This window comes from Pagrus major, chromosome 21 (genome assembly GCF_040436345.1).
Source record: "Pagrus major chromosome 21, Pma_NU_1.0".
Taxonomy (NCBI): domain Eukaryota; kingdom Metazoa; phylum Chordata; class Actinopteri; order Spariformes; family Sparidae; genus Pagrus; species Pagrus major.
The window spans coordinates 5,795,483-5,867,571 of NC_133235.1; the positions used below are offsets into that span (position 1 = coordinate 5,795,483).

At 40.6% G+C, this 72,089-nt stretch overlaps 4 protein-coding genes across 5 annotated transcripts in view; 3 read left to right on the forward strand and 1 right to left on the reverse strand.

The window, feature by feature from the left end:
- The first annotated feature begins 11,064 nt into the window (after window positions 1–11,064).
- Window positions 11,065–36,213, forward strand: LOC141016484 (choline transporter-like protein 5-A). Its single transcript, XM_073490870.1, has 22 exons — window positions 11,065–11,152; window positions 14,719–14,767; window positions 17,157–17,230; window positions 18,007–18,091; window positions 18,479–18,563; window positions 18,918–19,049; window positions 20,140–20,200; window positions 20,558–20,681; window positions 21,048–21,131; window positions 21,360–21,472; window positions 21,744–21,875; window positions 22,313–22,412; window positions 24,524–24,616; window positions 24,852–24,939; window positions 25,360–25,628; window positions 25,735–25,829; window positions 25,976–26,079; window positions 26,671–26,744; window positions 33,485–33,555; window positions 33,717–33,805; window positions 34,462–34,546; window positions 36,024–36,213. The coding sequence occupies exons 1-22, from the start codon at window positions 11,065–11,067 to the stop codon at window positions 36,119–36,121; spliced, it is 2,193 nt and encodes a 730-aa protein (XP_073346971.1). The 3' UTR covers window positions 36,122–36,213.
- Window positions 36,214–49,913: 13,700 nt separating this feature from the next.
- Window positions 49,914–55,133, reverse strand: cryz (crystallin, zeta (quinone reductase)). The gene is made up of 8 exons (XM_073491873.1): window positions 54,986–55,133; window positions 53,892–54,044; window positions 53,281–53,444; window positions 51,982–52,033; window positions 51,725–51,874; window positions 51,455–51,556; window positions 51,079–51,174; window positions 49,914–50,764 (listed from the first exon to the last, which is right to left on the reverse strand). Exons 1-8 carry the CDS (start codon window positions 55,091–55,093, stop codon window positions 50,603–50,605), a joined length of 987 nt encoding a protein of 328 aa, XP_073347974.1. The 5' UTR covers window positions 55,094–55,133; the 3' UTR covers window positions 49,914–50,602.
- A 2,487-nt stretch (window positions 55,134–57,620) lies between these two features.
- On the forward strand, window positions 57,621–67,529 carry dars2 (aspartyl-tRNA synthetase 2, mitochondrial). 2 transcript variants are annotated; one of them, XM_073492147.1, is made up of 18 exons: window positions 57,621–57,775; window positions 57,961–58,138; window positions 58,226–58,325; window positions 59,157–59,223; window positions 59,453–59,554; window positions 60,124–60,219; window positions 60,319–60,442; window positions 60,706–60,752; window positions 61,069–61,175; window positions 62,955–63,024; window positions 63,381–63,560; window positions 63,726–63,833; window positions 64,008–64,070; window positions 64,984–65,136; window positions 65,468–65,686; window positions 65,794–65,904; window positions 66,000–66,075; window positions 66,747–67,529. In XM_073492147.1, the coding sequence occupies exons 2-18, from the start codon at window positions 57,964–57,966 to the stop codon at window positions 66,935–66,937; spliced, it is 1,989 nt and encodes a 662-aa protein (XP_073348248.1). In that variant the 5' UTR covers window positions 57,621–57,775; window positions 57,961–57,963; the 3' UTR covers window positions 66,938–67,529. The 2 variants fall into 2 exon arrangements, with proteins under 2 accessions (XP_073348248.1, XP_073348247.1); XM_073492146.1 differs by having other exon boundaries at window positions 57,621–58,138.
- Window positions 67,530–68,725: 1,196 nt separating this feature from the next.
- bpnt2 (3'(2'), 5'-bisphosphate nucleotidase 2) overlaps window positions 68,726–72,089 on the forward strand; it is a 9,892-nt gene continuing 6,528 nt past the window's right edge. Inside the window, exons 1-4 of the mRNA XM_073491568.1 lie at window positions 68,726–69,327; window positions 70,013–70,085; window positions 70,946–71,092; window positions 71,507–71,663. Coding sequence (XP_073347669.1) covers window positions 69,209–69,327; window positions 70,013–70,085; window positions 70,946–71,092; window positions 71,507–71,663 — 496 coding nt within the window. The 5' untranslated portion in view covers window positions 68,726–69,208. The remainder of the gene's footprint in view (window positions 69,328–70,012; window positions 70,086–70,945; window positions 71,093–71,506; window positions 71,664–72,089) is intronic.

Consider the following 72,089-nt stretch of genomic DNA (forward strand, 5'->3'; position numbering starts at 1 on the left):
ACCCAGACCAGACTGGTTTTATACCAAACAGAAACTCCTTTTTTAACCTTAGAAGATTATTCAACATTGTATACTCTACTGACAGACCAAAAGAGGAATTAGCCATTCTTGCACCTGACACAGGAAAGGCATTTGATCAAATCGAATGGCCTTATTTGTTTGAAATTTTCAAAAAGTTTATTTTCGGTGACAAATGTATCTCAATGATCAAACTTTTTTGCAATAACACTTGAGCACAAATCCTTACAAATCAAATACTGTCCCCCCGTTTTAACTTAGAGTGACGAGACAAGGGTGTCCCTTGTCCCCTCTGATTTTTGCCCTTGCAATAGAGCCTCTTGCTGAGAGTATGCGTACAGACCCTCACATTCATGGAAAAATCACTGAAAAATCTGTACAAAGATATCATTATATGCTGATGATGTTCTTTTATATATCACCCAACCACAAGCCACTATTCTGACAATTTTGGATAAAATCATCATTTGGATCCTTTTCTGGATACAAAATTAATTTGAAAAAAAGCGAGGTAATGCCGTACATGTACATAATGTTTCTTGGTTACAGAACCACCCATTTAATATATCTTCAGAGAAATTCACATACTTAGGACATTCAAATTACAAAATGCTACACCTCCTTATTTCCCTCCTCTGCTGTCTAAATTACAGTCAAACATACAGTTCTGGAAGACACTTCCAATGTCATTATTTGGCAGAATCAATGCTATGTCTTTTTACCTAAATTATTGTATCTATTTCAAAATGTCCTGGTGTTTCTTGACAAATCTTTCTTCAAACAATTAAACTTAATTATAGTTCCTTTTTGTGGGGCTACAAAACTCACAGAATTGGCAGGAAACACCTTTGCAAATCTAAAAAAGGACTAGCGCTCCCAAAGATAAGAAAATCTTATTACTGGGCCTTAAATATTAGAATCATGACATACTGGCTAGATTACAATGCAGATCCACCAAACTGGTTAGAACTGGAACTGGAAGCATGCCAGCCTTACTCCATAGGAGCCATCCATCTGTCTCCTTCCACTATTGAAAAATCTCTTTATAGTTGCAATGTGGTGATTCACAGTACACTGCGTATTTGGAGACAAATTAAATCACATTTTACACCATCCATTTTGGATAATACTTCTGGAATACTTCTGGAACTCTGGAAAAAAGCTGGCATCCACACAATAGGAGATTTGTACATTGGGGGCATTTTGGCTTGGTTTACACAATTACAGAGAATGTATAGAATAACAAGGAATAACTTTTTTTTCATCAAATACGATTAGTCTTATTTTTTCTTATCTTGGTTTATTTTTCCTTCACTGAGTTGCTGTCTTGTGTTTTGTTTTGTTTTTCTTCATATGTTCAAGAAAATTAGGCATGATGCCATCTGACTTTGTATGTATCTGTCTACTCTTGCAGATGTATGTATGCTCATGTCTCGTGTCTGTATTATAACTCCATGCTTGAATAAAAATATCATGATGAAAAAGGAGCTCATAGGGGACCTCCTCTTCATGCAATAAAATGTCTGAGGGACAAGAGGAAACAAGTCAGAATCAAGACTGTGAGTGACTCTGGTGGTCATATAAGTGAACAGTATTCCTTATTGTTTTTTCTACTCATTGCCCCACTGTAATGTTTAGTGGACCAAAACAATCTACTTCTGTAGACCAGAGAAGGGGGTTTTAACAGCCTCAGCCAGGACGAATGTATGCCAGCCATGTTTTGATTGACAGGTTTTGCCCACCATTTTCTGCACTCAGCACATGACCACTGATGTTTTTTAACAGCTTGTCTGGCCCTGAAGATCCAGTAGGTCCGGTGTATTTCAGTAAATACCTCTATCAGGTCCTGAGTAAGAGAGTCATGTGTCACCTTAATCAGAAGCTGTGTGAGAGGAGGTTTAGTAGAGGAGTGACTCTTTACTAGCCTCAAGACACGATTAGATCACGGCTCAGCCGTCAATGAATCAAATGCAAAACGATTCTCGATGCATGCATCTCAATGTACAGCACCATCAGTTTTCCATATTAATACAAACAGTGACTTTTTCATCATTTAAAATTCCCTTTTATTTAGACAGTCCTTTCAATAATCAGACTACTACAGTCTACAATATGACAGCATTATTTGAAATGTTGCACCTATCAGGTTTGTGCAGGTGTTGTAGTTCTTTGGATCAGGTAGGTCAAAGGGCTTAGTGGGTTATCTCTTTGGCAGGAGCAGGACAGGACAGGCCACTGACCAGAGGAAGCTGAAGGAGTCCTACGTTCCTTCACCTTTCTTCTCTATGCCATCAGTGTGTTCTAGTTAGATCTCTGAGTGGCCTACCTCCTCCGGTTATATCTTCTGCAGAGTCTTGCTTTGTGTTCATACCAGCCTTCACTGACTGAGGTTTGTTCAGATATCTCTACAATCCTGTTGTCTACAAAGGCTTTATACCTACATGACTCAGATTGAAGCCATGTTAGCACCACTGTGGAATCAGACCAGAGGAATGTTCTGTCAGCAGGGACCGTCAGTTCAGATTTGATCACTTTACTTAACTGGGCTCTGGTCAGCAGGGGCAGTTCCTCATATGGGCAATATGGGCAGCCGCCCAGGGCGGCATTTGTGGAGGGGCGCAAAAAAAAAAAAAAAAAGCGAGAGCGGACAGTGTGTAGCAGCCGACTCTGGGCTTATCTCATCTCATTTGTCGTCCCCATGTGATTTGTTGTTTTCATGTATGCCACTGAACCATATACTCTTTCTGAAGAGTCACAGAAAATGTGTGATTCTTTGTCCGTTACTTTGAAAGACCATGAAGGATGTTGCCATTGTGCCACCTGGGAAAGGACATTAACAAAGTTTGAGAGTTCTCTTTCCAATTCATCCCACGTGCATTGCTGGTCACCAGTAGGTATAGGCTGATCCAATTGGTTATTGATGCTGAAAGAGGACTTTGACTTTGGTGGTGAATGGACTGATGTATTATAACGGGTCATAATGTGAAGCCAGCACTGATTATATTTTTGGGGTAACTCAGTAGCTTAGTTGGTAGTGTGCTCCGTGTACTGAGTTTGAGCCTTGTTTGAAGAATACATAACCGTATATCCAGTAGGTTATTTCTTCTGCCACCATTTGAATCCTAATCAATTCTATAACATGGGTTGATGTCTTTACTTATAGAATTCCATTTAGTTTATTAAAAGCATGTCTACATGTCTAAATGCACTTTTATGACATTATTTTAAATGTATTAAACAATACATTTCTAAACATGGTTTCCATCTGGAAAATTGATGATGGAGACATGTGGATTTAGATGCTACACTTCTGGTCATTAGTAAAAAATTCAAATATTGATATATGGGCAGACAAAGATATGTATCAAACACAGGATATATACACTTTAACAATAAACCTTGTCATCCAAAACAACATCAGTGCACTGAAACAAACCTTACTTGGAATTAATAATTCTAAATTACCCCAAGCATCATATTTTGCATTATAATCTCTAAAAGTAAAGAATAAGTTTTCATATCAGCACCTATTGGATGGAAAATACACCAGTGCTGTATTATCACTCTGTTGGGGTAATTTATATTGAGACTTGTTTTTACATCATGGGCCTAAATGTTTGATATCACACATCTTATAATTAAACATGCAGATCAATAACTGTCCATTTATCATAATATATATTTTTATTAGGCCTGTTTATTATGTATTTAAGTTGATTTTCTATAAACTTTAATCTTTTGACTGATGGGGGGGAGTCGGTTAACAGGAACTGGTCAAAGAACAACCAGGGCTCAGTGTGGCTGTCGCAGACGATGCAAATGTAATTGGTTTCTATGGTGTGTTGGCGACACCTACTGTTTAACCTTTGTATTACGCTGCATGTTTACAGCATGCCGTGTTCACGTGATCAATTAAGGGAAATGCATTTACTGACGGGAGCTACCGACAACAGCCACACACGAGAGAAATGTGTTCGTCGGTGAAGACTGTTTGCGTGCGGAGCTCCTCTGTGGAGACGCTTCCGGTGCAGGGTTCGCTTCCAGGGCAGCTCCACTGTCAGGACATGGTGCTTCTCATTTCTCTTAATTGTTTCCACGTTCCCATCACTTGCATCTTGTACTTGCGTCTGTCCCTGCCAACGCTTAAAAGCTGCAGAGACGTCGATGAATTTGTGCTAAAAATGTTACCGTTATCTATATATTTTTTTTAATAATAACACAGAACTAATAACTGGGGAGATTTAAATGTGTGCCGCGTGCGTAATTGCGCACAGCTCTATTCATGGAGAGACGCGCTTATTGTTTCTGCTGCTGGCAGTGCAGGTAATGTAATGTTTTCCTCATTAATGACGTGTTATTTCACTTTTTGCATCTGACCCGTTGCTTCAGACCGACTGTCACTGACAAAATGATTTTTATCAAGAAAAACGTGAGAAACACTGATCAAAGGAATGTTTCCATATTTCTGAAACATTCAAAAACACTTTCTATTTCATACTTTCTTTTGATACTTATTAAATACTTTCTTTTGATACTTATTAAATACTTTCTTTTAATACTTTATTTCACCTTATCCTGACCAATACACAGTCATCAGCAGAGAGCTGTGAAACAGCTGCAACAAGAGTCTTCTTTTCTAGAAAAGGTGAAAGTTCCTATAGTGCTGATAAGACACACTGTTTCCATTTATTAATTAAGCATCAGTGATTGTATGAAGACTTAAAAAAGAAGAAAAGAACAGAACAGAAAAGAAACCCTTTTGTTAGAGTGGATGCACAATTTCTGCTGTGTGTTGACGTCTGCTGGGTGTGGTCTGCTGGGTGAAGTTTGCTGGGTGAGGTCTGCTGGGTGAGGTCTTCTGGGTGAGGTCTGCTGGGTGAAGTCTGCTGGGTGTGGTCTGGCAGAAAAGTCCTACATGAATTGCTCTCAACAAGTGTCTCTGGATTTTCTTGAGTAACTGGGTCATGATTTCTGGAAAGAGACATTGCTGTTCAAATGTATTTCTTTGGCACTTTGAGCACCACAAGATAACTGCCATCTAGTTCCATTGTATTTAAGAGGAGGCTGATATCTCCAAAACTCAGCATCTCACACCAAAACAATGTAGATGGATAAACAGCATGACAGGTAAGACCGAAACTGGTTGTTGTTGTGCTCAGGCAGGACATATGGGCTGCTGCATCAACTTGTTGACTGTTGTGATGTGATGGTGACTGATTTGCAAAAACATTGTTCATGGAGTGAGATGTAGTGCAGGCGTTTTGTCAGTAGAGGGCGGTGTAAAATAAAAAACAAACAATAAACTGGATCATTTTACACACACACACACACATACACACCTGCCTGGGATTATCAGCCAAGCTGCAGTGGTCCACAGAATCAAAAGCAGCAGTGAGCTACAACATACTGTTGCATCAGTGTGCAAAAAGAGATAATTTGAGACTCTGACATCCCCGACCATGTACAAGTGGAAATCATTCATGGAGCGGCAGGATATGCTTTGAGATCCATCTCAGCTCTGCCCTTCTCCCTCACCTCCTCCATGTCTGTGGAAATGCCTGCGCTGTAGTCCACAGCCAGGAATTGGAACACCATGATCCACCATGATGGCGAGAAGAGTCTGGCAATCACACAACCAAGCAGCAGTTTGATTGTTAAGGTACTGAAGAACAACTAAATCAACAGACAGGACAGATAGGACAAGATGGGACAGGAGGCAGCAAAGCCAAACACAGCTGCGATCATGCCAACTCTCACAACTACAAACTGATTCTTCATCTACTCTGTCACTGCAGGACTGCTTGGACATTTTAATCCACGTGAAAAAAGACAATCACTTGTGAATATGTCCAGTTCACATGTGACATTACTTTATTTTCACATGTTAAATTTTAGTTCACATGTGAAACCAGCCAATCGTATGTAAAAATGTGTGATCATGTGGAATTTAAACATGGAGCAAATTTAAAGTGATTCATGTCCCATGGAGGTTAGAGTAGAGCTGCTCCTTGGCTTCAAAAGGAGGTGGTTCTGGCATCTAATTAGGATGCCTTCTGGGTGCCTCCCCTTGGAGGTTTACCAGGCACAACGACCTGGGAGGAGAGCCCGGGGCAGACCCAGAACCCGCTGGAGGGATTATATATCTCATCTGGTCTGGGAACACCTTGGGATCCCCCAGGAGGAGCTGGAAAGCATTGCTGGGGAGAAGGACGTCTGGAATACCCTGCTGACCCTGCTGAACCTGCTGCCACTTCGACCCTACACCGGATAAGCGGAAGACGATGGATGGATGGATGGATGGATGGATGGATGAATGGATGTGAAAAAAGCCAATCATCTGTGAAAATATTCATTTCAAATGTGAAATTAAAGTGTCATTAAAGTGGCAACTTGTTTGTTTTTTTGTTGTATTTCCTGTTTTCTCTTATTTACTTCAAGCTTTCACCAGGAAACACTGCTCCTTCATGGTGACACATACTGTACTTGATGCACTTGATTGGATGATTGAACTTTTTTGAAGCTGGGGACAAGTCTTAAAGCAAATCCACATATACATGCTGCTTTTCACTACAGTTGCTGCCTTACTTTAGACATTTCATTACTATATTTTCTTGACTTACACATGAAGGACTTTCTGACAAAGTGTTTTATTTATTAGTTTATTTGACACGGACAATACATGTAGGCATTGTTACATCTTTATCAAAAGATTACAGTGCTAATGCAGTGTATATGGGACTTACAGCCATGGCCAATTTGCAGTCCTTGTCTCTGGTTAGGCTTTTAGGGAAAGAAACATGATACAACACTCTATAAAACTAACAATCAAGCAGACATAGACGCGCAGCCTCATAGATGCATATAGATTAACAGTAAAACAGACATGAAATTGTTAAAGCTTGATAAATTATACTTTTGTTGAATTTTGCAATGGTGCCATTTCATTGGCTTCTGATCCAGTGTTTTCAGGGCTTGTTTGTGTAATGACCACATTGGTTCCATTGCTGATTGAGTGGCCTGAGATGGTTACTCAATAAGAGAGGTGTGATAAATCATGACGTGCATATATAGTTGGGCAGCCTTAATTGGTAAACGGTGGAAAGCAATTCAGATTAGTCTTGCTAGTCTTGTGCACTTTCCCGATATGTGCTTCAAATTTTAATTGGGATTCCAAAACCACACCTAGATATTTGAACTCATTTACTTTCTCTATTTCCTTCTGATCAATAGTTGATCACACATTTTCGCCTTATAGAATGATATGCAAATGATAGGCAAAGTTAAATTATTTAATAGCCACTACGAGACACCGAGCAAGTGCCTTTCCAATCTCTCTGCAGCCTGTTGTGGGGTCTTTGACAATCCATAGACGATTGCATTATCAGCATATATCTGGCAACAAACGTCTTTACAACTATCTGGTAGCTTGTTAATGTGTAGGCAAAAAAGCAGCAGTCCCAGAATGAAGCCTTGTGGTACACCCAAGTAACAGTTTGGAAGAGATGACAGTGCAGTATTAATTCTAACACATTGCTCTCCAGATTCCAGATATCATTTAAATCAGCTGAGAGCATGTTGGGAAAAATTTTGTTTTTTGAGTTCATTTAGAAGTCATAATTTACAGTACACAAATACTGCCAAACAGTCAAAATTAGTAGTTTGGACCCCCCACTTTTCCTATGTTGAAATGCATCAGCCTATCAACTCGGTGCTCTCGCTGCATCTGTGCTCCATTAGCTATTAAATTCATTCTGCTTGCTTATTGAGAGACTGCCCAAATTAAAGAAACTCCATGCCATGTTTTTACTTCTAGAATGCAGACTGACGCATTAGGATCGTTTGAGATGAACTGCACCTCGGCTGGATAGCGGACGCGACCCGGCGGCAGCAGCAGGGGACAGAGCCAAAGAGCTGCGATCAAGTGGGACAGTTTTCCCCCAGCCTTCAGTCTGTACAGGAAGTCACAGAAACACTCACATCCTGTTAGATCTGTGTCTGATTGATTTAAATGTGATCAGACACATTGATCAGTCTGTATACAGTCTTCAGTTGTTGTTAATTATGACACCACAGCCTATTAAATCTCTACACAGGCCATCTGTGATTTCTGTTCATGGCTCAACCTCCATTTTAGATCAATTCTCACGTAAATAGGCTTCATATGAGTTTACTGCTGTTTATAAGTCATCTGAGCAGACCTGTCCCTATGAGACTACATTAATAAATAGAATAAATTAACAGTCAAAACAAAGGAAAAACATACAAGAAAAAAAATGTCATTATTGATCTGTCACATATTTATATTGTCAAGGCACAAGTTTTTGTGTTGTTAATCTTTTACAGGCCGATTTAGATTAAAAATGTTTATATAGACAACAATTACAATACAATACAATGCACTGTGCAGCGATTGCCGCTGATCGATTCTGCGTAGGACTGGCTGATCTTGATCGAGCCTAACGTTATGGATCCGACTGACCTTGTCGCAAGACCTGCCCTTCTCACTCTCTTATTGATAGGCTTTGTTGGTTGCATTCTCTATGCTTGACTCAAACTATTAACTCTTACACAGTAGATTTGGTAATGTCTGTGTTTTCGGTGGTTTATCAACTGAAATGTTGCGGGTAAACACACTGGTTTCCTCATCCTCTCTTCCAGTCTTCTGCCACTCCTCTCAGGTCACTCATCTTCCAGAGCTGCTCGTCACTGCGTGTCTCTGGCTCTTCTCACACAGAGACTCTGCATTATCGCCGCAGCAAAGGCTCGCCTTTGTTTGTTCACACTGAACCAAAAGAGGCATGTACTAAACATGTACCCGCTGACTGTTTATAATCATATGGATGCAGTTATGTGTTGTGATTGAGATTCTGACCCACCATGCATCCTGGAAAGTTAACAAAAGTTATGTTTTTTGCTCTGAATGACATAATCACCATTAGTAAACAGAGGACCCTGTCTGACTCTCAGTCGCGGGGAGAGATGCTGTTTTCTGGGGAAAGGTTCACTGAAGTCTCGGTGGAGGGCTGACCGTCGCAGTGATTTTTATCAATACAAGTTGTCAGAGACAGTAACTACAACAACACAATAGTGGAAGGAGACAAAGACATGATGAATTAAAGTTTTTACTCTGAATCACATTACATAATCACCACCATTCAACTGTGGGAGCCGCCTGGCTCTGCTGCTGGGGACAGACGCTGTTTTTCGGGCAGAAATGTGACTAACAGTTAGTAAGACAGACAGAATGACAGACAGGATGACAGACAGGATGACAGAGGCTTTTCCATGTATAACTGCATTTTTTTTCCTCAAGTTGCCAAACAAACTACCAGTTACCACATTACTGTTGTTTGGTCCTGTAACGTTGCTTTCTGGGTTGAAGTGTGGGACATTTCTCTTTTATTTGATGAGTGATGGATCTGTTTAGCTGTCAGACTGTGAACACCATCAGACTGACATACCCCTGATCCGTGCCTCTGGCTCTTCCATTCACACAGACACCTTCACGCCTCTGCTGCGGCTCTGACACTACCTTTGGAGGCGGATCAGAGGCGGAACGAAACTGTCCCCCCTCTCCGCATCTGAAACTTTGACACAGACAGCGAGGTGGAGTATCTGAAAGGGCAGTGTGAATGGGGTTACTGTAGTGCAGACGGGACTGGGGGCAGAGCTGCGGCAGGGCAGCCCACCTGTCTGAGCCCAGAGATGCTGCAGCTGCTACAGCCAGTCGTTGTGGTGTGTTTGCAGGACAACTACGGCTCACAGACTGCTGCAGCTCACTAGAAAAAGGAAATAATAACGTGTTAGTTACACTGACAGAGAGTGACCTGGCCACACTGAACATACTGTTTAATCAGACTACAAAAGAGACAAGAATCAGTTATCTAACATGCTATTTCCTAACTGTATGTTCAGAGTGGTGTTGGTGTTGGCGTTGACATTGTGTTTTATGAGGGGTGGATGTTAACTAATAGTGATTAATACATTTACTTTTGAATTAAAATATAATTTGATGGGAATTAAATACAATTTAACTTTTTATACAAAACTGTCCATTACATATATTTAATTCTAAAATAAAGTTTCAATGCATGAGAATAAATGTAATTTAACCTTTAATATAAAACTATTATTCATTAATTAAATGAATTTAATTTTAAGTATCATTGCATCATTTAATTTGATATATTGCAATCATAACTTTGTTCTGTGGACATTTCAGTTGGGAAGAGCTTTTATTTAAGGGCCTTGCAGCTCAACTCACCACCATTTTTATTTAAGAAGCTATTTCAATAGTCATTGAATCAATTTACATGCTTTTACATATATATTGAATATATATAATATATTCAAATATGTGATCTGGGACACTTCCCCTGGTTGAAATTGTAAAATGTAGGCCTACCGATCAATTTCAATCAAACCACCTGTTAAAATGCACCAGAACACATGATATGACAAGTACACGTTATTCAAATACACAAAAGTTCTGGAGAACCCCAAAACCTCCAGTAAAATTGTCCCACACACATTTTAAATGCTTCCTCCACCCTTGGTTTGATCATGACTTTATTTGTAATATCAGGTTAAAGTTTAGAAATTTGAATTTGCTTTGTTGTTGTTGTTTGTGTCTTTTTTGACAAATTTGTATTTAAATTCCTAAAGTCCTGTTCCTGGAATGTATTCTGTATGATATTAAGACCTGGGTCCATCAGGGTATCTTACTCTCCAACCACAGATATTGAGATAGACCAAATCTAGATTGAATGTACCAGTTTAAATATCATAGATGTACTTGCAAAGTGTGCAGGTCCAGTCCGGTCCAGAACCAGTCCTGTCAGAAAAGTAAAAAACTCTCTCCACAGAGACAGCGCGCGCGGGTGTGTGTGTGTGTGTGTGTGTGTGTGTGTGTGTGTGTGTGTGTGTGTGTGTGTGTGTGTGTGTGTGTGTGTGTGTGCGGGGGGAAAGGGGGGGGGGGGGGGCACTCTCGCGGTCAGCGGCCTCCTCATTCATCTTTTCCGCCGTCCACAAGCAGCACCGCGCGCCATGGCGCCCCACCGGTACGTCGCGAGCAGGTCAGCCGCCGTTCAGAGCGAGACAGCGGCTGGAGCCGCTCCGCCGGCGCCGGTCTACGGTAAGAAGCCTGAGCAGTGCGGACAGCTGAACGTTCACACGAGACTGTTTAAAATAACTGAGTGTTTTCTTCTACAGGTAGGATGAATGTGTGCGCGTGTTGTATAGGCTCATACAACAGTGGGATTATAGGCTATTTAATCAAGCTCACTAATAAACATTATTACCTGCATTATTACAACCATGAAAGAAACTACGGGCAGTCAGGACGAGGGGCTGGATGGGACATTCTGTAGTCTTATGATGCGAGATCTCCACGAAGACGTTTAAATAATATCCTCAGATCAATATCTTTAGAAAGCATAACGTGTGGGATAGAAATCGATATCTTTGTTGTTATCCTCAATCCATTTTAAACTTCTACAGACGACCTGACACTGTGTTCTGACTGCCTGCTGATGATGATCGCTGGTGACTCTGGGTTAAGATGACATTTAAAGGAGCACTCTGTAGTTTTGGGGCAGAAATGTTAATGAGCAGAGAAATATTTTCATTGGCTGATTTTTTTCTGCCTAACCAAACAAAACAAAAACAAACAAAAATAATCAAACTCTCTTTGTTTTCATGACTGAATAAACTGAATAAACAAACTGACCTTAAAGGACAACACACTTTGTTTACATGTGGCGGACCCTGCCACCTTTCTAGCTTCAAACAGTGTTCTGCAGACTCTATTTTCCTCTGAGAACAGCTGGTTTATTCACTTATGGAAAAAGTTTGTATTATTACTTCATTAATATTGTAAATATTAAAATTCTGAGTTTGAATTTCTTCTCCAAAACTACACAGGGCTCCTTTAAAACTAGCAAAACTAAAACTCGGAGCAAATCTGTCCCTCGATTTACCAGAAATGTGGTGTTACTACACTTACATACTTCTTTTTACAGGTTTGGGAGGATTACTTTAAAATGTATTCCAATACAGTTACTAATTAGGCTACCAGTTAAAATAGTCACATAATCATTAGTAACGTATTGATTACCACAATTTTAAAGTAACGTAACTTGATTACTTTCCGTTACTTTTGTATTACCTCAATACCAAACATATGCAAATAAATACAAAAAAAAATAAATATCAATAAACTGAATCTTATTTCATCTTAATCAGACTACAAAAGGGAGGATCCCGGACGAACCCCCATTTTGTCATAACCTGACTCCAGGCCATGACAAAAAATGGGAAAGAATGCAGAGTGTGAAAATGAACATAAGTAATTTATTATAATAAACATAAGAAACTGCAGGATGAGGTGTGTATGTCAGTGGCATCAGTGCGGAGATAGATGGTGGGGTGGAGGTGTTGGTGGAGCAAAACAATTGTTTAAACCAAACCAAACAGGTGCAGGCACTGAGAGAGAGAGACCCAGCCCAGTTAGAGGCCGGACTTTAATATCTCTCTGAGCACTGGGCCCAGGTGCTCCAGATCAGCTTCCTCTGGTAACCTCAGAGAGGGACAGGTAGAGGTGTCAATAACAAACCTACACAAACACTCATAACCAGCAGCAGGGGCCGCCACGCCATTTTCACTGAAAGTATCTATAATCTACACCTTTTCTTTACTGGAATACAATAACCTTTTTTTGTTTGCTAATTACATAATCCCGTTACATGTATTCTGTTACTCCCCAGTTTAGTAATAGAACTGAACTGGATTTGAACTGCTAAAATACTATATCCTCATTAAAATGGCCATGTATGCTGAAAGCAAGGTAGACAAGATATACAGATAATAGATAGCAAATGATATGTTGCATTGTTCCCTCTTAAGTCTCACATACAGATTGTTGTTAATTTGTCTTTAATGCAAAAACTAAAACTAAAGTTGTATTTTGCATAGCTTTTTTAGTTTTTTTTATACTGATTGTCAATTTTTGTAGGATCCTGTTGATGGTCAATGAGAGTGTATAATTTAACCAATAAGAACAGTGCTAACAAAGGTGTAGGTGCTGTGTACTGAGCAGACTGTGGTTATTTTGGTCAGCAGGATAAAGATTAGCTGAGCATTACTGGTCACTAATGCCATCAGCTGACATCAGGTCTGTGCATCTCACTCAGCTTGTGTTGTTGTACATTAACTGCCCACTCAGCACCAGTTTACCAAAATGAATTTCAAAGACATTGAATTGAGAATAGAATAGAATAGATCTAACCACATGAAGTTTCTCTTCATTTTCATTTATTTGTGCATTATTAGTGATAATATCCTTCCTCTCCTCTCTGTTTTCTTAGTTTCTGTCTGTTGATATGAGCCTGAGGGTATGGAGGCCAGAAAGTGACTTTACATTTTTGCATGGAAAATAAAATTTGACCTTCAAAACAAGCCTGACCTGGAAAAAGGAAACATTGAAAAGTAAAACTCTAATCTTAAATCAATATTTCCTTTGTCAGCACTGTGTCATCACCACATTCCCTCCCCTGGAGCGCAGCGGAGAGGGCTGGACTGTTTGGTGACTAACTGATCCAGTTATCATAATCAATGGTAGAAATCCAAGATTAAACTAGAGAAGGCAGGTTCTGAAGAACTTGCGGTTATGAATGTTGCCTGTCGAAAAAGCTGACACCAAATGCACATTGCTGGCTGTGAAAACTTTGAATAATGTCAAGAATATATGATTGATGTGGAATATTTTGACATTTGCTGAAAAAGCCAACGGCAAACTAAATTGGTGGTTTTAAGTTATTTGAAGCTGCAACTGAAGAATATGAATTGTCCTAATAGTGGCTAGCCTGAATTTGTACGGAGAAGCAGCTGTAGCACTACAAAAGAGTAGAGAGGTTGAAGGATGCAAAATATATGTTAAGCTGGGAGTTAAAGTGCATCACTTACTTTAATAAGGATGGAGAAACTTCTGAAGGAAGTGAATGTTTTGGAATAGAAGTAAAGGGTCTAATTAGCATGTCATGATGACTGACACACAGGCAGATATGCACACGTTGAGTGCACAGATAACAAGAAATAATGACCAGCAGATTTTTTATTCATTCTTCTTGTTGTGTACATTGATTTATTATAAATGTTTCTGGTTCTGCTGTTACAATGCGTCATTATGAGGGAAACATGTTGTGCGTTGTTACATCATTAATTACCACTGTTACATGAACATTATATCACCATTTATTTATTTATTTATTCCACCCCCCTTCTCATGCCCTCTCATCCAGACATACATACTGTATGAACACACACACACACACACACACACACACACACCCTACCAATGTATTACATCGTACTGTAACTGTTATATGTTATTGTCTGTATAGTTCTCCAGTATTTCTCATATCTTTTTCGTATGGCATGCTTTATCACCGACTAAAAAAAAATGTTTGCGTATACTGTTGATTAGAGTTCTTAGAAAGAAAGAAAATCTGAATCAGCCAAAATAGGAATCAGCAGCTCAGACTTGAGAATGCAAATGGAATTGGCTAAGAAAATTGTAATCGGCGCATCTCTGTCTAGTTTGTTCATCATATGACTACTGATGAATTTAAACTATAGTGCATGATTTGATTCAGTTTGGCCTAAATCCATTAATGCTTTCACATTTATTTTTGTTTCATCCAGGTGAACCACAGAAGTTTGATCCTTCCTTCAGAGGTCCGGTCCGTAAAAGGTAGTGCCTCCCTCTTTGCTTATAGAGCAGATGTTGCAGTCTTTGTATCATTGTCACATATAGTATCACACAGTACAACAAACAGGGAAATTCTTTGTTGCCTAGTTCCAGACCGAAACTGACAAATATGCAAATAAAGATGAATTTTACAGTAAAATAGAAAAGAATCCAACAAATAGATAAAATAGAAATATATAAACTAGAGTGAAAATGAAGGGTGGAACAATAAACAAAATCATTGACGATTTTCAACTTTGAGTGTGCGTATCAGAAAAAAATTCAATGGCATGGCAGCAAAACTGTATTTTGTATCGCTTTCTCTTGTAATAAGATTATCTCAGTTAGCTCTCTACACAGATTCCCCTGACAGTTTGTCCTAGCAGTGTCAGTACTTCCTAACCCCTCGTGGTGTAAACATACGCAAACTTAATTTACACTGATTAAAAACAGATTAGTGAGCCATAGTTGTGTCCTTCCTTTCAACATCCTAACTCCAGAACTGTTCCACTAAGCTCAGACTATGCACTTTTTTATGCATTGTTATATCTTTGCCCATGTTGTTGAATTGTTGCTGTAGTGGTGTGAGTTTAAGTATGCTGGTACACTGGTGAGCTGACACGCACAGAACGGGTCTGAGTCAGTGAGCTAACCCAGAGCAAATGAAATGGAAGAACATATACAAGGTTACAAAGTCACAAGATAAATGTATTGTCAAAAACTAAACAATGTTTGAGTCCTGCTACATCTATTGTGTGGAGGATGAGTTCAGGAGTCTCACAGTCTGGTGGTATGGCGCAGGGTGAACAGACTGCGGCTGGGTGGGTGTTGTCTTTTAGTATCTTTGGGCTCTGTGCAGACATCTCACTTCACTGATGTCATTGATGCTCTGTAGATGGTACCAGTGATGTTCTGGTGGTTTTAATCACCCGCTGTAAAGCCTTCCTGTCCTGGGCTGTGATGAACCAGTATGTGGCTCTGGAATTTAGCCTTCCTAAGTTTCTGTAGGAAGCAGAGCTTTTTCTGTGCCTTTCTAACCAGGGTGGTGATGTGTGATGACCAAGATACGTTCTCAGTGAGCATGTTTACATGCACACTAATAAACCGATCATTATCTGATTTAGGGAGTGACCAGATTATTCAAGTGGTCATATAAACAGCATAATGCCATATGCTTTATCAGATTAAAGCCATTATCAGATTATGAGAAATCCGATAATCACAATCTGCCCAATATTCCATAAAACAGTGGATAATTGTTTTTGAGTGTCACAAAATGACTTGCTTCACTGTCATAATTTGGTCCAATAACATTTGGAAAGTCTAGAAGAACCGCTTGATTTAATTATTGTATGCCCATTCAAGTTAGCCGGAACAGTCGGTGAAAGTCTCCAGTGTGCACGCTCTATAGGCCCCACAATACAGATGACAGACAAGTCATTTTGGCTTCATGGGCTACTGAGCAGCTTTCATGGAAATGAATGAGACTTCGCCTCCATGGCTGTGTCCAGGCATAACTTTAACATCCTTGTGCATAACGCAAAGAAGGAGAGCATTATTTTGTATGTTTTGCAAACCTAACAAATACCACATAAAGACAGCCCTGACCGGCAGACATGCCATGATAAGCGACGTCATGTTGACCGGATGTTTTGAAAAAAACACTATCCATTATTGCATTACTAAAGTGCATGTAAACACAGATTCAAAATCAGATTATTATCATAACCTGATAATTCCCAGTTGTCGGATTATTGTGGTCATGTCAACGTGCTCAGTGATGGTAATTCCAAGGAACCTATACATGTTCCCCTGCTACGTTGACATTGAACAGTAGATTGTTCTTTGTGCACCGCTCTGCAAGATTGATGATTTCCCCCCGGTATGATTATAAGTATATTATACAGTAGACCAAACCAGTGATTAGGCATGGTTGTGATTAAAGGGTAGGGGAAGACAGTAATCAGACTTAATACAATTACAGATAGAAACAGAAGGGAAGGATGACCAGATGGGGGAATTAGGAGGGTGGTCAGGAAGGACACATAGCAGGCAAAGGAAAGGATCAAGGTGATTGGAAGCTACTCTGAGAAGTCACTTGATTAATAAGTTTGGAGCCAAAATGTGTAATTCTCCATCAATGTCAAACTCTGTGACACTGACACAATAATGCAGTGAATAAATACATACAATCATTCCTGCACTTAGCCTTTTTTAGGGTGACTTGTATTCTTCTGTTAGACAGATAGTGTCATGTCAAACACTTCAACAGCTACTGTATCACCACATAAGGCATCTGCAGCTAGTATCAGCTCAGTGCACCGCGTGTTGACACAATACATCTACTGATGTATCTGAAACAACACAACTTGTTACTTCTCTGTCTCTTTAGAAGCTGCACTGATGTCTTATGTTGTTTGATCTTCATCATTGTCATCCTGTCATATGTGGCCCTGGGAATAGTAGGTGAGTCTACAAAAACACACACGCAAATGCTACATACTTGTTTGATGCTTGAGCGTATCGTATTGTTTCGTTGCTATAGTGGTAGATGTTTGTTTATTGAAGTATTATTGATTATTGATACATTTTACTAATGATAAAAAAACTCTATTATACTGTACAGAGCAGCATATGTGTCAGGTTAACAGCTGGTTGTGATGGTCAGTGCTCTGATTCATTTCCTTCACTGTAAATGCATTGCAAAATTGCATTTTGAACATCCTTTTTAAGGCTGCATTTTCCCATTTGGTTATTGGTCCCTGGTTCCAGAGTGGTGCCCCGTAATTACATCAATAATTTTAACACTTAACAGAAAACCTATTAAATGACATATATGAGATTCCTTTGCTGATTTCATGCCTTTGCAATGCTTTTGGGATAATGGATGGTTGAAGTTCATAATTTATTCACAGACAGAGAGAGAGATGTAGATTTCTCCATGGTTACCGGATGTACTAGTCCCTCTCTGTTCTGTTGTACATCAGGTCACGTACATCACCGATTGTGATAGTTAAAGATTGAGAAGGAATTGTTTCTCGTTTTTTAGTGAAACTACAAATAGCTAGGTATTTTGTGCAAAATTTTGTGTGCATAGAATGTACAACTGTTACGCCTGCAAAATTAAAAAGTTATCAGATACATAATATTATTGTAATGACTGTGTCTAAATCACAGTAATGCTTCATGTTTCTCTGTGAAATGATCTGTTCTGTCTATCTGCCTGTGGGTCTGTCTGCCAGCCTGGTTACATGGGGACTCGAAGAAGGTGCTCTATCCAACAGACAGCTATGGCCAGTTCTGTGGTCAAAAGGGAACTTCCAATGTGTAAGTCACTGATATCACAATCAAACATCAGATTCCTTTTACACTCTGCAGGGGTGTTGCTGTGGGGTTCCAGAGTAGAAACAGCATGTAGGAGGTCATAAAATATTAATGCCATTAGAAACCAGACTCCCATGTATGCTTTTTTCTTGCTCAGAATGACCTTAAACTATCTTTTAATGTGGTTCTACCCTACTCTGAGATAAAGCAACAATCTTTACTCTCTGCTCTGGGGGTTTATCGAAAGACATGGGACATGTAGAAAATCTAAAAAGAAGCAAATATTGCAGGCTAGAAAAGGTAAAATGACAACGTTTATCTGACTTGTTGACCTTTGGATTGATGACACTGTGTACGTGTTTGATTTTACACTTTAACACTTCTCTGCAGGAAGAAACCCGTCCTATTCTATTTCAACATCCTGAAATGTACCAACCCGGCTATACTCATCAACCTGCAGTGCCCCACAACTCAGGTACTTTATGAACAATCAATCATGCATATCTGCTACAGTAACACAGCATTAATCTGATCATGCCACTTTAATCCAAAGAGAATTACATTTGAACAGAGAGCACTAAACTACTCTTCACTTCAAACACTGTAGTACAACACAAATATTCAATTTATCATACCTTACATTAACAAAAAGACACACATATTGTCAAGTGCTCATCACGTAACTGAAGGCAGCTTGATGTTTACTAGCTGACAGCAAATGTATGTTGGCATTGATAGAGAATCTGTGTAATACATATATCCATAACAGTAGTAAATATATTTGTAAAATGAATTAGCAAACATACTGTCTGTATCAATTTCCTTTCAGATGTGTGTGTCAAAGTGTCCGGACAAGTTTGTCACCTACACTGAGATGCAGCTGCAACACAAACTCAACAAGGGTGGTCCCTGGGAATATTACAGACAGTTCTGTAAGCCTGACTTTAATAACCTTGACAAGGTACCAAAACTGATTTATGTTTCACATCCATTATTTAGAAACATGAACAAACTGCACAGGAATTACTCCAGGACTTTATGGGGTTTGATAAGCTGTGGTTAAATAAAACCAGTAATGCACAGCACAAATTACAGTTGTGAGAATAAAGTGAATCCTGTTTAAAATTTTAATGGAAAAAATCTTAAGGCATGGCCAAGACTCAGAGGGAATATGGCCTGTCTGATATCGCTGTGCTGGTGTTGTTCCTGGAACATCATGATTAATGATGACCAGTCACGCTGTTCTGATGTCATAGCTTTGTGACTCTTGTTAGTGTTAGGGATGTAACGATGCTAAAAACTGAAGGTACGATATCATCACGATATAAGTCCACGGTACGATATTTTTCACAATATTCAAAACAACAAACAAAAAGATGGCTTGAACAATGTCACTTAATAATAAATCTGATGTGTATAACATTCATTATTTGTCATAACAGAATTTGTTTTTACTTTTTAGTTGAAGTACTTCTGCTTTCCTGCTTTAGTAAAATGAAAGTAGCCAGCCATGACCAAAGCACATGTACAAAGTACCCATTAACTGTCTTTGGCAATGAATGATTGGATTATGTACAACTGCAAAACAAAACAGAAGCCAGCAGCAGGTAGTCAGCAATCCCTCCCTCTGGTTGTACAGCAGATGACCAGAATCACGAAAATCTCTGTCAACGTAAATGACATGTTATTATATCGTAGGAGATAGTATAAAGTAATAATATTATTTCTGGAGGATGAGTGACCCTGACAGGAGCAGCAGAATCCATATTTTTTGTGCATATTTTATCTGTCTGTTTCCCTGCGTCACAAAGCTATGACATTACAAAATGTAATGCAATGAAAATCCTGGAGCAACATTATTTATGATGTTCCAGGAACAAAATCAACACGATGATATCAGATTGTGATCTCAAGAATACATCTCTACATCTTTACCGATGATGTAATCCTGCTTTAAACCTTCACTCCAAGAGATGACCAAAACCAAAGTACCACAACACACACACACACACACACTATTCTAACACTCTTGTCTCTCATGTTTCTTCCAGCCAATATCTCAGGTTCTACGAGATGAGGACTGTCCCTCCATGATCGTGCCTAGTAGACCATGTAAGGATGTGAAACCTCTCTCATTAGAATTTCAACTAATTATATATATACAGCGCTTAAATTTAAAAGAAGACCCCAATTCACAAAATGTGAAATTTTCTGCATGCCAAATTCAATGAAATAACTTGACCATCTGTTCTGTTATATAGATTTGATTTTTACTTGAGTTAATAAGCTAAATATTTTTGTCTCATGGTGTAAATGCAGCTTAGCCCTCGAAATGTTCACTTCATTCTCAACTTGGTGTTTTTAACTAAAATGCACTCATGTTAAATATTACTGGAATGTGTGTGTGTGTGTTTGTGTGTGTGTGTGTGTGTGTGTGTGTGTGTGTGTGTGTGTGTGTATCTATATCAGTTTTTCAGAGATGTCTACCAGACTTCATCACTCTGAATGGGACTGTGACTACAGCTAACAGAACCAGATTTAAAGACACTCTGGAAATGGCACACAATGATACTGAACTCCAACTCACTGCAAAGTACTGCAACTTCTTCTTTTATGTTTTTTTAAAATATTTCTTTCTTGCGTTGTTGCTACTCCCCAAATCCAGACCACTTGTGACTAAATTACCAGAATAGACCGCAAATTTTGTTAGAAAAAAAAAATGAGGGGAGGTGATTACGGATAAGTGCACACAGTTTCAGGGTTTTAACAATAGAAAAAAAATGTATTGAGTGTTTTTTACCCAGTGTACAAGAGGCCTAATCCTTGCTGAAGAAACATGAAATATCTCATCAAGACAAAAAGAATGCAAATTGTATAATGAAGCGTCCAGCTGATGTACATGGATATTAATCCATCTGTCTTTTGCATAATGACACTGATTTCTCTCTCCTCTATGCAGGGATGTGACAGGACTCATGGACACTAAGCAGCTGGGCATGAAGATAGTGGAAGATTATGCCAAATCGTGGACCTGGATACTCATGTAACTAAACAACACACAGATAGAAAAACTATATAGATACTAAACACTGTTACAAACCTAAAATAACTTTAGTATACAAAACTGATGGAGCATGTTGAGGTTGTTGAAAGTTTCAAAATCTGAACAGATGTGTAGGAGTGATTTTCAAGTTCAAGGTGCACATACGGACAGCCTCGTATTTTCACATGATGTTTTTATCTGTGCCTTGTGTCTGTGCATGTGTTACAGGGGACTGCTGTTATCCCTGGCTGTAAGTCTGGTCTTCATCCTGCTGTTGAGGTTCACAGCTGGGTTGCTACTGTGGACTACCATCATCACTGTCATACTGCTGCTGGCATACGGTGTGTGTAGTCAGGGCTTTACAGTATTTCAAAGGTACTACATAGATCTTATCATTCTAATGTCCTGCTCTCAGGTGCTGTCGAGTTAACAGCAGAGATGTGACTTGAAAAGAAACACTGTGAGAAGCAGTTAAAACGTTTCTGTTATCTTTTTCAAATTCCACACTGAATATATATATCTGTGTGTGTGTGTGTGTGTGTGAGTGTGTGTGTGTGTGTGTGTGTGTGTGTGTGTGTGTGTGTGTGTGTGTGTGTGTGTGTGTGTGTGCAGGTATGTGGTACTGCTCCATGAAGCTGTCCCAGCTCAGACACGAACCAGGCTCTGATGTCTCCATTGTAGAAGTCAGCTTGCAGACTGATCTGCAGGTCTATTTACAACTCACACAGACATGGATCATATTTTGTAAGTCTGTTCTGGAAAATCTCACAGGAAATCATGAGAATCCAGATTGTTACTTCTAGATGTTTTTGTGCCGTGTTCTTCAGTTCAGATCTCTGTAACATTTAAAAAGTTAAGAGCAGCATCATATCGCTCAGTTACTGTTTCTAAGAAGATCAGTCTTGTTTTAATGAAGTCAATTTATCATTTCAGTCATCTAATTATTTTACATCAGCTTCAGACTGTTCAGAAGATGTGCTAGTTATTGAATCCTTTACGAAGCAGCACTTGTCAGACTATTGTTTAATAGTCTGCTTTATTCATACATCATGCCTCAGCTGTCATTTTCAGTTCCAGTGCAAGAAGTCAATCAGATAATGTTTCTGAGAGTATGCTTAATGTACGTAACAATCATGGCCCAGAAAATATATACAGCATAAAGTCTTGTTTGTGTTTGTCAGTGGTGTCTCTGGCAGTGACAGAAGTTTCCATCCTGTTGATGCTGATCTTCTTGAGGAGAAGAGTCCGAGTGGCTATCGCTCTGCTCAGAGAGGCCAGCAAGTATGAAATTGCAAGAATTAGATATGTGAATGTCTTTCAAATGATGAGATTTTAAAAACAAACAAACACTTTACTGTACAGTAGACCATATTCACACGGCGGCCATTTTACTCTGAAGTTGCGCTCAGGCTGGGAATCTCAAATGCTTTTATCGAATGATGTTGTTGTACTGTTGCGCTCCAGGGTGCAAGAAGTATAGAGAATCTAATAAATCATCATCAATTCAATGCTTTACGATTGATCAGCAGCTGAAAAGATGCTGGATAGAGAAATTGGGAGGGACATCAGGCCATATTTCAAGGTATTTCAACTCATTTTCAAGAAAACTCCATGGCTCTCTCTTTTAAATGATTAGCAGAGCTTTACTCAGGGTGTGTACAAGTCCTTAAAAAGTTTTAAAATTATTATTATTTTTTTTTAATCAATGTTAGGCCTTCAAAGTCATTAACTGATAGTGATAGTGTTAAATTTGAATTTGTGAGGTCTTAATTGCAACAAACGTAACATTTAATTAATTCATCTATTTTTTAAATAGAAAAATATTTTTGTCAGTTTTTTTAAAGTTTAACATCTGTATGTCACAGACATGAAGAGAATACACACAACAGGTGAGGGACAGTGTCTTTTCCTGTGCACTCTTTTACTTTCGCTTCCTCTCGTTCCCCCTCCGGCTTTCTTGTTCTTTCAGCGGGGTAAAGGAAAATCACCTCATCATATTTATGGATAATTATAAAAGTCAAACTTCATGTAAACAGAGAGGGCAGGCAGCTGACACACGGCCTGTGCGAACACAAACACACGAGTGGATCTTTGGGGCAGATCACTGATCATCGGCTGCTGGAAGCAGTATCAGCTGATACCAATCACTGATAAAAAAGGACGTTTCTTTCATTTATTGTTATGTAGTTGTTAGTTAGTTATTAGTGGCATAATTAACTCACCATTAAAATATTGAGGAAATAAATAGAAAGAAATAGGTTTAAAACTAAATGCAAAATTGTCTCTAATCTGTACAAAGAGATTAAACAAAAAGTAAGCGAGTCTTTGTACTGAGGTCTTTGTGCCCTGAAGCCACTGCTACACCACCTGGTCACTGCTTGTACCTGGTTGCTTTAATCTCTGACAGAAGTGTGATAAAATCTACTAATCTTTTGATCTGAATCTCACGGAAAACATTTCTTGTCAGTAGCACACTTTATAATAAAAGTCAACTCCTGTTTCAGCTTTAAATGTGTAGCTGCAGTCGGACAGGTGCAGTTTGCATGAGCAGTAAATTAACACAGCACTCAGATAGTGCAGATAGTGAAAGTCTTGTCTTGTAATAAGCTGGTGTCTTATCAGCCAATGGGAAAATGTTGTCACCGCAGCAACCAGGGCCTGTTGTTGGACCCATCCCTGTTTGTTGGGTGTTTGGTGGAAGATAACTATGACCAGTTTGTCTTGCATGGTATGGCATTTCTGAAAACAGATTAATGTTGGTTTAGGGAAGATTATGCCATCTCACTCAATAATATAGTACAACATTACTGTCTTGATAACAGCATTTGAGCTGAGCGTGACATCACAGGAAAATAAAAACAATAAAAGAATCCATCTTGATTACCTCTATAGCCTATAACTCTACATAGTGATAGTAATATATATGTATCACTGTCATACATATGTATCACTATGATGTAGTACTATATTTGTCACATATGTCTGTATCATTATGTCAATGATTATTATTTCTGGCCTAAATGATTTAAGTGTAATAATTCAATTGTTTCACACATTCATAGTAAGTTTTGTGTTGTTGTTGTTGGCAGTTGTATCAGCGAACACCTGTATTACACTGAAAGTGCTTTACAACACTTGTCACATTCACACACACATTCATACACTGATGGAAGAGGCTGTCATGCGAGGTGCCGCCCTGCTCGTCAGGAGCAATTGTGCGATTCAGTTTCTTGCTCAAGGACACTTCGACATGTGATAATCCAGCGATTCAATAAGCGGCCGACCTGCTCTACCTTCTGAGCTACAGCTGCCACTTCACTGATTGAACTACCCACAATGCAACACAGCCCAAGAGTTGTTTTCCAGGCCTGATGATTTCTCTGTTGTTGCAGAGCCATCGGTCACATGATGTCCACGCTATTCTTTCCAGTCATCACATTTTTCTTGTTGACTGTTTGCATCTCCTACTGGCTGATGACTGCTATGTATCCTTCAGAGTGGTCACAGGCAGCAACAGGAAAACAGAAAGACAGACATTTCAGTGTTTTATGTTGACTTTTTGTAGTTCAGAGCTGAGAGATTCATTGAAGAGGTCACACTGATGTCAAAATGATTATTTCTAAAACTCTTCAGTGTCCACAGTATAGCAGATTGATTTTCTATTTCATTAGCTCTCAAAGCAGCTTGTAAGATTTGTCTTTAACCAGCACTGTGAATCAGTCACCTAGCATCCTCAGGTAATCCTATCTACAAAGTTGTGTCGCCTGATGTGAGCTGCCCCTATGCAAACAGTACTTGCAAACCTGAGGTACAGTACATTATCTTCAATCTGATTTCTTTTTCTGTATTGAAGGTTTTAAAACTAAAAAGTCAAACTGCATTTGTTCATAATTAACAAAGGTCTTTAATAGATTTGAATTTTAATTAGCTGTATTGGCAAAGTATGTGTAAACATACAAGGAGGACTTTGTCTCCAGTTTTCAGTTGCTCTCAATGTTACACACAGTTTCTACAGAAATAGAGACAGAAAAAGACAGCCGGTGTCAGTCTTATGCAGATCTCTTCAAATAAAATGTTGGACATAACCAATTTATATAAAAATTTAAACATATTGTATTCAAAAAAATCACAATTTAACAAATAAAATTGATATTGCATAAATTGTACAAACCAACTTCAAGACAGAGTAAATAACTTTCCTTTGTTCTCCCCCTCACGTGTCTGTCAGACCTTTAACAGGACCAACATCTCCAAATTAGCGCTGTGTCAGGGTTCTCAGTGTCTCTTTGCCTTCTATGGTGGGGAGACATCTTTCCACCGCTACCTCTTCCTGCTGCAGCTGTCCAACCTCCTGGTCTTCCTCTGGCTAGTCAACTTCAGTTTAGCCCTGGAGCAGTGCACCCTGGCTGGGACATTTGCTAGCTACTATTGGGCCAAGAGGAAGCCTCAGGATATCCCACCATGTCCACTCTTTTCATCATTCAGCAGGGCTATCAGGTTAGGACACGCTCAGAACTCATGTTTCAAAGTGTGTGCACACATGTACAGTTGGTCCTGTTTGATCTTTCTTCCGAAGTTAATAATGTAATTCATCTGTCCTCAGGTATCACACAGGGTCTTTGGCATTTGGAGCTCTAATTCTTTCAGTTGTTCAACTGGTCCGGATCATACTGGAATACCTGGAACAGAAACTAAAAGGTTTACACACACACACACACACACACACACACACACACACACACACACACACACACACACACACACACACACACACACACTTCCTCAATACTACTACAATTGCTACAATTATCACTATACTGATCTTGCATGTGTTTATCATGTAGGTGTTGACAACAGCCTGTCCAGGTTCATCATGCACTGTCTGAAATGCTGTTTCTGGTGTTTGGAGAAATTACTACGCTACATGAACCATAATGCTTACATCATGGTGAGTTGATTAAAGTACATTTGTCACAAGAAAGAAACCACAACATATTGCTAAGATATGAAATAATGTAAACAATTTTCAAGCCCTTGTCTGAGCATAGTAGCTGCTATTTATCAACGATACCGTAGGTACATAGGCTAAGTGCTATGATTTAAGTGCTAAGGGTAAGAACATAGAGGGGGGGTCATGCTATGCGGGGTCGAGGTGAAGTCTGAACAAGTGAGTCTTGAGTCTTTTGTGGAAGATAGCGAGTGACTCTGCTGTCCTGACATTGGTCGGAGTTTGTTCCACCACTGAGGCGCCAGAACAGAGAAGAGTCGCGACTTCGCTCAGCAACCTTTGTTTGCTCTCAGCCGGCCAGCTGATGTAGTGGAGCGAAGTGCTCGTGCTGGGTTGTGTGGTCTGACCAGTGTTTGGAGGTAGATGGGTGCAGTTCCATTGATGGCCTTGAAGGCCAGTTCCATCGTCTTGAACCCAAGGAAGTTTTACATTAGGGAGGGCACAGAAACAAACAGTAGCTTTCCACTGTTCATCGTATCAGCAACAAGTTCCTGTTGTTGTGAGAGCTGTGTTGTTTGTCTTCTCCACCAGGTGGCGATCTACGGTAAAAACTTCTGTACCTCAGCCAGAGAAGCCTTCTTCCTTGTGATGAGGAATGTAGTCCGGTAAGGAGACTCTGTTCAGGTGTCCACTAATTCTCTCTGAGAAAAAGGCTCTGTTTTCCCAGTTTATTATTATTATTATTATTATCATTATTTTTGTTTGATTATGATAATTACAGTAATCACCTGTGAACACACATCCCCTGTTTGAATGACAGAGATTAATAAGCTAATCAAGTTACCCTGTGTAAACTAACACAGAATAAACTGAAATGTGCTTCATTTGGAAGCAATTGGTGATGTGATTGACTTTAGCCTACTGATTGCATTAGTTGTGCACTATTAGATGATAATTTCTCATTTTGGTTTGCACTAACTGGGCAATTTTCATACTTGTATTTATTATTTATTAATAACAATACACTGCCCACACTGTTTATAATTACACTGTTTATATTTGTACATATTATGTTTAAACGATTTTATTTCTATTTCTGCTTTAGCTCTTCTTCTTACCTTTTTATTATATTGTTTATTTTTTACTATTATTATTGCTTATTGTTATATTGAACTGTCCTTTGGCTGCTGTGACACACACATTTCCCTGTTTGCGGCATTAATAAAGGAAATTCTGATTCTGATTCTGAATCCCCTGCTTCACCGCTCCCCCACATCTGTAGGTGAACCTATCCCCCGCCCCCCTCCCTCTTCCCCTTCCTTCACAACCTCTGTATATGAGACTTTGTCAGCAGCAGCAGACACACCTTTACAAAACAGAGAGCGCACAGCCACCCACTCCCCACACAGCAACAAGACATCATTGACTTGACGTGTAAATGAGCAATACAAAACTCAGCGGTCCTCTTCAGACAGGTTCGCACAGCTCTCGGCATACAGCGCCTGCAGGTGGTTGGGGACAGGAACATAGGCTAGATGAACATGATCAGGTGCTGCTGTGACTTTGGTGGGGTGGGGCTCCACCTTCGCTGTTTGGAGGACGCTGGCGACAGCCCCCTTCTCAGTGTGACCGGCGTGGCACCGGGGTTGAAGACTCTGATGGGGATGCCAGACTGCCGTGCCTGCACAACGACACAGGCCACTAGGACGTGGTGTCTTTTAATGAAGCTCTTGGTGGGGCTTAGCATAAGTTCTCCAGCAGCAGTGGAATGGAGGTGGGCTGTGCCAGGCACTATGTAGTCACGTCCCGACTCCAACACCGTCCTGTGTGCCACCTTGACAAAGTGCATCTCAGGTTCTGAGCTGGCAATGAAGCGGGGCATCTCCTCTCCGAAAAGGGTTATTTTCCGACGGCCGTAATCCAAACAGTCCTGTGCCTGCAGCAGGAAAGGGTGCCCCAGGATAATGTCTGTACTTTCGGCTGTATCGGCCATGATGAAGTTAACATTGGTAACATAGTTTCCGATGACTACTGGGACAGTTATTTCTCCCAAGACCACCAGGCCTTCTGGCCCAACGCCCTGCAGGACCTCTGCCAGCGACGGCTGAATGGAGGGTCTGATCTTGGCAGGAAAAGTCTTATAACGATGGAGGGGGAGCACATTTCTCCGTGCCCCAGAGTCTACATAAATTGTCACTTGAACACACATTTCCTCCTCCTCTTGACTTCTAGCACTCACAACCACTGTATCTGGGGCCTGTGCTGGGGCCAGTGTGACATTCACTGCAGGCTGTTTGGGCCAACGGGGGGAGGGGCAATTTCTCTGAAAATGTCCAATGCCTGCAGAGTTGTGGCAAACAACCTGCCCCAAGTCTCTTTTCTTAGGGCTGTCGGTTTACTTGGGTCGCCACTGATGGAGAGGTTTTGGTGCCCCCTCTGGTGTGTCAGTACGCCTCACGGCCGCTCTCTCTGGCTCCCCGTAACATAGCAGGTTATCATTTTCATGTACCGTAGCTGCTCTGGTTCTCCGTTCGGTAGCACTGGCTGACCCTGACCGCATCAGCTGTGTGACTGTCTGTGCGACCTTTCTGGGGGTTTCATACCTGCGGGCTATGTCGTAGGCTCTGGCCACGGTATGTGGCTTTTCCTCTAGAAGTTTCTGCACCAGCTCATCGTTGGCCAGGGCATTGGTGAATATCTCCACACTGATGGCATCCTGCTCCAACTCTCCGCGATCAGCATACGCGATTGAAACTTTCTCATAGATGTCATCTCTCAGTGCATGCAGGCTTTCACCTGGCTTTCTGGTTCTTTGTCTCAGTTCAATGCCGATGGCTGCAGCATGCTCCGAGCACGGCCCGTAGGCGGCCTCGATCTCCTCCACAAAGCGCTGATAATAATAGACGAGGTGAGGGGCTAGCTATCAGAGGAACGCAGTCATAACTCGGGGCCTGTACTCCATGATTTGGGGTTATGTGCTGGGGCATAAATGGGGTGAATAGTGACACAGTTTGTTGGGCAAAGGAGGCTTGAGCCTGGGAAACAGGGATGCTGGTGGCGAAATAGTTACTGTTCATTTGGGCGAAGGGATTAATTAATTGGCCAGTGATGGAGAGAGCAGCTGCTGTAGGTAATGGCGTGGCGGAAGTATAATTGACCCGTGGGGACATTGCAAACTCACCACAGGACTCCTTTTGTTGCACTGTCGGCGGAGTGAAGGGGTTAGTAGATCCTGAGGGTGGCAGGGTAAGCGGCCATCCCGTGTCCAGCGGCAGTGGTAACGTGGAGACCGCTGCTCCGCTAGCTGCCTGTGTCAGCTCCATGCTAACCACTAAGGCAGAGGTCGGCAACCCGCGGCTCTAGAGCCGCATGCGGCTCTTTAACGCCGCCTAGTGGCTCCCTGGAGCTTTTTCAAAAATGTTTGAAAATGGAAAAAGATGGGGGAGAAAAATATATTTTTTGTTTTAATATGGTTTCTGTAGGAGGACAAACATTCTTAACGTTTTCCAATGCTGAAAAAATGTGTAGAATAAATATTCAATTTCAACATTTCTGTCAACGAATATTTACGTCATAGCCTGCGACACAGGTCTCTATCAGCAGGGCGGGATGCCAGGCAGGTGGCTGTTGTAAACAAACCGGCGGATGCGTGATGGGCTATGGATCCCAAAGGAAAAAGGAGAAAAATAACTGAGGAGAACAGAGGATTTAACGTTTCTTGGACCGAATCATTTGCATTCATTGCCAATGCGGAAGGATTGCCTGAATGTTTGCTCTGTAGCGAGAAGTTGTCCAATAACAAAAAGAGCAATGTGGAAAGACATTTTCAGGGAAAGCATGCCACATTTGCAGCCGAGTACCCAGTTGGGAGTGAGAGAAAAAGTGCAATTGCATTACTTCTGCAGAAATTAGAGGAGCGGAAAAATAGATTTAAGAAGTGGATTGCATCTCCAAACTCCACTACTGCTGCAAGTTTTGTTGCAGCCCGGGAGATAATAAAACGTGGCAAACCGTTCACAGATGGTGAGTACATGAAGGAGTCATTCATCAACGTGTCAGAACACCTATTTGCAGACTTCAAAAACAAAACCGAGATAATACAAAAAATTAAAGACATGCCTCTCTCCGCTAAGACAGTGAAGGAAAGGGCAATTAAAATGGCAGGCAACATCACCGATCAGCAAATCAAGGACATTAATTCAGCGCCAGCATACTCAATTGCCTGTGATGAGTCCTGTGATGTGGTCGATATTGAACAGACTGCGCTTTTATGCAGGTATGTGAACGCAAATGGGCCGCAAGAAGAAATGATCCAATTAATACCACTGAAAGGCCAAACACGGGGGGAAGACATATGTGAGGCTGTGCTGAAGTGTTTAAATGACAATGGGATAAACACCAACCACCTGATTTCAGTGGCTACAGATGGGGCACCCAGCATGAGAGGATCAAAAAGGGGGTTTGTGACTTTGCTACAGAAAGCATTGGATCGAAATCTGCTTGCATTCCACTGCATCTTGCATCAAGAGGCACTGTGTGCACAAACATTCCCATCGGAGTGTACGGCGGTGATGAACCTTGTGATCGAGATGGTGAACAAGATAATTGCGAAAGCATTGAACCACCATCAGTTCCGTGCATTGCTTGATGAAGTTAACAGCGAATATTCCGATCTCCTGCTACACAACAAAGTCCGATGGCTGTCCAGGGGTGAGGTTTTGCGCCGCTTTGTCGCTTGTTTAGAGCACGTGAAAACATTCCTGAAAAGCAAAGACCTGAACTATCCGCAACTTGAAGATACTGAGTGGCTCGAAAAATTGCACTTTATGGTGGATATGACAAGCCACCTGAACAAGTTGAATGAAAGTCTGCAGGGGCGGGGAAACACTGCACTGCAAATGCTGGAAGCTGTTCTATCATTCGAGCGCAAGCTGACTGTCTTTGCCAGAGATGTACAGCGAGGCACGTTCTCCCACTTCCCCTCCCTGAGAGAATTCAAAGAAGCCCATCACGATCACACACTCAACGGTGATTATTTGCAAGGTGCAATCGTTGATATGCAAACTGCATTTGGGAACAGATTTTGCGAGTTCCGAAAGGAAAAAATGACACTGTCTTTCCCTGTCACACCCCTGGAGATTGACCCGTCCTTGTTGAGCACATTCCCAGGAGTAAATCAAGCTGACCTTGAGATGGAAATGGCTGATATTGCCGACAAAGATTTATGGGTGTCCAAATTCAAACGTCTGACAGCCGAGATTGAAGACGTCACTCGCCAGAAAGCCCAGCTTGCCCACAGCCACAAATGGAGCGAAATTGAAAGCCTCCCAACACCCGAGAAACTTGTCTATGACACATGGAATGCTCTTCCTGACAGTTATAACAACATGAAGACATATGCATTTGCAGTATTATCCATCTTTGGATCAACATACCTGTGCGAGCAGATATTCTCAAACATGAACTACATCAAATCAAAATATCGCACCCGCCTCACAGATGAGAGCTTGCAGTCCTGCGTCAAGATTAAAGTTACATCTTACATGCCAGATGTTGAGAAGCTGACCAGTGATGCCCGAAAACAGAAGTCACATTAAATGGGTAAGAACACAATCCTGTCATAGGCACATATTTAGTAACAAAGTGGCTGTTTTTTAAAGTGATATCTGATTATATATTTGGAATGACACTTAGGGATATTATTGTGTTTTGTTGCTCAGGTCCGAGGATAGCTGCGTTGGTTGCGTGTCAAAAGAGAAGAGGATGCTGCTTCGTTTTACCCTTGCACTGACCTGCATTTGCACAGACGTCAAACTTGAACTGTAGCTATTCATTAGATTTTATATACTTTACCTTTTCAAAAGGCTGATGTTTTATTTTTATAAATTCATGTTGCGTTTTATTGCACTCTGTTGCCCAGTTAAGGGGCACGTTATGCACGTCCCATTTTGTTGCTGTTTTTTCGAAGATAAAAACGACATCAAAAATCTGATTTCTTTATTGCACAGACGTCAAACTTGAACTATTTGATTTTATATACTTCAAAAGGCTGATGTTTTATTTTTATAAATGCAGGCTGTGTTTTATTGCACTGTTGCCCAGATAAGGGGCACGTTATGCTGTTTTTTTTTTTCGAATCCTCAAGATAAAAACATCAAAAATGTGATGTCTTTATTGCACAGACGTCAAACTTGGACTGTATTAATTTGATTTTATATACTTTACCTTTTCAAAAGGCTGATGTTTTATTTTTATAAATGCAGACTATACGTTTTATTGCACTCTGTTGCCGATAAGGGGCATGTTATGCTGTTTTTTCGGATCCTCAAAATAAAAACGACATCAAAAATCTGATTTCTTTATTGCATTTCTTTAATTTCATCAAAGCAATGAAACATAATTCATTAATATTGCAATGAAGTTAAACTTGAGGCGGCATCGCGCAACAGAGTAGTCACGTGGTGAGTCATTCTCTACAGAATGCACTGCAGGAAAAATAAACATTTAATCCTGAAGGCTCATATTTGTAGTTAATTTAGTCATTTTGATAAGCTAATATAGCTACTATAGATACATACAGCATGCGTTGCCTTCATTATAAGGGTTATATAAGGCTTTTAATTTTTTGCGGCTCCAGACATATTTGTTTTTGTTTTTTTTGGTCCAATATGGCTCTTTCAACATTTTGGGTTGCCGACCCCTGCACTAAGGGGTTGGTGCTGTATCTGTTGTCGGCACATCCCACGGTTACTGCGTTAGTCATGTTAGCTCTGAAAGTCTCTGTTGTGTCTGTCACAAATGGATTCGTGCTGATATTTGGGTTAATTACTTCCCTTTTCTTTTGCCTTGCGCGCGTTGAAGTCCGAGCACGGCGCCATCTTCTTTCGCGCCCCCTGGCTACCGCGGCTGCCAAGCACCATCATTTTCTCTGCAGATTTCTTTTTTTCCTCGCTGAATAATAAATGTCTCTTGCTTGCAAACGAATCCCGGACGAGCTGCCAGTGTTAACCAGCTTGCAGAGCCCAAACCGTAGTAAGGGGTCTCTGGTTTGATGCAGCAAAACACAAAACAAAACCCGGGACTTCGTCTGAACGAGGGAACGGCGCTTTATTTTCAACTCTGTAGGATCTCATGACACGGTGCAGTACATGTGGATGCAGCTCCTCACAACACAACGTGCACGCACTCAACTCGCAGTCACTCTATCGCACCACACTGACGTCACACATACACACAGCGCACTAATGTCGCATACCCCCTATGTCATAAGCACACACACACACACAGCTCCACATACACAACAAGTCATACACTTCAGGCTCAGCCTGTAACACCTGGCTGTGACTTCTCGCAGCTCACTGGAACTCTGTTCTGAACCTACCTGTGTTACTGACTGTGTCTGCAGGGTTGCAGTTCTGGACAGGGTGACCGACTTTCTGTTGTTTTTGGGCAAAGTGCTGATAGCAGGAGGAGTTGGTAAGTGATAATGTCAGGTAGACGTCTTCCGCTGGTCGAGCCACTGTGAATGTGTCAATGTTGTAGTGAGTATAGAGACCAAAGAACACATAGACACCGGCACAGTGTGTCAACGTGTGTGTGTGTGTGTGTGTGTGTGTGTGTGCATGTTTGTGTTTCAGGTGTGGTTGCATTCTTCTTCTTTACCAGCAAGATCCCCGTTATCCAGGAGGAAGTGCCCAATCTCAACTACTACTGGGTCCCCCTACTGGTCAGAGACACAAACACACACATAAACACTGTAAATGCATGCATATACATTATGGAAATCTTTTGGCCCCATTGTGCAGTTTGCCCATTAAACAATAATCATTTGAGCAATGCAACCACAATTGCTCAGACATTGTTTAATTGCATAACCTATAGGATCTGACAACACAAACCCAGATCTAAAGATTGAATGGGGATAACACACTCCTCAGTCTTCATATTATCCATCTTTGGCCAGGGGTTATAAATAATATATTAAGAAGCTGAACAAGGCATGAAAATACAGAAATGTAAATTATATCTTTAACTCAACGATAAGTCATTCTCTTTGCTTCCCTCCATATCAGGACTCACACACCAGAATTTTGGCGTTTTATTTGACTCAGATGCACACATAAAAAAAGGATGTCATTTCTGTCATTCTGTGATCTGGAGAAGGTTGTCCATGCAATAATAATATTAAAAAAAGAAAAAAAAACTTCCTGTTGATGGCCTCTTTCTATGCTGCATTCTGCTCCTCGCTTGAATTGAAAATAATTTGGGGATATTTGTGAATACAGATGAATTCCTTGTTGAGAAAAGTATGTCTTAGGTTTCTATCTGTAAAGTTTTGCAGTCCTGCTTTAGTTTTTCCAACCTGTGTGTTTTTCACATTAGACGGTGGTGATAGGTGCCTACCTGATCGCTCATGGCTTCTTCAGCGTCTATGCCATATGTGTTGATACACTCTTCCTCTGCTTCTGTAAGTACAACTGGATTGATTGTGCAATGGGGGGCACTACTCTGTACTGACAACACACTAATTCAACTAAACAAATTTAAATTACCAGCGTCCACTTGTTATAATGGCAACAGTCCATTATTATGTTTACATTTTAAAACTTTCACTTGTTTGTAAGTAATAATACATTAGACTATGGATGCCTTCACGTCAAAGAAATGAGGGAGAAACGCTTGTACTGAGTAAGAATGACAATTATTCTTAACATACAGCGTACGTGAGGTTCTGTACATTAAGTCTTTGAATCTGGTTGATACAATGTCTGTCAGATATCAGCCCCAGATATCAGTGTAGCACAATTCAGACACAAGGCAACTCAAAGTGCTCTCACAGTCATTAACTGTCGGATCAGAAAGCCACATCTTTCCAGTGATCGTAACATCTCCATCTAGTATAAGGGTCATTCCATATCAACTTACCTTGGGCCTCCCAGTTCATGTCATGTTTTTTCTTGAAAAATGTCATGTTGAAACCTCTATTAACTTCATGAGACCTTGCAAAATCCTAAAGCTGTACTGTAAATTATGAGTGTTTGGCCCAAGAATTATGTAAAAGTGTTAATATTAATTGCATATATATATACACCGATCAGGCAAAACATTATGACCACCTGCCTAATATTGTGAAGGTTCCCCTTGTGCAGCCAAAACAGCTCTGACCTGTCAAGACATGGACTTAAGACTTCTGAGGGTGTCCTGTGATGTCTGGCACCAGGACGTTTTATAGTGGATCCTCTGGGTCCTGTATGTTGGGGAGTTCTTGATTTGGGCGAGTTGGCATGGAATGACCCAAAATCTTCAGAATGCAAAGTGATCCAGTGATGATTTTAGGCACTTCCAGAGAGAACATTACTCAGAGTACCATCAACATGATTGTTAAGTCCTTGGAACACTTACACTCCCCTCTCTCCATTCATATACTATGGACATACAGCCAATAAAAGACAGTTTCAACCTGTTAAAATGTTCTTTGTTAAAACCATTTAGCACCACCGAGTACAGATTTGCATTTTTTCTTTATTAATCCTGAAAATGACAATGGATTTAAATGGGTTAACTCAAGGTACAATTGTTACAGCTTTGGATAAATTCATCCATCCAATAGCATGTATTGATTTTTCTTTTCTATATATTACTGATTTTGTTTCAGACAGGTCAAAACTGTGTTACAGCAAGTCTCAAATTATAGAAAAAACTGATAGTGGCTCACTATCAGATCTCTTTTGCATGTGGATGTTTAACATCACTAACTAACCTCTTTTGTCTTTTTGTCTCTACTTCATTCAAACCACCCTGCTTCCCATCCTCTCATCCTTATTTGACCTTTGTGCTCAAACTTGACTCCCTCCATCTCTGTCATACCCCTTTATTCACCCATTTTTCATTCGTCCACACCTGCCTCTCCTCCCATACTTCCATCCATTCATTGGTCCAACTAGGTGATGACTTGGAGAGGAATGATGGTAGTTCAGAAAAACCTTTCCTCATGTCCCCAGAGCTGCACAGAATTCTGGGAAAATCCAGTCAGGTGCATTGATATCCTGTTCTACAGTCCACTGCATCAGCCATTCCTTTCAGTCCTTTTCTTCTTCTCCTGGATCCCTCTGAAGTGGCAACCACCACACCAATGCAGAAACTTACTGAAATGATGGATTAAGTTTTAAACAAATGTCGGTCTGACGGGGTCCTTTAAAATTGAAATAAGAAGGAGCCTGAAGCTTAAAGTGAGGACACAAGAAGATTCACTGTGTGAAAAAAACCTCCTTTGAACTATTAATGATACCTTTTAATGTGTGGCATGTTTTGGTTGAATGTTCAGAAAAATGAAAGTGTATCAAAAACCAGGTGAGCTGTAACAGACACACAGGAGGTGAAGGCTCTGATAGCTTTCTTTTGCCGCCAATGTTAAGCAATTGAGCTATTAAGAAAGAAATAGCTTCATGATCACCTCACAATCTGCAGGGAGAGTTTGAATGAGGGAATCAGTGCAAAAAAATGCACTGATCATCTATTATAAACAATATAAATGATATATGATAGGGGTGTTACGGTACATGTATTTGTCCCATATTGCGAAAGCATATATACGTGTACTCCACACTCCAATCCAGGAAATGTCAGTAATGCGCCTAAAAGCTGTTCTCCAAATGAGAACAGCTTCTCTATGCCAAAGCAGCTGAGGACAAAGAAGAAGACACAATAAATAAGGACAAAGAAGAAGATACTGTGATGTGGTACGCACACAGGAGACAGCTGTGGTAGAGACCCCGCCCACCACCTGCTTTTAAATCAGCTGTGAAGGACAGTTATAGGGTGTGTGTTGGATCGGGCTGTTGATTCACAGATAAATGTGAGTGGAAACACAGACGTGTCAGTCACTGGAGTGAGGAAAAAAAAAAAAAGTAAATAAAACAGTCCTACAACGTGTCCCTGCTGTTTTTAATCAGCCTCAGCCCTGCATAGACATGATGTTCACTGTTGCACTAACAAAAATTAAGCAGCTTTTAGTTTTCACGCTCTGGTCTGCTGAAGCCGTCAGCTCATTTACATCATTACTGCTAACTGTGGCTTTCCAATTAAGTTAGATACATAACGTCTACAATCTGTAATTATGTATTTGCTTATCTTTTTAAATATGATTTTTAACATTTCTAATGTCTTAACTCGTTAACAGTTAACAAACTGTAACTGCACTACTGTCTGTTAAAAATAAATGAGAAGAAACCTCGCCTTATGCATTCGGGGTCTTTTGTTACTTCTTCCCCACAAACCCTGACCTTTGTGTTCTGTTAAACCCCTAATATATTATCTAAATCATCTGATTCTGATGAATGATAAAATATGCATCACATGCTTCCCAGGCCTTTACAATTTTCTGTTTACCCAATTTTGTTCCATGAAAAAGGTGAAATATCAAAATTTTTCACTTTGTTGATTAGAAATATCACTACAGTCAGTTATTTGTTATTTGTGTTTTTTAAATAACATACTTAAATAACATACATACATGCTACAAGGAAGATGAGTAGTCTCACACACACACACACACACACACACACACACACACACACACACACACACACACACACACACATACACGGCATTCGTCAATCGGGGTGTTTAATTATTGAAATAGTTTTATTTTGAAATGTGTTTTATTTTGAAAATCGACCGGATTCTCTCGTTGTTGCTTCCTGCCTGGCTTGACACATTCCCCCCATCACTCCCGCTGACACTGCCTCAGCCCTGCCTCACGCCGGAACCTTGCCCTAAACCCGCTGCCTATCTTCACCGCTGGCAGCCCTAAATGATATGTGAACGGCCACCACCCCCCGATACTGAGTGCACAACAAATGCTCGGCTGGGCTTCCACCCCGTAACACTCACCAAGCTCCGCTCCCCAGAGATGCCAGCACCCGCTCACTCTCTTCCTTTTCAATCCTCCTATTCCTCCAAAACACTCCCCTCCACAGGTGCAGTCACTCTTCAATTATCCCCGTGCACTCACTCCCTCAATCTCCCCAGCCCACAGGGTCATTCACTACAGTACATATGCACATTTAAAATACAATTTATTTTGATATAATGATGGTGAACCATGTTTGACAACTGATATTTTAATTTCTCATGATTATATTGGAGCTCAGCTGAAAAGGCCATCATGCAGTTTTACTTTTTACTACTTCTGTTGACTTTAATGCATTTACCCACAATGGCTAAATACATCACAGACCTTGCTGTGTCCCTTAATCGAGCGGAGGAGCAAGAGTTCCCAAAATGCTTCAAGAAAATCAACGTTATTCAAATGCAGGGCCAGGAGGAGATTCCATCCACCTTTGATACAAATGTGTTATCAAAAACACAATCACCAGGGTTCAGACTACATTCAACCATGAGATGGCTCTTGGATTGGCCAAGGCAGATTACTAGATGTCTCCAGTACAATAATACAGGTGAGCACATACCTTTTTTAACCCATTAGAATATCTTTTACAGCACTTAAAATACTAGCTGATCTAAGCACAAATCCTTGGAAACTTTTCAAATCTCTGAAAGTACAAGACAACACACACAAAGAAAAAAACTTCTGGAGGAAAACTATGTGGTCAGATGAAACAAAAACTCAATTGTTTGGCCACAATGAGCAGCAATATTTTTAGAGAAGAAAAGGTGAGGTCTTTAACCCCAAGAACACCATACCTACTGTCAAGCATGGTGGTGGTAGTATTATGCTGTGGGGCTGTTTTGTTGTCAGTGGATCTGCTGCTCTAAAGAAAGTAAATAGAATAATGAAGAAGGAGGATTATCTCTAAATTCTTCAGGAAAACCTAAAATCATCAGCAGAAGATTGTGTCTTTGGTGCAGTTGGGTATTTCTATGGGACAATGATCCCAAACACACATCAAAAGTGGTAAAGGAATGGCTTAATCAGGCTAGAATTGAGGTTTTGGAATGGCCTCCACGAAGTCCTGATTTGAACCCCATCGAACACAGGAAAAAGACTAGCTGGCAAACATGGGCAGTCTTTCCACTGCATTGTACAGCTTGGTTCGGCTCGATTTGACTCGACTTGCTCTTTTATTGCTTTTAATTTGTAGATAGTGCCTGGATCCTGGTACCTCTCAGTTGAGGTTTGAAACATGCAAACTGAGCCAGTACTCAACAGTGCAGTGAAAACACTGCAGACCACTAATTTGTCAGAGAGAATAACCCCAAGCAAGAATTGCAACTTGTGCAACAACAATATTTTTGTTAATTCATCTGTGATTTTAACAAACGGCACCCCGCTAAACCACTTCGAAGTGCAGACATCACTTTGTTTGGATCTCAAAAGAAAAGGATATCCGCCATTGTTCCTGTGTGTTTGTGTCATCAGAATCAGAATCAGAATCAGAATCAGCTTTATTGGCCAAGTATGTGAAACACAAACAAGGAATTTGACTTGGTTTTTTCTTCGCACACAATGTACATAGACATAGACATGAACATAAACAAACATAACAACATTCAACTAGAAGGAACAAGAACAACAAAGAACAGTGAGTTAAAAGGTGTTCAGAAGTCCGGACTATTATAAATATATAAATATATATTTAAGTATATTTATATTATATTATTTACAGTGTGGATATATGTTGTTCAATTATGTACAGGTAGAAATATATATATATATATATATATATACATATAAAGTGCAATTTGGTCTGTGAATGTAAAGACTATGAGTGGATGGTTTTTGGAGTCAGGGGGGTCACTGACACTGGGTGACTGATCAAGTGTTCATCAGTGCGACGGCCTGGGGGAAGAAACTGTTCTTATGTCTGGTTGTTTTGGCGAACAGTGTTCTGTAGCGCCTGCCGGAGGGGAGAAGTTCGAACAGATTGTGTCCAGGGTGTGATGGGTCTGCAGAGATGTTTCCTGCCCGTTTCCTGACTCTGGATGAGTATAGGGCCTGGATGGTGGGCAGTTTAGCACCAATGATTTTTTCTGCATGGCAGTTCACCCAGCATCGCACTGACAACCAGCAACGAATCACGTTTACATTGAGGGGAAAATTGAGAAATGTACCTGGTACCAACAGTTCTTCAAGTCAAGTGAAGTCGAGCTGTACCATGCAGTGCAAACATGCTATTAGTGGAACATTTAGCAGTTTAAGACACAGCTATTTTTGTCAGGAGTTGGTAAAGACCAGAAGAGAGCTAAACAAGAGTGAATATTGGACTTACATTTACTGAGTAACCAAAAACATGACTCCAAATGATTTTCCAAAAATGTTTTCCCTTATTTTTATTTAACCTTTATTTAACCAGGAAATAGACTCAGTGAGATTAAAAATCTTCTTTTCAAGAGAGTATTGTTAAGTAGGCCACTTTATGTAATATGGATTTGTATTAGAAACCTGCTGGATTGCTTATGGCCTAAACGACATTCATCCTGTTTTTAACTTCTTTTTTGTAAGTTTGCTCTGCAACAAGAAATAACAAGACTTATGAGAAATGTGCTCTCAACTCTTAGTTAGCGGCACTACAGATATCATGGCATGAAATGCTTTCTCTGTTATCTCATTAAATGAAAGTAAGGAGACAAAACTGATTTGACAAGGGTTCACTGATGTTTAAAGTACTACATATAGCCCTTTATACAGTAAGGATGAGTCATTGTCTAATAGATCATAGATAACCAAACTGCCTGTAGGCAGCATTTAGAGGCCAGCAGTGTGACCAGTGAAACCCAACACACTGCCAACAGTTTACCTGGTGCCAAAACCGAAACTCAATCCAGCAGTGACATATAGAAGCCCCGACTACTTGCTACAAACAACAAAGAGGTCCAAGTCACTGATGTTTTACATCAGTTAACAATTACAGAATAAATTGTCCTTTTGGCTGGTTTCCAGATTCCAGATTTTTTGTCAACTGCTGTTAGGTCAACGATGAACTTTAAAACAGAAAAGCAAACAAACAAAAAAAAGCAGCAGGTTTTTTTTTCTCAGTGTTTTTAATTATAAAAATAAAACACACACACACACACACAAAAGAAAGAAAAGGAAGTGCTTATTTTGACATTTATTTAAACACCACCAGTCCATAACATTTATGTACCTTTTAAAAACTATAATATTAACAGTTAACGTATTTTGCGCTCCAGCGCGGTGGGTGGCCGGCTGGATGTCTTCTCAGGAAGCACCAGCCTCAGCTTCCTCCTTGGGGAAGATTCTCCTTGCTCTGACAGGGACTCTTGCTGCAGCAGCGCAGCAGTTGCAACTGCGTCACCTGCGGAGGATACACTTTGTATAGACATACTGGGTGCACCTGATACAGACACATCTGCTGCCTGCATGCTGTCTCCTGATACCCCTGTTGCAAGTCCTTCAGTTAGAGCCACAACCTCAGCTGATACATTGACTCTTGAGCCAGCAGGTACATGTACAGTTTCTGTCTGACTGTTACTGTTTGACAGATTCTCCACAGTGGGCTCTAGTGTGGGAGCCTGAGGTGTAACCCCATTGAAACCATCTGCATTTGGAGGTGCTTGAGAAGGGAGAGAAAGGCTCTCCTTGGTCTGGGGTGCTTGAGATTCAGGAGGTAGCTGATGTACTCCTTGAGGGCCTGGTCCCTGGGTTGGATCAGACTGTAGTCTTGCTATAAGAGGAGGGTTGTAAGGAGGCTGATTGCTCTGTGAGAGGGGCTGCCCAGGTGCAAGATTAACAGCTGGGTTTGCTGTTAAGCTCGAGGCTAGTCCTGGAGGCTGGGAGGTATGTAGAGCAGAGGTAATTAAATTTGAAGGGATAGCATGTACAGTGCTAGCTAGAATAGAGGTAGAAGGAGAAATTATGCCCATCCCAGGTTGCCTGCTGGGGCTGTCTGGAGCACCACTTGGAGCCACGTTGGGCCCACTGAATGCTATACTAGGAGGCACGGAATTAGCTGGATAGTTGGGGAACAGTGCATTAGATTCTGGAGCCATGGTGTTGAGCAACAAGTTCCTTCCTTGAAGAGAGAGGTTGCTGCCAGTCAGTTTTGAGCCTGCTAAACCATGCAGGGGAAGGTTGGGAGGATGCAAGGATAGCTTAGCACTTCCCAGAACCAATCCAGCTCCCTGATACTGAATAGGCCCACCTTGCAAGTTTTGTCCCTGTCCAATGGCAATAGCAGAGGCTGACTGGTCAGCAGTATTGGTGGTATTACCAAGTCCGGCGTTCTCTGGGTGTTTAGTCTCACCCTTGTCACCTTCTGTGCCTTTCTTACCGCCTTTTCCTTTTTTGGAAGTCCTTGTACTTTCCTGACTTTCTTCTTCTCTGTCTTCTTCATTCTCTTCCTCACTATCCTCAGTTGATATTTTAGTCTTGGTGGATTTCCTCATTTTCTCCCTGCTACCCTTTGTTTTCTTAACAGACTTCCCTTTCCCTTTCCTCTCTCTCCTTTCTTTTCCATCCTGCCTTTTATCTTTACTCTTCTTTGAGCTGCTTTTCTCTAAGTAGCCCTGCTCAGTTTTCCTCTTAGGATGGACTTTGCTTTTTCTTAGCGGGCTCAAGTTTAGTTTAACTTTCAGTAATCGGCTTGACTGGTCTTTAGCTTTGTGTGTTCTCACTCTCTCTTTCTCCTTGTCTCTGGCCTCCTTGCCTTGATCTTTTCCTTGCTCCAGGGTTCTCGTACTCTCCAGATCAAATGTTACATTTCTTGTTTCTCTTCTCAAGTCTGTGTTCCTCACCATGTCATATTGGTTGTGGTTAACATTCCTATCCCTTTCAACCTGTCTGAACTGAGGAGGGAGTCCATCATACAGGGAAGAGTCTCTCATGTTGGTGTTAATCCTACCTTGTCTCATTTTCTGCTCTGGTGCTCTGTATGTCCTGTGGCAGCTCTTGCAGTGTAAAGTCTCACATCCATTGCTCTTAACTTCCAAGTCAGTCCTGTAGCTCTCTTCAATCTCTCCATAAGCAGCCAACGTTTCTGGTCTTTGTCTGATGGTTTCTTTCCGTGGATGAGAGAAAGAGTTGTTGTTGCTACGAGAAAGAAGCTTGTTGGGAAAGTCCCTGCCAAAGAATTCCTGCTGAGTCCCAAGCCTCCTCCTTTCTTCCTCTGTCATCATCCTCACTCCCCTCGTCCCCATTTCCTCCTCTGCCTCCATCCCTCCACTTATCCTGTTGTTCAACCTCATTGGGTTTGGCCCCATCATTCTCTGTCCATTGGTGCTACAGTCCGGACACCAGAAATGGATGCCATTTTCATCAGCTCTGGACCTAAACTGTTGACCATGGCCGTCTGTCCTTACATCCAACGTCATGTATTCCTTGTTCCAAGGCTGGCTGCTATTTGCTTGCAAGAAGAGGTCCTTTCTGTTGTCACTAACATCTATGTGATTGTGATGGTGATTTGCCATTGTGCTGCTTCCCTCTTCTTCCTCTTCCTTTTTCTGTCTTTTACTTTCTTTCAGTTTCTTCCTAAGAGACACTTGATAGATGATCAGGACGACCAGAAGGGTCAAGCAAATCCCACCTGAAGCACAGAAGGACAGGTAGGATTTGAATGTGATGTATTAATGGGTATTCACACTGACCTTACAATTCTACCTTTTTTTTCACATTACAAATATACATATATATGTATACATATACATATACATATATATATATATATATATATATATATACATATATATATATATATATATATATATATATATACATAGGGAGCTAGGTTTAGTAAATGTCTTTTTGTTCCTTTTCTTTCATAGGGTTTAGTTAGATTACAGGTCGGGAGTTTAGATTGGGTTTTTGTTTGTTATTTTGGCCTGAGCTTACCCTGAACAGAGGCTTCACCACTGTATATATGTTGTCACTCACACTCTGTATAGTTGCACTTTGTTTTGTAAATAAATTGTTATTGTTGTTAACACACTCTTTGGTCATTCGTTTTATGTCGCGCTTTGGCAACCCTAGGCCGAGCGTAACAACAATATTGCTTTAAGTGTTTTAAACGTTATTGTGTTCAACTTTGTCTGATTAATCCACTAGTGACACCCTGGCACAGCACAACATAAACCATTTTGTTGTGTACCACTCTCACCAATAAAGCAGATGACTGCTGTGATGGCCAGATCTCGGGCATACAGTTGCGGCATCACGCTGCCTCTTGTCTCTATCTGCACTGTAATGTTCTGATTCGATGGGACACAGTTGGCCTCAGTCAGCTCCAGCACTGTGGTTACAGCCGGGTTGTCAGCGCTCACACACACCATCCTACGACCATTATAGATGGTCTGAGAACAGCAGGGGGAAAGATGTCAGTCTTAATTCAACCAGTCTTGTGCTATTTATTTTTGTCCTTAAAACGACTAAAGAATATCTGTTCTGTAATTCGCCCATGGTTTTCTAAATGGTTTAAGTGCGTTTCTACTAACTTTTGTGTAACTTTTAATAAAACAAATGACAGAATCTTGGAACAAGTTGGACTTGTAAACTGTTATGAGGACATTATCATTTGATTCAAAGTCTACCTTGAGTATAATTACTTCAAATTACTTATTGTATCCATATCATCAAACAGAATGCAAGTGAAGCTGCTCTGGAAATGTGAACAGGTTGAAGAAGAAATCCTTTACCTTGTCCGGTTGTTGCATGAAGGTGGACAGGAAGGCAGCCAGCTCCAGCAGCTGACAAGAACAGTTCCATAAGTTGCGGTCCAGGTTGAGGTTTGTCAGCCAGTTGAGATAGGAAAAAGCCTCAGCAGGAGCAGAACTCAGATGGTTTCTGGACAGATCTAGACTCCGCAGGCTCATCAACCCAGTGAAGCTAAGATCATAAGACAAGAACATACTGTACACATGACATCAGATATTACCGAAACTCTTTTCAGAGTTTTCTTTTCTTTTTTTTTTCTTTCTTTTCAAGAAATATAAATATAAAGGTCATAAGAAAGAAATATATAATATTCTACAAATGCAAAAATATTGTAAGAATTAACCTGTTTCTATCGAGATGGTCTATCAAGTTATCTGACAGATCCAGACTCTCCAGATGTTTGAGATCATTCAGAGAGAAGGAATCCAAACTGGTGAGCAGGTTTCCCTCCAGTTTCAGGCTCCGCAGGGCCCTGCTACCTTTAAGCCAGCTACCTCGGATCTGCACATCAACACAGAGAATCATGTCAGAGGAAAAAGTTTGGACTTCATGCATGTCTACAGAGTACTCGAAGCTATAATATATAAAGATGCATGTAGTTTTTCAAAATACAAAATAAGATCTGTGAAAAAAGTGCAAAATGGAAAATCTGCTGTTTTGTTTTTCAATCACTAACTGTTAATAGAATAATCTCTCAAAGAATTGTGTCTATTTCAAATATTTTCCCAGATATATTTCTTATATGGTAGGATACCCACCATGCTGATGAGGTTGTGGCTTAGGGCGAGGACTTTTAGCTGGGTTAGATTGGTCAGAGCTCCCCCTTGTAGGGCTTGGCTGGTCAGGAGGTTGTGGTCCAGCAGTAAGGTGTGGAGGAAAGGCAGGGTTCTGAAGGACTGTTCACTCAGCACTGAGATATGGTTGTGACTCAGAACTTTAAGACAGATAGACATATGTATATATCATTGTTGCAACATTTTACATGCACAATGTGTAATTACTGCCACTAGGGGTGTATGGCACACCGGGCGGAGCGGTGGGCAGAGCTGCTGCTCAGCTGCTCAGAGCCAGCCAGCACTGGAGGAGAGAGTCTGGTGCAGAGCCAGACCTTCTGGAGGAATAAATACCCAGAGTCACATTAGATTCTGCTGTGATCCAGAGCTCTTTACTAACAGGAGGTGATCCTTAAGATTACTTTTACATTTTTGGGATTAAAAGATGGACTTATCTTCTGTCCTGTTTATCAGTGTGACTGCAGCAATGATCTGCGGAGGTGACTGTGTTTATGTACTGTAATGTTGACTGCTGACGGGAGCTGGAGGGGAAATTTTACCTCATGATAATTACTTTACAGAGAGGAGAGGGGAAGAGAAGAGAAGAGAGAACCAGAGTCTCTGTTGAGTGCTGAAATCTAAATTTTGACCTGAATTTAAACACACTGACACACACACACAATGTTTGTGCTGCTGCTTGCTAGCTTACAGCTAATGTACAGCAAAGTAATCTAGCTTTTGGGGCCCATAAGCATTCGTGGGAGTAACGTGAACAAACACAAATGATCCACCAGTCAAACTTGCGCACAAAAAGCAATGCGAAAACTTCCTCTGTTCACGACAAACACGCCATTACACAACCGCCATCGCTGATGAATCTATCTGACGTCACTCAAAAATGTTCACAGGCGAGGTAATGCTTTAAAGTTTTGTTCATGTTATGTTTAGTCCCGCTCACTGACATCATTCCTCTGATTCTATCCTGGAAGTTACAGCCTTAGGTGACCTAATGAAACGCATTCATAGGGCAAGGTATGAGGTATAGGGCAATACCTCAGGTATAGGGCAAGGTATCTGTTTGCCACGGTGTGGCAAACAGATACCTTTTTGCTGTTGGCCTCTTCTTAAAGAGAATAACATGCAACAATCACACCTGTACAAATTCACAAACACACATACAAACAAAGGTACTGACTGACCTATAACTGTAATGTTGCTGAGATCAGAGAGTGAGGCAGGCTGGACTGCGGAGATGGAGCCCTCTGTTAGCAGCAAAGCCTGGGTGGTGCCTGGAGCATCTGGTCTCACACACACACACACACACACACACACACACACACAGACACAGACACAGACACACACACACACACACACACACACACACACACACACACACACACACACACACACACACACACACACACACACACACACACTACTCACTCTACTAACTGTTACCTTTACCTCTACTTTTCTCAGTAGCTTAGTAACTTAAGAAGTTACTTTTTAATGGCAGTTATCTTGTAACGCCATGAGTTACTTTTAAAAGTAACGTTACACAACACTGCTTATAACTTGTGTTAGAGTACACAACTGGAGGTTTACCTTCCACTGGCACACAGCCACCTGCTAGGCAGCAGGAGCGAAACAGAAACAGTGCAAATGCTTCAGGGATTTCCTTCTATTTTTGTGGCGACAAAAGGAAAGGAAAAGAGCAATTTTCTCTAACTAAATAACGGATTACTTAAATTGTAGAACTAACGCGTTACTCAATACAACAAAAGTAATCCGAGTACTCTAACAGATAACTTTGTTCTTATATTATTGCAGTCAGTGTGAGAGGAAATTACAGCAACATTATGTAGATTGGCTAACATGTTACACAAAACCTGTTGTTTGCTGTGTGTGTGTGTGTGTGTGTGTGTGTGTGTGTGTGTGTGTGTGTGAGTGTGAGTGTGTTACCAATAATGTGAGCCAGTCTGTTACAGATGACAGCCTCTTCAGAACAAACCACACAGGAAGCAGGGCATGATGGGACAGGGGACATACGCTGGGCTCTGATGACTGACAGCACCAAAATCAGCAAGATACCTGCAGACAAATACACATTTTATATTGGAAAAATATTGATGCCTGATGTATTATTTTATTAACCTACAGGCTCTCTCTATGGTTTTAACATCCAGTAACTGTACGAAGACTACAATTAATTTAAATGATGGTCTTATTTGTTAATGCTAGGTATCCATTGTGTATTGTGTACTTACTGGTCATGTTGTGTTACAGCAGAGGAAACATGTAGAGGTTGTATCTCTTCGACAGGGCTGTAGCCCGATACAGCTGCATCACTGTCGTGATCATCATCTGTTCATCCAATTAAAACATATATTATATCTTTGAAAATACACTCTAATTATCAGTCTCATCTCTTCAGTTCCAACCTGAACTCTTCTTCACCTCTTGAGCCCCATCAAAGACCTGTGTTCTTGGACCAAAGTTTGTGAACCTCTCGATAAACATCAGTCAGCAAGTTATGTTATGTTTGTTCACTGTTTGTTCTGAGTTAAGAACAGTGATAAATGTGTTGGCAATGAACTGTGTTTGTCTCTTTGTGTGTGTGTGTGTGTGTGGTATCATTCGGGGAGGTGGAGGTCCCCAGAGGATGCTGACTGATGGATGACAGCAAGACATTGTAGCAGGGTCAAGCCTATCATGTTTCTGCAAAAGCTCTTCTCCTAGTGGACTTGCATGAGCAGTTTATTTTTTTTTCTGTATCTTGGTTATTTGCATTGCTTTGAGATCACTTTGAGCCTTGTTGCTTCTCTTTTTCTTTCTCTCATTTCTTTCCATGACATTTTGCCTTAGCCTGTGCCTGGCAGCAATCATAATATACGTTTCTCATAATACATGCTTACAATGTGTTTAATATTTTGTTTTTTGATTGTCCGTATTAGGGGTGTCACAATATTGTGATATACACAATAACGTGATCTACACAATAACGTGATCTTAAAAATTAAATATTGACATTGTGTCAATAATACACATACTGTATGATAATATCGTGTGAATAATCCAGCAAAGATGTTCCAAACGTCCCTTTCCCCAGCAACTCTTTCCAGCTCCGCCTGGGGGATCCCAGGCATTTCCAGGCCAGATGAGATATGGAATCTCTCCAGCAAGTTCTGGGTCCGCCCCAGGGTCTCCTCCCAGTTGGATGCGCCCAGAAAACCTCCAAAGGGAGAAGCCCAGGAGGCATCCTGATCAGATGCCCAAACCACCTCAACTAGCTCCTTTCAACACGAAGGAGCAGTGGCTCTACTCCGAGCTCCCTCCAAAAAGCAGAGCTCATCACCCTATCTCTGAAGCTGAGCCTAGCCACCCTATGGAGGGAACTCATTTCGGCCACTTGTATCCATGATTTTGTTCTTTCGGTCACTACACACAGCTTTTGACCATAGGTGAGGGTTGGAACAGAAATGGACTGGTGGATCCAAAGCTTTGCCTTTTGGCTCGGCTCCCTCTTCACCATGATGGACGCAGTACTGCTGACGCCACACCAAACCGCCTGTCCATATCACATTGCCCAAATGTATGGAGTTGGTACTGCTCCACCTCCCGCACAGGTCCCGCCCTCGCTTGATAGACATTGCTAACTTTTTTTTTTTTTTCAAATTTCTATGGATATCGTGATAATATCATGATTGTGAATGTGTTTGTGTGTGTGTTTTTGTCTTGTTCTTCTCCATATTTCTCATCTTTGGCCCAATCCAAAAGTATTCCCTCGCCCTATGAATCTGGTTCATTGCAGCCTACTGCTGTCCCCAGCATCACCTCATTTTCTTGCTTCATCCTGCAAGTTTGTGACTGGACAGTTATTTTTTGTAATAGAGGAGCAAATATACCCACAGCTGATTCACCATAGAGAGCACTAAACTTGTTTTTTCCCTCCAATGTCATTGATTTGCTTAATGCTTTCTGCCTGGCTTTAGTGTTCTGAACATCCATACACCTCTACCTAAACAAAACAAATAGCTTTTAGAGATAATTTAAGAACCCATTACAAACTGCTTACCTCTTGAACAGAACCCAAAGGCCCACCCCTGCAGACGATTGGTACGCTCCACTCAGAAATTATTCCACAAGAATGATCTGTAGCTTACTGCTTACTGTTGGTCGGAGCTGCATCATTTACTGGTTGCTATAGAACTGTAGCAGGTACTGTGTAAATGTGTGTCTAGCTTATGTTACCTGGCCCTCCATGGAGCATGCTCAGTAGAGCCAGCTGTCACCTGAGAGGCACAGATGTCGTTTCTGACTCAGTTTCCTGAGTCAGAAACGAGCCATTAACTATATTCCTTCACTCTATCTCTTTAGCCCTAAATGTCATTATAGTTTAATAGGACTGCCACAGAAAAAAAAACATCAAAACATACATTTTATATGAATGTTTTATTTTCATTCATAATTTACAGCTAATAAAAATGTATTCAATTATTTTGCTTTTATATTATTTTATTTAAACCCCCATATTTTATTTAAACCCCCATTGTCTGGGGTTTATGTACTGTAATGTTGGTCGCTGACTGGAGCTGGAGGGGAAATGTACTTTACTTCATGAACCTAACCTGACAGAGAGGTGAAGGGAAAACGAAGAGAGAGAACGTGAGTCTCTGGTGAGTGAATACCTGGTTGAATATCAGAGGCATTTGCATTGCATTTAGCAGATAAATGCCAGATTTTGGAGTTGCTGAAGACCAAAACAGAGCTAAAAAGAGAGGGAACATATGACTTACATTCATGAAGTGGCCCGAAACATAACTTTAGGTAAATGCTCATGTTGCTCCGTAATAAGCAGTTTTATTCTTCCGACATACCAACTTTATAAGAATGTTCTGCTGCCCCTAAATTGGCCAAAAAGATCAATTAATTCAATTCAAAATACTTTATTTGTCCCCCGGGGGGCAATGCAGCTTGAGTTTTATGTTTTTTATGCCTTCATTCACTACAGCGAAAATATTTAAGATCATTTTCAGTAATCATTTCAGCCTAATGTGTCCATGTTAACCATTGTTTTGATTGTCCTACATGATGACCTTTGACCTGTGATATGATCACATCTTCACATGGTCAGAACCATCTTCCCAGCTGCTCCAGGACACTCAATGATGTCATGGTGGGCCTGGGCAGCCTTGTCGAGTGGGAACTGGGAACCGACGACTGGTTTTAGCCAACCAGATTCCATCCCTGCGTAGAGCAGTGCTGCACACTCCTTCTGCTCCTCCTGAGAGAAGACAGCAAGAGATGTGCATTTATTTTAAATAACTGGAACATTGTATCATGATTTGTTTTTCTTGGCTCCATGTCAAAAGTTTTTTGCTCCTAATTATTGTTGTTTATGATGTGATTACTGTGAGCATTGGCAGGGTCTTTCTTCAGGCGATACATGGAACAACCAACACAACCCTAATTCTTCTCAGTCACACAGAGCTTTGGTGCATGAAGTGGTCGCATGTGTATCATCAAGACTGTGAAGGCTTTTAAAAATAAGAAGAATCTAAACACTATGTGAATGTAAAACATGGCTTATGTTTGTACCGGTGCACTGAAGAAGAGGACCACTCCCACGATGCTGCTCTCTTTAGCCATGATGTCTCTGGGGTTGATCTCTATAGAGCCTCTACAGCCAACGATCTACAAAGAAAGACAGATGAAGGAGGAGTATATTAAAGTCTCCAGGTATTAGCTACACTGGGAAAAACTACTGCATGGAACTATAAGCTTTAAAGTAACAATTTAAGTGACCAAGTGTAATATTGTTAGTTAGTAGTACAGCGCAGTGATTGGTTATTGCACTACAGAGCAATAGAACTCTGGGGCCATATTATATTATATTATATTCAGAAGTTAAAAACAGTTGTTTATTGTCTTGAATTAATTCACAAAGCATTTTAACGTTAAAGGTCTTACTGACCGCAACACGTCCTCCATAAGCCAACATCTGGAGGTCTTTACTGAGGTTGACATTTGACAGCATCTCCACTATCACATCTATGCCTTTGCCCTCTGTGGCTTCCTGGAAAACACATACACACATTGACACAGCCCATGTCTTTGTAACCACATCTAAAACCAGAAATAAGAATGAAGGAATAAAGATGTTTAAATTCTTGGTGAGTGTCATCCAGGACTTCCTTTCCACCTGCTGCTCCTGTGGCATGTGTGTGGGAACGTGTGTGTATACCATGATTTTGTCTGTGTAGTCCTTTTCTCTGTGATTAAAAGCCAGGTGAGCTCCATTTTGGAGAACCAGTTTCATTCCCTCTGGTGTCCCTGCCGTCCCCAACACTTTGAGACCCAGAGCACGGGATAACTGGCACGCTGCCACACCAACCTAAACATACACAGACACATGAGATGCAGATGTGGGTGCCATTACATTTTTAATGTAATTACAAATAAAGAAGAAAGACAGAAAAAGGAAAAAAAAAAGAAGTGCACCCCTCCACTGGCTCCATGGATGAGGACGGTCTCTCCAGCTTTGATGTGGGCTCTGCAACACACATCAGTTAAAACACAATTTAGTCATAACATCTATGGTTATCTGGCATGCTTGAAGTTAAGTCTTGTGTTTGTTGTTTTATATTTTCCTTATTCTAAACAAAATCTCATGAAAACATTGAAACCAAAAATGTGTTAGTCGGTCTCTGAATACTTCATGACTTCCCTTCTAAGCCCAGAGAGCTTTTACAAATTTTTTTTTTTTCATAAAAAAGGTTCAGTAATTCCCTAAATACCCTTTGAAAAAGTTTTTTTTTTCTGTGATTGTCCCTGCTGTCCATACTGCGCTTAAAGAAATCCCTTCCCAAAGTGAGTAAAGTAAGTGATGTGGGATAATTTTCCCCAGTCCTCCTGGAAAAAATGCATTCTTAAGTTGAGCTGGAAATAATGAGAGGCTTCAGCAGTCTCATTTAAACAAACTGAGTCGGGATCTTCCAATGTTTACATCTTTTTAGTAGAAAATTGTCACTTGCTACTATTATGTTTCAAGAACAATTGTATGTCTGCCTCTAAGAGCTAGCTGAATGGATTCTGCTTGTTCTTGTCACTTTGCTTTTTTACACTAAATCTAGACTAGCTAGCTATGCTACTCTAGAGTCTTCCTTGGGAACACAGTGGATTGGGGCTTTAAGAAGGTGGTGCAGAAGTGTTTGGTTTTCAGGGTGAGAATGAAATACTTTACCTCTTGATTAGAACCCAAAGGTCCACCCCTGAGGAAGATTGGTTTAATTTAATTTAATTAAACAGTTTAATTCATTACAGAGTAACTTTTAATGGACTTTTGCTGGAGTGGGTGATTGTACAAAACTAACACATGGAAATGTAATCTGATGTGTAGATTAGAAGAAGTTAAGATGCTACAAATAACATTTGATTCACACAACTTTCTATGATCACCAAATTTATTGTTCAAATTACTGTATGTATATTTTTGAGATGACATTTTCAGAGGACCTATACTAAATTCAGATTTGAACCAAACTTTATGAATATTTTTGTGACAATGTTGTATGTGTTCCTCTCGTTCCATCACAGAAAAATAAGAGCTGTAGAAATCATTGGAAGTGAAGACTGCAACGATATACATTTTCTTTACGTGTATGTAAACTTTTGACCGCGACTGTACATCTAAAAAAGGTGCAAATAAAAGAATGCAGTCTCTGACCCAGATTCAGACCTGTGACACCTTCTCCACCAACATGGTGGTTTAACCAAACTGTGGCAGTGTTGGGACCTTACTTGTGAACCAAAGCTCTGTAGGCAGTGAAGTAGGGGATCCCTAATGCTGCACCCTGGGTGTAGTCTAAGGCGTCGGGTAGTTTGTGGACACAGTCATCAGCTGCTACAGTGTACTCTGCATAACCGCCACTGACTGTGGCTGTGGTGAACACACGGTCACCTGCCTGGAAAACACACACAGAATTACTTACACATTGAATCAGTTACTAACATACAGAAGTCTCCACTAGTTTACTTCACAAGGCAGTTTCTGCCGTCGTTCCCTTGGGTTAGGGTTATCATATTTTTAAGTTTCTTTAGTATCAAATTAATCCAGTGATCCAGTTGTTGGTACATCCATGTGCAAACACCTAATTCAACATACTTTTAATTGTGCCTATGTACCAAAATGTAAAGTAAATATAGGCTTCAAAAGCAAGTCTCATAGCCCATAGCATAACTCACTATTCGGTCTCTCAGACACAACATTACATCCCCAGCATTACTGGAGCCGTAGTTTCAAAACTTAAGTAAGACCATTCATCCGATCCAAGAGTAACTGAAACCATTACAATCAACTGTAATGTGTTTGGTCTCTCAGCAGCATGAAACCCAGTGTTTATTAGTCTGACCTTTACTGCAGTGACTCCCTCTCCAATAGTTTCCACCACTCCAGCTACGTCTGTGCCTGGTGTGTATGGCAGGGTGGGCTTACGGGCATATGTACCAGCCCGGATGTAGGTTTCCACAGGGTTCACTCCACAGGCATGGACACGTATCAACACCTACAACAGAGAGAGACGTAGAAACCGCTTTGAAAGCTATCATGTAATAACCTACAGACGCATACATATGTAAAAGATTTTATGGGGATATAAGATGGAGATACTCTGGATGACATTACTCTGGCCTCCACCACCACAGTAAGGAATCTGGGAGTTATCTCTGATAGGATTTGTCATTCATATCTCAATTATTAAAGCTGTTATCACTGTTATGGTTTCTGTACCCGTCCCACTGTTTCCTCTCTCTCCCTCACCCTCTCTTAGCCCGAGGTGGCTGCCCACCGTTGAGTCTGGTTCTGCTCGAGGTTTCTGCTTGTTAAAAGGCAGTTTTTTCTCTCCACTGTCACTAAGTGCTTGCTCATGGGCGGAATGTTGGGTCTCTGTAAATACATCCATCAAGGAGTATGGTCCTGTATAGACCTGCTCAATTTGGGAAGTGTCATGAGATGACTTTTGTTATGAATTGGCGCTATAAAGATTGATTGATAAGGGATTAAACAAACAAACAAAAAACACAGCCTAGAGCTGAGCACAACTGAAAACATTTTTATTAAGTTCAATTGCTCATTTTTATAATCCTTATAAATGATGTGCTGTATTTGTTGCTTTTTCTTGCTCCTGACATGCACTCAGCTGGCTGTGTAGTCATTTTGTGGGCTATGCATCCAAAGACAAATGTAAACCTCTGACTTTAAAGTGTATTCATACAGATGCACGTGGCTGTTTGTCAAGGTTAACAAGTGACGCACTGTTCATGTAGCCTACAGCACGTGACCACTGACACCCGGAAGTTCTGCAGCAAACTTGCTCAGCTTTAAAGTTAAGCATGATTGTACATGTAAAGTGACAGCTGGTGTTGGTGTTCAGTGTGCGATCAACTTCATCGACTTTAAATGACGTCCCACTCTCTTGTACATTAGAGTGTGGACTGTCTGTCTCACCTGTCTGTGTCCAGGCTGCGGGACAGTCACATCTGAGCACAGTCTGAGTACTGACGGTCCTCCAAACTCACCTACTCTGATGGCTCTCATCAGCCTGCTGCCCGACATGTTAAAGTCTCACGACCTGTCTCAGATACAGAGCCACACTAATCAACACTGCTGCTCTCACTTCTTTTTCGCGCTTTATAGGCGGTTGGCAAACAACGAACTGGCGCATTACCGCCACCTACTGGGTTGGAGTGTGAATCAGAAGGTCTGGTATGTGTAATATTAAAAAGAAAGAAAGAAAGAAAGAAAGAAAGAAAGAAAGAAAGAAAGAAAGAAAGAAAGAAAGAAAGAAAGAAAAGGAAACCTATATTCTCTCAGTTCTGTTGGTTACTCTGAGGCACTGAAGGATCTGATAACACTCACTTCTTGAGTTCTGTTGTAGAGTCTATGAGGTTAAAGTGTACTTTTGTTTTCCTGAGGCTTTGAGTCGTTTGCCTTCTCTCCTCCTCATGTGTCAGAAAGTGCACCACTACATGCTCTGCTGTTTCTGCTTGGCCACAGTAATCACTATTTCACTATCTATTTTGTATATTGAACTGTTCAGTCCAGTGTGTCCAAGTCTAAGTCTGAATATGACGGGCTCATCTTTCCTGTTCCTTCCTGTACACCTTATTCCTCCTACTACTTCCTTCCCACTGTGTTACTAATCACATTAACAATGGTTGTCACAGGAAGTCCTGACTTTTACTTCTAAAAGTTTTCTAAAGTGTGATGGAGTGAAACTAAAGCTGTCTGATAAGGCTGAAATCATTATGACACTAGATTAGAACAGTGTTTTTTCATCTCCATATATATTGAGATATAATAAATGCAGGCAAAGTCACATGAAATATTCAAACCTGTGTTTAAAGAAATGATTTGTGTTACACAAAACTTCAACAGCTAACTTTGTTATTTTATAACTTGCCGGCATCTCAGCTTGCTTAGAATAATTCATTTGGACAATGGACATTTGTAGGAGATAACACCTTTAGAGCTGCAACAATTAGTCTATCAATCGATTAGTCGGCTGAAAGAAAATTAGTATTAGTAGTAGTAACAATATTGATAATCCCTTTTCAGTCATTTGTTGAGCAAAAATGTCAAACATTTCATTCCAGCCTCTGAAATGTGAAGATCCACTGCTTTTCTTTGTCATTTATGACAGTAAATGAAGAGTCTTTGAATTTGAACTGTTGTTTGGACAAAAGAAGTCATTTTAAAACATAACTTTGAGCTCTGGGTTATTGTGATGAGCATTTTACACTTTTTTTATTCTATAGACCAAACAATTAAGTCATCAAATTAATAGATAATAAAAATAATAGTTGCAGCCCTAAACGCACAATTACTACAATTCCAGTTATCATCCGGCCATAATCTTAATTGTGTATCTTCTCCAGGTCCCAGCAGTCAGCTGTCATTCAGGAGTTTGTTTTTGCCACCTTTCCTTCCATCTCTGTTTGATAACACTCTTTATTTCTGTCTTGTTGAAGCTTCTGTTAAATCACTGTTATGTCTTTTTGTAGCATTCTTTGCAATCTTATCTGTCATCTCATTTCAGCTGGTATCCATAAAGATATCACTGCCAGGAACACCATTTAAATTGTGTATTGTGTTTGCCGTATCTCTATTAAAATGTCTGATTGACTTTAAACTGGTCAACGATGAGCTCGAGTCTGAGTGAATGATGGTTCTCAGCGGTCTTGTGTCCCCTGTACTGTCCATCTACTGCTCTTTAACGGCTACAGCGAATCAGCGCCACCTGCTGGACCAGAGTTTACTATTCGCCTTGTTTGAAACATAATCATCAGTTACAGCAGCTTTCAAATCAAACATGTCTACGTCTCTTGGGATTTTGTTATAATTATACTTTCTATTTTTGCTTTATAACTAAAATGATTTTTTACAATATGTAATTAATTTCACATGATTCAAACGTATCCCTTTCCTCATTGTATTGGTTTATTCCAAAAGTTGCAGAGTGAGTGCTAAGTCACTTTCAATAACCAGAACAGCACAAATAGTGGACATGAACATCTCTAAATAAATATACAGATTACCCTTCAATTTGAGATAACTAAGATAAAAAAAAAACAGATACTAACATTTTAAATAATCCCCCCCGAAGTATCTGAATCTATATGTCAAATGTATTTGATGATCGTTATTTTATATATTTTTCCATGCCTCCTGCTCTATTGTTTGCTCTGCAGCTAAATGAATAGGCTTGTAGAGGCTACTTGAAGTAGCTGAATGTAAACTTGAATATAAGACACAATCAAACTTCTGTGCGTTCTCAAAAACGCTCTACATCACTCATCTTCAACACAACTGTATACTCTAGCGAATGATATGAACTTTTTTTTCTTTTATGTTTCACTGATTTGAATGTAATTACAAAACTCAGTAAATATTTTTTATTCACTCATTAATTCTTATTCATTCGTATAATCTCCTTTTTTCGGTTGTCATGGTTATCTAGACATGGTGACTGTTACATCAACAGTAAACATGTGCACAGAAACCTGTCAACTGATTGTCGATTTAAATCGATTGTGTTGCAGATCGAGTACTTTGGCCTGAAGACAACCTGACGTAACATCCGCTTACGTATCGTCGTCTTCTGCCCGACGCAATGGACTTGTGCACGTCTTGACCAGCGTTGACTTGATGTAATGTAACAGTGGGTCCATCCACATGAGCAGAGAGTGCTGTTAGCCGCTCAGGACGAGGACAAGGCGGAAGTAGGAAGAGAGGAAGGTCTGTGATCAACACAGTGTCTGTGTGTGTGTCAGCCCTCTGATGGTGAATGATGCTGTCACCTACACACTGTTTATATTAGTGTTCTCCGTGTCAGAGGAGCTCCCATGTGCTCCATTCAAACAGCGAGAGACAGAGAGTGCACATGAAGACATAAAGTTACATCAGTCTCACTGTGTTGACAGAAAATGGCATCAAGAAGCAGATATGTGCTGCAGAGAGCGCTGAGTGGACTCAGAGCTCACACTGTGTGCTACCAGAGCTCAGTGCTGAGCTCCTGTCAGAGACGCCTTCTGTGGAAGCCTCAAGTCAGACCCCTGAGCTGCTCACACACACTCTGCCACTCTGACTCCACCACCACAGGTACTGTGAAGGTCACCAGCTCTCTGATTGATCATCTGACTGAATGTTAGCTTATAATTCATAATCCTAATTCTGTATGTTTTCCAGGTCCCAGCAGTCTGTCATTCAGGAGTCACACCTGTGGTGAACTGACATTACACAATTTGGGAGAGAAAGTCACCTTGTGTGGCTGGGTCCAATACCTCAGGTATGATACTCTTACTGCTGTGTACACACTGAGAACAATAATTACATTTGAAATATCAAAGTAAGTATCTAAAGCTATGTTACATATTGACTTCCACCACTGTTGTCTCCTGATAGCAATGAGAGGTCACAGTTACCAGACTAGAGTCTACAGCCATATAACTGTGTTAGGTTGGATGTAGACACAGCAGTGCTTTGAGCTAAATGCTGACATCAGCATGCTAATATGCTTCCAATAATGATGCTAACATGCTGATGTTAAGCAGGTGTAATACAGTACTTACCATGTACTTTATTATTTCAGCATGTTAGCAAGCTTACACATGCTATTTAGCAACAAACAAAGTACAGCTGGGGCTGATGGGAAATTCATTAGTTTGCAAGTATTTGGTCATAAAGCAAAGTAATTGACAAATGACATTTAGTTTAAAAGCCATGAATGTCAGCTAGTTGGTGGCACAAGAGGAGATGTCACCAAAGTGTCTGGGGACCATGAATGTCTGTAAAACATCACATCACATTGCAGTCTACCTGATGTTGTTGAGATATTTGAGTCTGGATCACAGTGATTGACAGACTGATAGACGTTGCTATCCCCAGGGCCTAGCAGGGCTCAAATGTGACCGTTGCTGCCAGATCACATTTAATTTACACATCATGTGAACTCTTTTATTTCTCTCTTCAATGCCACAATTCAACAAGTGATGAGAGGAGAAAATGTGGAGTAACATTTACTGTGTCTGGTTTTTCGGGAAGCAGAGCTCCAGAACTACCACAGTTGGTTGTTTTGCTCCCATTGGGCCTCATATAGAACTGTCTCTGTCTGCAACAGGCAGGACCTGTTTGTCATCCTGCGAGATTTCAGCGGCTTGACACAAATTCTAATTCCTCAGGAAGAGGTAAGGATGAAGACATATCAACTACTATAATAACCATTACAACGAATAGTAAAGACAGTAATGACAATAGTGATATGTCTTAATAATGATGAGAGGGAATTCACTAAAGTAAACATGAGGAAAACAAGGACTGAAGGCTGTGCCTCAGTTCTATTTGTTAAGATACAGTAGATGGTAAATTAAGCAGCTGTGTTTTATTTTAATTTAATAGATTTCTTTCTGTTTTAAGTCTGCCAGTAATTTGAAAGCAGTGCTGTGTAATCTCACAGTCGAGTCCGTCATCAAGGTAACAGGAACAGTCGTACGACGACCAGTGGGACAGGAGAACAAGGTTTGTGTGTAATATTAGATTGTGACTGCCTGTCAAAAAGTCTTCTTATTCTTATCTCAAAAACAGTAGCAAAACATTGCACATCTTGACAGAAAACATGTTTTTCAACCAGAAAGATGTTGGAAAGTGCTGAAGAGAAAACATGATCTGATTGATTGGACTGTTTTTAACAATTCCTATGTGAGCAGAGTCAGTTAGGCCCCCATCTAGTGCTGTAGAGTGTTATGATTCCCACTTTTGAACCTGCCTATAAAGAAGCAGACATTTAAAAGTGCTGTAGATCAAATACAACATGTCATTGATTCTTTGGAAGAAAAAGTGCTGTTCATACACCAGGAGTCAAACCTGGGCCGCCTGGGTGAAAAGCAGGCATCCTAACCACTAGACCATATGGGAATAAGCAGAGGAACAAATGTCAGCAATTTCACCAGCAAACATCTGTAATTATTTGAAAGCTCTAATTGTTGAATTCTTATGATAATTTCAAAGTTTCCCCAGTTTCAAATCACCACCTGCAGTAGTCATTTCCAGTGCTCCATGTTCTCATTCTGCTGTGTCCATACCAACAGGCGAATGCAACAGGAGAAATAGAAGTCCTGGCCGAGGGTGTGGAGGTTTTCAACCTGTGCCAGAAGTTGCCTTTTGAAATTAAAGACTTTGTCAGAGTAAGAAGAAATGTAATGTTACATACATACTTACATAATGCTCAAGCAAATAATATTGTTGTTAACAATTCTGAATCATTTTGTTGTTTGATTGTACAGAAATCTGAAACTTTGCGGATGCAGTATCGCTACCTGGACCTGAGGTCAACTCAGATGCAGAAGAACCTCAGACTGAGGTCTCAGCTGGTGATGAAGATGAGAGAATACCTATGCAATGTGCACGGTACAGATTAATTTCTCTGTTCAGTTCATTTTTTGCAGGACTGGCTGACTGGTGATTGTCCTGAGCTGAGAAACACTTTAACTATCACACACAGACTGTCATATTCACACTTCCATGCATACTGCCCCTGTTGAGTCAGAGGAAATTAAGGAAAACCATGCAAACACGACACAAACAGTACAGAAAACATTTTGAATCAGGGTCTGTATTGATGAAGCGTGACTTATCTCACCTGTTTCTGTTTTGTTCTTTTGTCTTTGTAGGTTTTGTCGATGTGGAAACTCCTACCTTGTTTAAAAGAACACCAGGGGTAAGAAGGTCATTTATCTGTGAATGATTTCATCTTACACAGAATTTATCTCCAAGGGGCTGAATTACCAGTTTGAGAGAACAATATTGTCAAATATACCAAATCAACCACACTAGATGTAGTCTCTGTCTTACTCTGAAGGTCCCACTGTAAGAGTTGATGTCATTGTTGTAAAATGGTGGTGACCTAAATTGGGCTGAACACATATGATATCTAATATTATCCAAGAAAGATTCTAATGTAGTAGTCAAAAATTATTATTTTTTATACGGACAGACATTATAGTGCCACGACTTTGTTCATTCTTGTGTTTCAGGGAGCTCAAGAGTTTGTGGTTCCGACCAGAGAGCCGGGCAGGTTTTACTCTCTACCTCAGAGTCCACAGCAATTTAAACAGCTCCTGATGGTGGCTGGTATAGACAGGTGGGGATACGCTGGAGCAGAGGAATAGTATATGTTTTAACATCAGTGGTCTGACATGACAGTTACACTGTTATAGGAAGACCAGTGCCTGATTCTGTGTGTGTTGTGTGTGTATTTGATGATCGAACATTCATATAACTCATCACACATTAATAAATGTGTGTCTTTGTTGTAAGTGAAAGGAGTTTAAGGAGTTGGTGTTAAATCTGCACACACTAATATACAGTGCAAACCTCTGGGACTCCATCTAACTAGTCTTAAAAAAACGTATCAAATGACAATGTGACAGTGTAGTGATTATCAGCTTATCAGTTTCATCTTCAGTGTTTAGCTGTCTGTTCCACAAGGTTACTGTTTTGGTTCACTTTGATTGCTCTCATAGTGTGGTGTTCAGCCACAGCAGGCAGCTGTTTTCAGAGAACACTGTACACTACCTGCTCAGCACCGACCCCCAGACAGACACAGTTAGAGATTAGCTTGTAAACATAGTGGAGCATTTGGTAACTAAAGAGCCAGGTATTTTTACTTCAGGAGGAAATCGGAGCTAAAAGAGAGTGAATATTGGACTTATACTCATTAAGTGGACATAAACATGAGACATCTCGCTTCTTTTTCATCTGTTAGGGGTGCACATGCACAGCACCAATCAGGCAGCTGACTATGTTAAGACCCCACTGAAGCCACAAACAGCATACGTTCTTTATTATCTTAAGTTCAGTCTCTCCTTCAAACTGAGGGTCGACTGTGTTTTATTGCTTCTAAATTCAACTTTTTATTTTGAAGAGGAAAAAGGTAAATTACATTTTTAAATTGAAATAGTGTCACTTTAAGTAAAAGTGTTACGACCACAGTGTAAAAAATACTCTTAAAACTGAAAGTCCTCACTTACAGTAAGTAGAGGTACAGAAGTACTATCAGCAAAATGTGCTTTTTATCAAAAAAGTATCAAAAGTAAAAGTATTCATGATACAGAATGACTCCTTTATACACGTTATATTGATATAATATGGTCTGTAACAGTTCTTTTCATTAAAGATTAATCTGTAGATTAGTTTAGTGATTAATCATTCAGACTCTTAAATTATCACAAAACTGAACAATGAAAGATTTTCCACAACAAAGACACTGAATAAAAAGAGGTTGGAACCAGAGGTTTCTGTTGATCCATTCATGTTATTATTGATGCTTGAATGTGTAAGCAGCATTTTAATGTGAGCATTTTAGTGTCTTGTTGTGTTTAACCTACATTTAGTATGTGAATTCTTACTCTGAAATGTAGTAAAGTATAAAGTAGCATAAATGTAAATACTCAGGTACAAGAATGAATACGTCAAATTTGCACTATAGTACTCGAGTAAATGTAATTAAATAACTTTAAGCCACTTACAATACAATTAATAGTCTTTGTCAGTGCCGAGTCAGTACCAGAAACCTGATCTGTTCTAACACTAACCAATCCCCAACCCCCTCACACATGCATAGAACGGATAGGGTTTCCAATAGATATGGCCCTGGCAGTCAATAACCAGGAGCTAACTACCATCATGCATTAAAATTCAGAAGAAAGAATAGATGTAGACGACTGGCAGATCAGAGTGAGGAGTTATTTTGGATGTAGCCTTCATCTTTGGATATGTTCACACTGCAGCTGACTGTACGTAACCCCTACCTGAGACAGGTCCAATGTTATGTTGATTATTCACCACACTTCAGCCAGTAGCCAAGAAGCATGTCATGGTCATCAGCCTTTGTCTTTGTCCATTGTTGTCATTGTTGCAGGTACTTCCAGATGGCCCGATGCTACCGAGATGAAGGCTCCAAACCAGACCGGCAGCCCGAGTTCACCCAGGTAAGACAGAGGTTGTTATCAGTGGTGAATTAATCAAATCTGCTCAAAGAATTGAACCACTTTTCTGACAGTAGGTAAATATTTGTTCCCATTGTCCCATTCACCTATGGGTGAAAATCAGAAAAATCCTAAGCACAAGATTATATGAGAATACGTACCGAAGAGACAGCAGAACTTGTCTGGACCATTTTTCAATATGAAGTAATTTTATGATTTTATATTCTGTTCCTTTGGCCTAGGTGCTGATTTATTTGATTTGTCTTGTTTTTAACCAGTTCACCTTTGTCCTGCTGTTTACATAGATTTAACTAGTTGGTCTACAGTCCTGATCTTTGTCCTCTCATTATCTCCTCCAGGTAGACATAGAAATGTCTTTTGTGGACGCGGCAGGTATCATGTCCTTGGTGGAGGGTTTGTTACAGTACTCCTGGCCTGCAGAGAAAGGTCCCATTGAGGTTCCTTTCCGAACCATGACATATGAAGAGGCCATGAGGGACTATGGTGTGGACAAGCCTGATACCAGGTTCAGTATGAAGGTGGGTGATTGTGGGTTACTGGAAGAAAACCTGGAGCAGCACAATGATTATGACCCAAACTGTTGACTCAAAACTACAGAATCATTACTGTAGGCAAAGGCAAAACATGTTATCGTCTTGTTATCATCTCTGTCTTTCTTCTTATCTGTCTGTCTGTCTGTCCAGCTTATCGACCTCAGTGAGCTATTCCTATCCACAGACATTGACTTCCTCAGATCAGCTCTCAGTCAACCAGAAGGCTCCCTTCAAGCCATCAATGTCACCAGTGCAGCAGTAAGAACAAAGAAATCCATCATAACAGACTGAACATACATGATCATGTACAACTTAATATTAATTCAAACAAAACTGTGGTTGATAAGTGACATTTGACATCCTCAATCTTTGTTAACCCCTCCAGAGCTGTCTGTCTGTCTCAAATAAGATTCTCTGTCTGTTTAACTACAGACAGTATTCACTGGGAAAGATTTGGAAAAACTGAAACAAACAGCTAAGACTTGGTTTGGCCAGGTAGGTCTGTCTTTGCTCTTTATCTTTATCCTAACTTTCACGTCTTGTATTGTCTTGTAACTGTAAAATGAAGTCAACATTTCATGATATGTCAGTTTCTTGTTGTTTTGTACTATATATTTGTATTGGAATTGGTACGTGCTGTGTTTTTTGTGTGTATGATTATATAAACCAATAGTAATGCAATCCAATGTAGTAGTCCTTCACAAGAAGACATTCTGAAGCTTTCAAAGTCAAATTGCCTGAACATATGGCTTTAAACCATACATATTTCTATATAATAATGAATATTCATGACTTAATAAGCATCTGTCGAAGTTACTAAACATCTTCAGGTATCATTTATTAAGACTTCAACACCCAAAAACTCTTTTTATCTGCTTGATTGTGTATGTGTAGAATTTACTGACAGTGACCAAACAAAACAACAGCACCAAATGCCGAAAACCAAATGCAATGATGGTGGTGGTGGTAGTGATGGTGGCACTAAATGAAGTCAGAGGATCACCAAACATTGTTAGATTCATTATGGGGAGAGCAAGGGCCAAATTTCATAGCAGTCCATCCAGTAGTTTAGCCCAAAATACAAATGTAAACCTCATGGTGGCACCAGATATTACAAGGTACATCTTCAGGGAAAAAGGAATGTCTATGCAAATCCACCCTGTAGTTACTGAAATATTTCTGTCTGGACCAAAGTGGACCGAACTGATATTGCAGTCCTTAGAGCCATGTGTTCATCTTCAGTCATCTTGTACATGAAGGTTATATGCAACATTTCAACAGTCCGATATCACACAAACACGTTAGAAGCATCACTGAGGTTGACTGCAAGAGTGAATTTTATGCAGAATTGTTTTGCAGTATTTTTTTCATTGTGCCTTTTTTCTTCGTGTGGATGCTTTGACTCCAGGAGGTCAGCGTGGTGTTGGTCAAACAAGACGGGACACTGAAGTCTCCTCTGAAGAAGCTGCTCACCGTCTCAGCCACAGAGGAGCTGCTGCAGAGGACTGGAGCCAAACCAGGAGACCTGCTGCTGGTGGCAGCCGGTTCCCTCCACACTGTGGTAAGAGACTCACTCACATAAAACTTTGATTAGGTTAGACTATTGAAGGGAAAAGTAGCCCAATATAGCAAGCAAAGCAAACATCATCTCATTGACACGTTTACCTGTGTATTTGTGTGTTTAAGTGTATTTATACATTTATACATACAACATTAAGTTTTGCTGTTTTCACCGACTTGTTAAGTGTACCAAGACTTTCTGGATCACATGCATGTTAAATAAACCGAAGTTGAAGTTGAAAGTGAAAATATTATGTGAATATACCGTATGTAAACTCTCTTCTTCTGTCTCTCCACCCTACCCTTTTACTACACCCATGCTTTGCTCTCAGCGCCCATTGCTGGGTAATCTTCGCCTACAGTGTGCAGAGCTCCTGGAGTTTCATGGCATTTCAGTCCGCAACCCTTCAGCATTTCACTTCCTGTGGGTTGTGGACTTCCCTCTGTTCTTGCCCAGTGAACAGGAGCCGGGGCAGCTGGAGTCTGCCCATCATCCATTTACTGCTCCTCTGCCAGAGGACACACAGTTGTTATACACAGAGCCACACAAGGTAGTTGCATAAATTTGCTCAAAATCTCTCCTTTTTTTATTCATTTTTTGGATATTTAGAAATAATCGTACATCATGTGAGATCCTTAAGTGTTCCATCATTCCCAGGTACGTGGTCAGCACTATGACCTGGTGTTGAATGGTTGTGAGATTGGAGGAGGCTCCATCCGCATCCACAAGGCCTCAGAACAGCTTCATGTTTTAAAGAATATCCTCAAGGTCAGTCACTGTTTATTTTGCCAGTGTGCAGCCTACATTTGGAAATGGATTGAATCAATTACCAGTCGTAACTGTTCTTGATATGTGTTCTGCAGGAGGATCCCAATCTTCTCTCTCACCTGCTGGAGGCGCTAGACTCAGGTGCACCACCACATGGAGGCATTGCTCTCGGTGAGGTTAACTCTGCTCAGTATGCTTTAGCTATCAATAAAGAAACATACAGGTCAGTTTTTACACATTTATTTTTTTAATGGGGGTGATCACCTTAGCAAATGTGTTATCCCACAAGGTCTACAAAGCTGTAGTCAGGAACCAGACCGCTCCTCCACTCAGCTGCAGGTGGACTGTCAGTCCAAACACAGTTCACCGCTGCTTCAGCAGGTTTCAGCTCCCAGTTTTACAGACCATTATTATTCAGCATCAAAATGAAGCACCAGTGTTAGCACTGTAAGCTAGCTCCATGCAGGGACCTCAGAGAAAGACATTTTTTTTTTAAACTTAACAGAGTTGTGAGCAGCTAGATAGTTGATTCGAAGTGACTTTGACATTGTTGTCACACAAGCCAACATTTGCTAACTGGCTAAATATGGTAGCAGTTGAGGAGCTTGCTAGCTTAACACACAGAGGTTGTGTGACATCCAATATGGGTATACTGCAACTTACAGTAGATATGGAAAACTGGAATTTGATATCAGGTTTAAAGTGACAGTGTTGCATTAAGCAAAGCATACAAAAAACTACATGATATGTGTAATACTCACTACTAAAACAAAAAACAATTCAGGATCTAAAAGGTGAAAATGGTGATAAAGTCATCTAATGACTCCTCCATCCTCTTCTAGGTTTGGACCGGCTGGTCTCCATCATGGTTGGAGCGCCCAGCATCCGTGACGTCATTGCCTTCCCCAAGTCCTCCCGGGGCAACGACCTCATGAGCTGTGCCCCCAGCCTGGTGTCTGAGGAGGAGCTGAAGTCTTACCATATCTCTGTTAAATGGCCAGCAGAGTGTGGAGGACATGAAGAGGGGAAGTAAAGAGGCAAAGGCAGAAGCAATTAACAGGCATCAGAGGGAGGAGTGAAGTTTTCCCAGGTCTCTGTAACCCACACAACAGAGGGAAGAGTGTGAGGACGAGGAGACGGAGATGAGCAGACGATCAACGGGCGGTGTAGAGACTGAAGCATATAAAGATGTCTGCCAACTGGCAACAGATATGAGGAGGAGGAGGAGAGAAAATGTGGAGGAGGAGATGTTGTGGCTGCATCTTAGAACGGGAACTTTGAATGAAAGAGAAAAAGGAACATGCCTTTAGTATGGAAATCTTAAACACTGGCTGTTTCAACAAAGAAGAAAAGACTCACTGATGACAAACAACACTTAAGGTTTATAGATACTGAATCTCTGTTATGATTCTGGTTCCTCCCAGAGCAATGCTTCAAATAATCCTCTTATAGAAACAAATCTGCAAATGATTGAGGATGAACAATTTTCTCAATTGGGAATGAAACTCATTTAACGGACTCTACTGACTCTAAAGAGCTGCTTATCTTGTACTGGTTTGTGTTATATAATGTTCTAAATGTTGTTTTAAACTGTGTTCAACCTTGATATAAAAAAGTAAAAGAAATCTTGTGTGTGTTCCAAATATGTTCCACCTTAAACAACTTAAACCACACTGGAGGGTACGGTCACAAATACAACCACTGGGAGCTGTATTCTGATGTCCAAGGTCTGAAAACAAACTCAAACATTTACACACTCACCTGTACTGTTGTAGTGTTGTAGTGTTGTAGTCATGCAGCTACTAACAAAATTCCAATATAAAGTGACTCAATAACAGTTTAAGAAACAGCTTCATTAACAAACCAAATATTTTGCTTCTCACTTATGTATTCAGGGGAAAATTAACTAAGTACATTTACTCACTCAAGTACACATTTGAGATACTTGTACTCAAATTCAATGTACTTGAACTTTACTTGAGTATTTCTATTTTATGCACTACATCTCAGAGGCAAATCCTGAACCTTTTACTCCACTACATGTCTGTGTTCCTTAATGGGTTGAGGGTTAAAACTAAACAAACTATTTGAAAACATCTGGAAGATACATCTTCACAAAGATGAAAACAGCTGTTTTTTCTGACACCATGAAAACTGGAAACAAGGTTCTCACTGGACATGATGTTATAAAATGTGATGCCGTCTTAGAATATGATGCATTGCTGCAGATGAAACTACCCAACAGTATATAAAGTAGTTGAAATGAGCTCAACCTTAAACATCTACAGCAATAACATGCAGCACACACACTAATGCAGCAGTAATATCCATCTGAAACGTCAGGGACAGTTTTACTGCACACTAAGTAGTTGCTAATAATACTTAAATACTTAAGTAATGCTTCCTCCACTACCCCACCACCCCCCATCTGTGGGCGCGCCCCTGTCTCTGAACAGGAAGTAAACACAGCGTTGATGGGGTCGGGGAGGTACCCCTGGTACCCCAGGGTACCAGGGGTACCAGGGGCTTCTCGGAGGTTGTAGACGGAAAAGAATGACATTAAAGTGCAATAAATACAGACTTGTGTATATCACCCAAAAACATGTTATTAGAAACAAAAATATAGCAATTACGCTATTAAAAATAGCATACGTGGGAAATTAAGCTACATCTTTAAAAAATAAATACTATACTCGTTTTTTCTTTCTGGTTAGCTTTTTGTCTCAACAGCGGAACCAAACATTAGTTTATAAAAACCAATGATTGAGCAAACAGTGATGACGACGCCGGTGATAACCCGGAAGAGAAGTCGCCAGCCTGTGACCTCTGCTATGTACGTAAGGAAAGATGACTGAACAGAGGTGCGATTGTTCGACACCAGTGAACACTTGGCTCGCTTCAACGAGTTAACAGCGACAATAAGGAACATGGTGGAGCTGTCCGACTGACGGACTGTCGGCAGAAACAGGAACGACGGACGGTCATTCGCTGAATTTCATCAGACAGACGTCGGGACGATGCTAAACGTCTTGCCTACCGATAGAAATTAGCCAGTGTGTTCCTTCTCCGACAGCTTCAGGTTGTCCTCCTCTCCTCCTGCTCTTCACTACATCACAGTCGTATGTATCGGAGAAGCGGACACCAGGTGTAGAGCGGCTGCTGAACTGGAACCCTTCGGCGGCTGACAGCCACGTCAGCTAACGCTAGCTCATATCTCTCCTGACCCATATCTCTCCAGAGTGCACCGTTCTCTGGGTTTGGTGTTGTGTACCAACAAAAACCTAAAGCATATTTGTCTGCGACGATGGCCCCGATGGGTATCCGGCTGTCACCGCTCGGTGTGGCGGTGTTCTGCCTCCTTGGTGTCGGTGTCATCTACCACCTGTATGCAGGGGTCATCTCCAGCCGCCTGGCTGCTTTCAGGTGATGATGGTGTGATATATGACATGATGCATGGTGACATGATGTATGGTGACATTATCTCAGTGCGCACAGTCAGTGTATGTGTATGTGTATGTGCAGGTGCAGGTGCAGGGCTTGTCTTGTAACGTTACCTTTAACAAGTCCAGCTCAGTGTTAGTGACGCTGAAGATAACAATGACTGTAATGGCCTGAAAGAAGGCTCGATTATTGCTGTTATCTCTGGCATGAGTGATGTAAACACAGTACATGCTGATATTGTAGTAGGTAATGATCTGTCTAGGTGTTGCAGGTGAAGATGTTGTTATAGGCTCATATTACATTATTATATATGCATTCGGATGTAAATGAGTCTACCTTTGGTCTTTGGTCGACTGTTTAGTGAATATTTGTGTGCAGTGACATGTAGCTGGTTCTGAGGGCTCGTTACTGAACCTCAGTCTTTTCTTTTTTAAATGAAGTGATGCAGCACAAACCAAGATGGAGAAATTATAGGAACGGCACTATGGATGGCAAAAAGACAGTATAAACAATGGAGACAACAAGACAAGACAAATAAACAAACAAGCAGAAATAAATGGCACATTGCTTTGTATGTTGAGGGTGCTTTTATGGCAGTGTGTTTCATCAGGGAGTCAGTGAAGTTCTGACACTAACACATTCTTGTTGTGTCTCTTCTTCTCTGCAGACAGAGAAGAACAGTGGATCTGAGGGACCTGCTGGCTGTCTCAGTGGAGGCTGCAGTGCTGGGTGGTCGTGAGGTAAAAACTTTTTTTTTCACAGCTCATTGAACAAATGTTAAGTAGGCTTTTGTAGTGTAGACATTTACCTAAGAAACACTATCAAGTAATCCACTATTAACAGCCTGTAATAGTGTGCTGAGTTTGTTTTTCCTTGTTTGATGAGGGTTTAAAAATGGAAGTATATTACAATAATGAAGTAAAGTACATTTTTCATGCAGCTCCAGTCAGCAGTCAACATTACAGTACATAAACACCTGACAATAGAGGGCACCTCCGTGGATTGGTTTTGCAATGGGGTTGATAAACAGGAGTGAAAATAACTTTGCACCCGACTCTCTTAATCAACAAAGTTTAGTTTCACAATTAATCGATTGTTTAGTCTACAAATTGTGAAAAAAATCTATAAATGCTCATCTCAATTTCCCAGAGCCCAAAGTGAAGTCCTCAAATTGCTTCTGTTCTCCAGCCAACAGTCAAAAACCCAAAGACTCCTAATTAACTCCCATAAATGACAAAATAAATCAGCAAATCCTTACTTTGCAGAAGCTGGAACCATAATGTTTGATTTTTTCACCTGATAACATGACTGAAAAGATTAATGCAGTATCAAAATAGCTGTAAATTAATTTTCTTTTGATCGACTAATCAATTCAACAATTTATCATTTCTGCTCTAGCCTGTAACAAAGATATAATTTGACTCCATACTTTTAAAGTTATTAACCAGTGTTGTGTTGTGGAGTTTACTTAAAGTGAACTATCCCTTAGCTATGCTAACTATGATTTTCTAGTCTCTAAAGAAACCACATGCGTACCTCTCATCTGGAGCCCTAAAACTCTCTCAGCATGTGAGATGTGAGTTGTGTTGTTTCTCCCTAGGTGAAGGCAGTGCGTGATGGAAATAGCCTGAAGGAGAAGTCGAAGGGCAAGACAAGGGAGGGAGCCAGTGAGCCTCTGACTATGGGCGACCTGCAGTCTCATAGAAAGATGTTTAACCTCATCAAGAACACCTTCCCTGATGTCACGGTGAGCACAACCACAGTAACTGTTGTATAAGTTTCTAATATTTTGAACAGCGCATCTTTCTTGCAGTGTTCTTGCTCTTTTTCAGTCAGTAAGTGTTTACAGTGTAAATTCAAGATGTGTAACAGAATACCCATACCTGTTTGGTAGAGGAAGAATGGAGGAACTCAATCATGCCCAGTCCCACTAATCTCAGACAGTTAAATCAATAACTAAAAATGATCATGCACTAGCAACAAAACTAGAAACCACAGAACCAAGGCCGGACCTTTAGAGAAGCTGCTGTGGTCTAATTATTCCTGTATTCACTTCAGTTGGATTCAAGTCAGAAAGGAAAGACAGAAAGCAGGTTTGCAATATGCTTTCACATACCGTTGAAACTTAAAATAAACCTGAGGAACATGTGTTGGTTTTCAGGTGCACAGTGAGGAACATGACAACATGGTCGACAAAATAACCTGGACCCGGAACATTCCTGCTGACATACTGGATAAGATTGAGGGGGGCAAGGATGTTCCTGCTGAGAGCATCACTGTGTGGATTGATCCTCTGGATGCTACACAGGAATATACAGGTGTGCATGTTAATGAAGTTAAGTCATTTTGGGTGACATATTGGACAATAAAATGTCCACTCATGGGACTCGAAGTGAAGTGTACGTTGTTAAGTCTAACATTACGTTTTAAAAGAAGCTTAAATGGATATAAAAGGTTTGGTGGGCAAACTTGTGTGCCTAAGGTAAGTTTGTGTATGTTTGTTCTTCCATTATCTATGTAAAGTTCACTAAACATGCACGGCCCTTCGCAGCTACGCCCTCTTAACAGTCATCCAGTTAATCTAAAATAGCCGGGAACTTCCCATTAGAGATCCTGTTTACTCTGTCAGCCACTGATAGGACGTCTACATTAAGCCAGTTAAATTTGTAAATGCAAATGTTTCCCGTCGGTCTCAGCCTTCCATCCAGAATGAACCGTACACAGCAAGAACGATAACTATAACA

Bases quoted from the DNA above. Each gene is read 5' to 3' on its own strand.
- dars2 (XM_073492146.1), top strand. From the start codon at position 57,964: ATGGCATCAAGAAGCAGATATGTGCTGCAGAGAGCGCTGAGTGGACTC. The intron at 58,139-58,225 runs GTACTGTGAAGG...TATGTTTTCCAG, and splicing joins CTCTGACTCCACCACCACAG to GTCCCAGCAGTCTGTCATTC. The intron at 66,076-66,746 runs GTGAGGTTAACT...ATCCTCTTCTAG, and splicing joins ACATGGAGGCATTGCTCTCG to GTTTGGACCGGCTGGTCTCC.
- LOC141016484 (XM_073490870.1), top strand. From the start codon at position 11,065: ATGGCGCCCCACCGGTACGTCGCGAGCAGGTCAGCCGCCGTTCAGAGC. The intron at 11,153-14,718 runs GTAAGAAGCCTG...TGTTTCATCCAG, and splicing joins TCCGCCGGCGCCGGTCTACG to GTGAACCACAGAAGTTTGAT. The intron at 21,473-21,743 runs GTGTGTGTAGTC...GTGTGTGTGCAG, and splicing joins CATACTGCTGCTGGCATACG to GTATGTGGTACTGCTCCATG.
- cryz (XM_073491873.1), bottom strand. From the start codon at position 55,093: ATGTCGGGCAGCAGGCTGATGAGAGCCATCAGAGTAGGTGAGTTTGGA. The intron at 52,034-53,280 runs GTAAGGTCCCAA...TGTGTGTTGCAG, and splicing joins TACAGAGCTTTGGTTCACAA to AGCCCACATCAAAGCTGGAG. The intron at 50,765-51,078 runs GTACAAACATAA...GTCTTCTCTCAG, and splicing joins TCCTCTTCTTCAGTGCACCG to GAGGAGCAGAAGGAGTGTGC.